The sequence below is a fragment of the Salvelinus alpinus genome, chromosome 24 (genome assembly GCF_045679555.1).
Source record: "Salvelinus alpinus chromosome 24, SLU_Salpinus.1, whole genome shotgun sequence".
NCBI classification, from domain to species: Eukaryota; Metazoa; Chordata; class Actinopteri; order Salmoniformes; family Salmonidae; genus Salvelinus; species Salvelinus alpinus.
This window is the reverse complement of record NC_092109.1, coordinates 18170669-18239566: the sequence shown is the minus strand read 5'-3', so window position 1 is coordinate 18239566 and position 68898 is coordinate 18170669. Positions and strand designations below refer to the sequence as shown.

At 42.3% G+C, this 68898-nt stretch overlaps 1 protein-coding gene and 1 pseudogene across 2 annotated transcripts; both read left to right on the top strand.

Moving 5' to 3' along the window:
• Positions 1–29677: 29677 nt before the first annotated feature.
• LOC139552256 (zinc finger protein 141-like) lies at positions 29678–32484 on the top strand (annotated as a pseudogene).
• A 6676-nt stretch (positions 32485–39160) lies between these two features.
• Positions 39161–46865, top strand: LOC139552255 (intracellular hyaluronan-binding protein 4-like). Of its 2 annotated transcripts, none has more exons than XM_071363799.1 (8): positions 39161–39662; positions 40728–40836; positions 42269–42415; positions 42500–42571; positions 44652–44723; positions 44964–45144; positions 45702–45896; positions 46090–46865. In XM_071363799.1, exons 1-8 carry the CDS (start codon positions 39395–39397, stop codon positions 46153–46155), a joined length of 1110 nt encoding a protein of 369 aa, XP_071219900.1. In that variant the 5' UTR covers positions 39161–39394; the 3' UTR covers positions 46156–46865. The 2 variants fall into 2 exon arrangements, with proteins under 2 accessions (XP_071219900.1, XP_071219899.1); XM_071363798.1 differs by having other exon boundaries at positions 45699–45896.
• Positions 46866–68898: the final 22033 nt, after the last annotated feature.

Genomic DNA, 68898 nt, shown 5'->3' with positions numbered 1-68898 from the left:
AACACACAAAACATCTGTATCCCATTGTCCATATCAAGTTCCCCATCTACAAAACGGAGACGTTTTCGCAATCAGCTTGCTGAAAATACATTATACTGTAGCAACTATGACATTTTAAGTCAAGAGAGCACGCAGGGGACCAACATCAACAATCTTCCATTCCCAGCCGTGTAGTAATGTCGTCTGCGTCTGTCCGATCATTTCTGCCAGAGCCCATACCTAGGGCATCTTGTAGTCTAGAATGAGAGAGAGAGACATACATACCTCTCTGGCGGGGAGAGGTATGTATGTCTCCTCGCCTCTGCTGATTGAAACCCCCGGCACAACTCTTGGTCCCAATAAAGGGAGGATTGAGAAACCTGTTCAGGCTAAATCTCCCCCAGGGGCATTCCAAGAGGAAGTCTGAAATTCAAACCTCTTTCAATTAGGCTACATCTCCCAAAGAAACAAAACAAATCAACAAGTAGCACTGAGGTAAAGCTGCTGGGTGAAGTGGACACGAGACCCATTGTTATAAGGGCTTATTCATGATTCATTCATTAATTCATGATTTAGAGTCTCTGCCAATATGATGACCACAATAACACACCTCTCAAAATCTTGGAAAGCAAAGCAATTATTCGACAAATTCTCACATCGAGTTTGGAAAAACAATGACAAAAAAAGTATTTACTTGTGCTACTTTATCAACAGACTCAATGTAAATTCAACTCATCTGCTAGCCTCATACCAACCACTCACATTCTCAAGCAACTTATATGAGCATCTAAGTCGTCACAGAGTTAAAGTGTCTGAAGGCACCATCAATGATGCATCAAATAGATGATGTATCCTGCTTCAAATTGCCAAATAATGTGCAAGTGTTCAATTTGATGTTTAGGTTTAGCTCACATTCCCTGACGTTTTTGGTACTGTACTAGACTCTTGTACTGTACATTTTGTGTGGTAGCCTTTCATTGTGGGGGTGTCAGTTCATACTGGTTAACGTGGGTGGGAAACGAATGTGTATTTCTATGGGCACAAGGTGGTCTTGCAATTATATACATTTTGCAATGTCTAATGTGTATTCATGTGATATTTCAGTGACTCATTATTACAAAATCTATGGGCTAAAAAAATGTTAGCTGATCTGGGAATTTCTGACAAGTTACATACTGAACAAAAATATAAACGCAACATGCAAAAATGTAAAAGACTTTACTGAGTTACAGTTCTTAAAAGGAAATCAGTCAATTAAAATATTCATTAGGCCCTAATCTATGGGTTTCACATGACTGGGCAGGGTTGCAGCCATGGGTAGGCCTGGGAGGGCATTGGCCCACCCACTTGGGAGCCAGGCCCAGCCAACCAGAATTAGTTTTCCCCACAAAAGGGCTTTATTACAGACTGACATACTCCTCAGCACCCCCCCCCCCCCCCTCAAATATTTGTGCAACAACTTTCAAAAGCAAGTTGAAAGCCAGTCTGAGTTCGTTCCTTAAATTAAAAAAAAAGTAGACATCAAAAACGTAGAGTAAAATCATTCCAATCCCGATTAAAATGCAACGGCTGTTTAGCATTTCGAATGGCTGGCTTTAGGACCATGCGGAGCATCGCTTGGAGAGAAGCTACCAGCCTGCGTGCCTTTCATTTTAAGCAGAGACAGTGCCAGACAATTGCTTTGAATTTGATGTCTGCATTTGAACTCGGCCTTGTAAGCCTCAGGGCCAGCTGTTTTATGCAGCGGTTTCTTTTACATTGATGTTGGCATAGGTGGCGCGTCCAATAGGCCAGGGAAAGATAAGCTTCCCATAAAGGTAATTGAATGAAATTACCCAAATTAGCTATAATTACTTGTGCCTATACAGAAATAAATACAATCATTCAAAATACTAAACCAAAGAGCATGATTTGGCCACAGAGGATCATTCCTTTCTTTTAAAGAATGAGCTGTGAATTGTTTTAAGTGCACAAATTAGGTAGTGCGCAGCAAATAGCCTACCAAATCAAATCAAAGTTTATTTGTCACGTGCGCCGAATACAACAGGTAGACCTGTTGGGGGGGGGGGGGGGGGGACGACACAATGCATATTCTGGGTAGCCATTTGATTAGCTGTTCAGGAGTCTTATGGCTTGGGGGTAAAAGCTGTTGAGAAGTCTTTTGGTCCTAGACTTGGCGCTCCGGTACCGCTTGCCATGCGGTAGCAGAGTGGCTGGAGTCTTTGACAATTTTTAGGGCCTTCCTCTGACACCACCTGGTATAGACGTCCTGGATGTCAGGCAACTTAGCCCCAGTGATGTATTGGGCCATACGCGCTACCCTCTGTAGTGCATCGGAGGCTGAGCAGTTGCTGTACCAGGCAGTGAAGCAACCAGTTAGGATGCTCTCGATGGTGCAACTGTAGAACCTTTTGAGGATCTGAGGACCCATGACAAATCTTATTAGTTTCCTGAGGGGGAATAGGCTTTGTCGTGCTCTCTTCACGACTGTCTTGGTGTGTTTGGACCATTCTAGTCTGTTGGTGATGTGGACACCAAGGAACTTGAAGCTCTCAACCTGCTCCACTACAGCCCCATCAATGAGAATGGGGGCGTGCTCGGTCCTCCTTTTCCTGTAGTCCACAATCATCTCCTTTGTCTTGATTACGTTGAGGGATAGGTTGTTATTCTGGCACCACCCGGCCAGATCTCTGACCTCCTCCCTATAGGCCGTCTCGTTGTTGTCAGTGATCAGGCCTACCACTGTTGTGTCGTCTGCAAACTTAAAGATGGTGTTGGAGTTGTGCCTGGCCATGCAGTTGTGGGTGAACAGGTAGTACAGGAGGGGACACACCTCTGAGGGGCTCCAGTGTTGAGGATCAGCAAGGCAGATGTGTTGTTACCTACCCTTACCACCTGGGAGCGGCCCGTCAGGAAGTCCAGGATCCAGTTGCAGAGGGAGGTGTTTAGTCCCAGGGTCCTTAGCTTAGTGATGAGCTTTGAGGGCACTATGGTGTTGAACGCTGAGCTGTAGTCAATGAATAGCATTCTCACAAAGGTGTTCCTTTTGTCCAGGTGGGAAAGGGCAGTGTGGAGTGCAATAGAGATTGCATCATCTGTGGATCTGTTGGTGCGGTATGCAAATTGGAATGGGTCTAGGGTTTCTGGGATAATGGTGTTAATGTGAGCCATGTCCAGCCTTTCAAAGCATTTCATGAATACAGACGTAGGTGCTACGGGTTGGTAGTCATTTAGGCAGGTTACCTTAGTGTTCTTGGGGACAGGGACTATGGGGGTCTGCTTGAAACATGTTGGTATTACAGACTCAATCAGGGACATGTTGTAAATGTCAGTGAAGACACCTGCCAGTTGGTCAGCACATGCCTGGAGCCCCCGTCCTGGTAATCCGTCTGTCCCAGCGGCCTTGTGAATGTTGACCTGTTTAAAGGTCTTACTGACATCGGCTACGGAGAGTGTAATCACACAATCGTCCAGAACAGCTGATGCTCTCATGCATGCCTCAGTGTTGCTTGCCTCGAAGCGAGCATAGAAGTGATCTAGCTTGTCTGGTAGGCTCGTGTCACTGGGCAGCTCGCGGCTGTGCTTTCCTTTGCAATCTGGCCCTGCCACATCCGATGAGCGTCGGCGCCGGTATAGTACGATTCAATCTTAGTCCTGTATTGGCGCTTTGCCTGTTTGATGGTTCGTCTGAGGGCGTAGCGGGATTTATTATAAGCGTCCGGGTTAGAGTCCCGCTCCTTGAAGCTGGCAGCTCTACCCTTTATCTCAGTGCAGATGTTGCATGTAATCCATGGTTTCTGGTCGGGGTATGTACGTACTGTCACTGTGGGGACGACGTCATCGATGCACTTATTGATGAAGCCAGTGACTGATGTGGTGTACTCCTCAATGCCATTGGAGGAATCCCGGGAACATATTCCAGTCTGTGCTAGCAAAACAGTCCTGTAGTTTAGCATCTGCATCATCTGACCACTTCTTTATTGACCAAGTCACTAGTGCTTCCTGCTTTAGTTTTTGCTTGTAAGCAGGAATCAGGAGGATGGAATTATGGTCAGATTTGCTAAATGGGGGGCGAGGGAGAGCTTTGTACGCGTCTCTGTGTGTGGAGTACAGGTGATCTAGAGTTTTTTCCCCCTCTAGTTGCACATTTAACATGCTGATAGAAATTAGGTAAGACTGATTTCAGTTTTTCTGCATTAAAGTCCCCGGCCACTAGAAGTGCCGCCTCTGGATGGGAGTTTTCCTGTTTGCTTATTTCCTTATACAGCTGACTGAGTGCGGTCTTAGTGCCAGTATCCTTCTGTGGTGGTAAATAAACAGCCACAAAAAATATAGATGAAAACTCTCTTGGCAAATAGTGTGGTCTACAGCTTATCATGAGATAGTCTACTTCAGGGGAGCAAAATCTAGAGACTTCCTTATATTTTGTGCACCAGCTGTTGTTTACAAATATACACAGAACCGCCCCCCCGAGTCTTACCGGAGTGTGCTGTACTATCTAGCCGGTGCAGCGTATCTCCCGTCTGCTGAATGTTATCCATGTCGTCATTCAGCCACGATTCGGTGAAACATAAGATATTACAGTTTTTGGTGTCCCGTTGGTAGGATATTCGTGATTGTACCTCGTCTAATTTATTGTCCAATGATTGTACGTTGGCAAGTAATATTGATGGTAAAGGCAGATTTCCCACTCGCTGTCGGCGGATCCTTACAAGGTATCCCCGCCCTGTATCCCCTATACCTGTGTCTCTTTCTCCTGCCAATGACGGGGATATTGGCCTTGTCGGGTGTCTGAAGAACATCCTGTGCATCCTGCTTATTGGAGAAAAAATCTTTGTCTAATCCGAGGTGAATGATCGCTGTCCTGATATCCAGAAGCAGAAACACATAATGGCACAATTGGTTAAGCGCCCGTAAAACGGCTGCCATTTCTTCCGGCGCCATCATTAGCTGATTGTTGAATTGCTGCAGTCAGTGAAAAGCAGTTAAATTGGCCTAGGCCTTTCGCAATATTTCAAAATTACAAATCGTAGGAAAAACATAGTTTAGAAAGCAAAAAATGACTATTGCTGAAAAGAGATGACAAGAATATACTCATCTGTCTCTAGTTATCAACATTCTCAACTCCTAATTGAGCGAACAGTAGCATATCTTATTGTGCATATTCACTGTCTTTATCACTGGATCAGTTCCACTGGAATTTTTTTTGGGGGATAACAATATCCTTTTCCAGGCTAGATGTGCATCATATTGTAGAATTTGTGTTTCCCCTTTTCGTAGGTCTAGATTAGATAGTTTCATTCAAGACAAGGTCATTTTTACTGATCTGTTTGTCAGTGTCAGCAGAATAGGCTACTAATGTGTCATATTAAAAAATATGTTGCTTATGTCTCCAGTCATATAAGGTGTAGTAGAATTGCATGTCATGTGTTTATAAAAGGCTAAATTTTTCCAGTGCAAAGAAAGGAGAAGAAATGTCTCTGATTAGGCCTACTGTCACTACACGTACAGGTTTGCATTGTTCATAACTGCTGGTTTTGCTAACAGTGATTGAGTTATATTATTAGCCTAAATTATCACGTTGCCCTGTATGCACAGTTCCACAAGTAAATGAGTACATTTATGATGAGGTTGAGTAGTGGTTGACATTGTATATGCCGTTCACCTGTAAACCTAACATTGCGATGATAATTAATGGCTAGAGTCATTTTTGTTTGTTTTTGCTGTTCTCCAAATAGCATTTTAGAGTTTTTAAATTGTGTAGAAATGCCCCACTTTGCCATACCCTAGGTTTAGCTGAACTGAACTGATGCCACTAAGGGAAACCTTTAATGTCAATCACTGATGACCCAATCAATGGATTACATAATATTACGTACAGCACAACGTGAGTAAAAACATGGAACTTCTGTGCAGTCACCGCTATTCTACTTAGAATAATTGAAGAGTGTTAAGAGATTACCAGTCGTGAAAGGCTCTCCCCATCAAAAACAATGATGCAAATAAAAGTTGTGCTTGGTCAGACTTTAGATTGAATACCATTCACTTAACCTTAACATCAAAAAGGGTTGATGTGTGATGCTATCATACTGGGGAACTGTGAAATCTGAGCTGAGGATTTGTTGACCAGCCATAGTCAAATATGGTCCACACACACACGCTACACATACTGTTTCATAAGATAGGGGATGTAATAAAAAGGAGAGGAGAGAGGTTGATGTTTACATTTGGTGTGGAGAGGGCGAAAGGAAAGAAAAAATTGCGCAAATAAGGCCAGAGATCACCTAAGCAAACAATGGACTGATTGAATTGTGGGATAGGTGGTAGAAGAGCAGATTAACCTAGAATAACCAAATGTGAACAAAGAAATCCCTGAATGCAATCCTATTACGGTCTGTCCATAGGGACTATTCTAGTAGAAGTTCGTATAAATATCTGGTTTATATCTGATGCCTGAATACAGTCACAGAGCCAAAATAGTGTAAGCATAATATCCCGTTCCTACATAATTTCATATGCAGGTCAACAACTCCAGTTACTAGTTTACTGAAGTGTGTATACTTTTATCACAGGCCAATCGTATTCATAGATTCCATAATTATGCATATAAACAATAATGGGTAGCCTACATTATTTTACAAAGTGAAGTTCATACTCTGTCAGGTTATGGGGAAGTGACAACCCACTGGGCACAATCTGGTTGAATCAACGTTTCAACATAATTTGTCTACGTATTGTGACGTGGAATCTGCATGGAAAATACAGTGGATTTGGTTAAAAGTAACCAACTGTTGTTTTGAGGGTGAAATTTCAATGCCAACATTATCTCATCATGGTAACCAAATTTCAACATAACCTAACCTTGTTTAAATATGTTGAATTTGTACCTTTTAAAACAACGTTACATCAACTATAATTTTTTTTACTATAGGCTTGGCAGCACCTCCTACTGGAGAAGTGATCTATTTACAGCTACACTTTGGTCTCCATTCCAGGGTTTTCCAGGGTTTTAACCAAGCCCTGCTTAGTTATTTGTCACTGACTATTACCAATGTGATATCCTGAGAATGATTGTTGAGAGATCTCCACTTAGAAACGAAATAGATTCACTGCTGCTCATTCCAAAGGGTTTAACAGAGCAAATGAAATGTGACCATACTGTATCACTCATATCTTTAATGGTGCTATTTAGGCCTATATACATTTGCAAAGTAATCAACAGCTATTGTTTCAATTCAACACAGAATTCAACTAAAAATAGACAATACAATAGGGCTACGGTTTCAAGATCTGGTTTATTTCAAATGTAATGATATTTAGAGATATTGAATTGTGTTTAGTTGTCAACGCAACCAAATATCATCATTTGCATAGTTCCATCTGTGCCACTGACTTAGTCCGGTTTTAATTTCAGTTTGTCTACAAATTAATAATTGATATGTTCGATTCACCTCTCCATCTCAACCAAAAATATGTTAATTAAAGAATATTACTAAATCTAATCAAACTTTATTTAAAATTGTGATTTAATTTGATGTAATCCTTATATTAGTTGGATGCCAGTATTTCCTTCTGTGGTTAAGCAAATCAACTTCGTATCATCATCAATAGCCTTCATTGTAATGGTCAAATGCAATCGTACCAAATTGCTTGAATTGAATATGTTAAGAACAGTAAAAAAGTGATTTGCAGTGAGAACTTAGACTATGTCAATAACAGAACAGTTAATTATGTTATGAAACAAAAAAGTGGTAACCAAAACCTCGACAGGTGGCATCAACAATGACCGACATATTCAGGCGGTGTCAAGTTTGCAAACAATTGGTGACAAGAAGACAACATATTCTTTTTCCTATGTCAAATATATGTGCGTCCTTACCTTAAATAGTATCGTCGTTGTAAAATGAAGAAAAAAAACAAAGAGTAACTTTTCCAATCAGGTTTCATCGCTTCTGACTCCTCTAAAGGCTTTTGGTAATGATGTCAGTGATGCGCAAGCATCCTCCGTACTTCGAGCCATCCTCCGCCATGTCACGCACCTTTGTGTAAAACCCTGAGGTATAGTGTCCGCATATTCGCACAAAGCTGTTGTGGGCTACTATGGGCTGGCTACTTAAATGATAAGATACATTGAAAAACCGTATCTATAGTTGAATGCATTCCAGTACTCCTATTGAATTGAAGTCAAATAGTCTGCAAACCCATAAACCTATTATAAGGTGTCACATTTGAGTAAATGCAGTGGTTTAGCGCAGTTTCGCGGGAGCCACTGCATTGTGTTTTTTTGCCATGGGGCAGAGAAAAAATAGCAATTTTATAGCTAATCCATGGCATTTTACACACGTTGTCATGAGGCTGAGAGAAAATGTTGTTGTTTTATAGCTAATTTCCTGCTATTCTACACATTTTGCCACGAGGCTGAGTATTTTTTTCAGTTTTATGGTTAATTTCCTGTAATAAAAAAAATCATAATTGTGGTTTATGACGTGTTCTTACGCTATCTTTGGGGGACGAACTCTGGTGGGGGTACCCCAGATTTGACAGAGTTACAGTTCATATAAGGATGTCACACGACTGGGAATACAGATATGCATCTGTTGGTCACAGATACATTTGAAAAAAAGTAGGGATGTAGATCAGAAAACCAGCAGCTGCTGGTTTCAGCAGCTGTCCTGGTGGCTGGTCTCAGACGATCCCGTAGGTGAAGAAGACGGATGTGGAGTGGTTACACATGGCCTGCGGTTGTGAGGCCAGTTGGACGTACTGCCAAATTCTCTATAACGATGTTGGAGGCAGCTTATGGTAGAGAAATGCACATAAAATGATCTGGCAACAGCTCTGGTGGACATTCCTGCAGTCAGCATGCCAATTGTACACTCACTCAAAACTTGAGACATCTGTGGCATTGTGTTGTGTGACAAGACTGCATATTTTAGAGTGGACTTTTGTCCCCAGCACAAGGTGTACCTGTGTAATGATCATGCTGTTTAATCATCTTCTTGATATGCCACACCTGTCAGGTTAATTGATTATCTTGGTAAAGGAAAAATGCTCACTAACAGGGATGTAAACAACTTTGTGCACAACATTTGAGAGAAATAAGCTATTTGTGCATACAGAAAAATTCAGGGATCTTTTATTTCAACATGTTGCATGTTGAAACATACACTTTACATGTTGCATTTATATTTTGTTGAGTGTAGTTCAGAATCATGATAGCCTAGAGCTACTAAACTCTGAAGCTCATCATCATACTCTACACAACACGACAAAGATCATACCTGAAACTGAACATATTGTGTGTGACAATGAAATTGCACACTCAATATGCTTTGATCTTCCATCTTCAATAGGCATGTCTGGTAACATAGGTTGGCTGAAATGAAATGTAAATTAATTAAAGAGTAAAGACCTGTTGGAGTATATCAGTGGGGAGTCTGGTAGCTAGCGGGTAAGAGTGTTGGGCAGAAAAGTCGATGGTTCGAATACCCGAACCAACTAGGTGAAACAAATCAGTCGATGTGGCATTGAGCAAAGTACCTAACCCTAATTGCTCCTATAGGTTGCTCTGGATAAGAGCGTCTGCGAAATGGCTAAAATGTCAATGTAAAATTAAGAACTGTAGGCACATATTAAATAGATTTACAGGAACATTACTGTATATTCTCTTTGTCATGTTGGGTCAGAGTTTGTTGCTCTGGCTGGGTTTGTTTGGGAACACCAGTCGGACAGCATTCCTGCATTTAGATCTCACAGACTTGAGGCCATCAGATAGGACCTCAGTCCTCAAAGCTTTCACACACAACCTTTGCCACATTTGGTTGTCGGACAGCTGAGAAGATGAGAATCTCCTGATTTGGGCGGTAGGAGGACTCCTGTACCTCTAGAATACAGCCACAGAGCCTTTTTTTTTTTTTTTACGTTCAAGGAGAATTAGCCAATCAGCCAAAGTTGACAAGAATAATTTTTTCCAGGCAGTCTGATCCAGTCCATTACCTTGAATCTGTTTATTTGATTGTGGTTGCATTTATTTAAAAAAGGTTTGTCTTTATTTAAAGATGCACTATGCAGAATGTACTGGTTGCTAAAATTCTAATAGTTTGCCTAATTTCAGTTTATGTAGCAAAACAAGCAATATAGTGTAGAGAATCATTGTTCCAGCTAAACCACTGTAAAATATATTGCCCATAACCCAAAATATTGTATTTTCAGCTGTTTGAAGCTGGTGTACAAAAGCAAAAGTAAAAGATGCAAAAACAAAACTTAAGCACGGGTAGCATAGAAATAGTGCACATAGAACAGATCTACCGCTTCTTAGACTTGCTTTGGTGGGGTTTCCCAAAAAGTTACATATTGCAGTTTTAAGCATCGAGTCATGCTGAGACCAAGGTCTCTTTTGTAGATGAGCCCTGCATGAACACATCAATAAACAACCCTTACACTATGGATATCTATACACATCAATTACACAATGCATGAAAAGAAAAGAAAACAACAAAAGCAAAACACAATTGTATGAAACAAACACATGCTTCAGTAAAAGGGCCCTCTAACATCTGCCTGAATTGCCCTAGAGGCACCAGCTGACAAGGGATTGCAATACAAAGCTTCCAAATATCAACCTCAAACATTAACAAAGAGCCACACCACTTTGGAGATTACCCAACAAGGATGTCTACCTTTTAAAATTCCAATCAGATCATCTCATAGTATCTGGATGAAGAAAATAAGCTTGAATATTGTATGAATAATGCTATGTGTCTTTCTTTCTCAGATTTCCACTATAACTATGTTGTATTCTTATAGTTTTGAATGGAGTGTTTATATTGATGCAGCTGTGGTTGTTGCCCAGACAAGGGCCAGAGCCCTCATCAGAATCTGCCCTCAGCGCTGGTGGGAGGCCTCTCCCCTCTGATACGAGACGCCTGGAACACACACAAACACAGAGAAGGAACAGCAATGTTCCATTCCTTTACACTCCTAAAACATATGGTGCTTCATAGAGAAAAACACACTACATCAGTAGCACACAGAGCAGGGAAAAACATGGATATTACCCCAAATAGTTGTTCTCTAAAGACGTAATCAAACGTGTAGCCTATACTTTCCATACCCATTGCTGTCTCTGACTGTAAGACAGGATGTTTTATGTACAGTTTGTGCTGGTCTTTATATGCTCTTTGGTATTTCTTTGGTCATGAACATTAGTTTTATGAGAACTAGGGTTTCTATCTAGTTATGTCTCAATTTGTATTTTGTCGGAGTACAACCTTGGCGCCATTGCACTATACCTGTTCCTCCAGGTTAACAATGTGCTACAGATGCTTATCAATCAATCTGTCCCGGGTCATAACTTCCAAGGTCAGACAGACGTCTGGACTGAGTGTCCACTATCACCTAAAACACACACGTATTGATAGACAGATGTAAGTTCGGACCAAATACAGAACAGCGGAAATACAGGCATGAAACACCTGGAGGTGATTATCAATTGAAAGGCATAATATTCTAATTTTCTTCTTTTAGACTCATTAGCTGAAAAAAACAGGTGACTAGGGAGGAGAGAAGGAGCAGGTTATATAGTTAGAAATGTGTAATAGCTCACCTTCATCAGGTTCATATTAAGCTGTTTTTCCATCCTTAGAACTGGCTTGGTTATGCTCTGCACCCTCTCCAGGACACGGCACATCCTGAGCTCCAAGGCACCTTGCTCGGCCAATAAAGTCTCCAGTCCCAGCTGCACATCCTGGGCTGCATTCTCCAGCCTGTCGCTCTGTGCTGTCATCATCTGGAGGTTCTTCGTCACCTGCCTGTGGGTCCTTCCTATCTGCACACCTTGCTCTCGTAGCCTCTCCACAGCCTGGGTGTCTCCCATCAGCTCCTCTGACACTTGGTCGCCCTGCCTCTCCATCCTCCAGGCACTTTCCTGCACCCCCTGGAGCAGTTGGAGAAGCCCCACAGAGAGCACCTGTATCTGGCCCACAGGAACCTGGCCACCCCCCTCTATGGAGGGTTTGCCTGGTGGTGGAGAGCGCCATGCCAGGCTGAGGCCCACCAGGCAGATGGACAGCTGTAACACCCGGCTCACCCTCATGGCCTGGTATGGAGAGATCCCCTTCAACTCAGTCTAGAATGAGAAAGTATCTTATTGTAGATAGATGTGGTTGTGGATCCAGTAAGCTGATGTGATGAGCCTTTATACCCAGAACCTGTTGGATCTCGATCAGATGGCAATGAGGAAAATCCAGGTCTGATGAGACCTCACAGAATTCTGGGTGTACTGCAGGTCTGTCCTGAGTAGGTGTGGAGCTCAGACTGATGTTGGATAGAGAGATGAGGAGAGGGAGGGGCTGGAGACAGTGGGTGTTCCCAGACTGACACCAGCCTTGCAGCCAAACAGCCCCATTGACTCAAAAAGTTTATAATTCACTGGAAAGATCAGTTCCATTAATAACCATTGCCACTACTAAAGATAAGTCATACAGTCCCTCCCTTCAGAGGAGTGACAAACTGTTAAATCAATCTGCTTTGAATTTACATAAAAAAACGTGGCTACTTATTCAATTTGAATCTGACATTTACAGACTCTAATAATCAAAACCTTAGGTGCAATTTGGGAAACATTTGAGAAATTACTAATTCTTTCTTGGCCTTAGTTTTATTGATGGAAGTGAAGCAAGGGTTATATCTGCTGGCCGTCTGTGGTGGTGCAGACATATACAGAATGCTGAAGGTGTTACCATTATTCGTGTGTGTGGTGTGGACTTCTGGCAAAGCCTGTGTAATCTAACAAGCGTGTCAATGGCTAGGTTTCCTTTCAAATCTGCATACAAACAATATGCACAATTTTCCCACCAGAGATGTTTGCATCACATTTGCGGATAATTTTTTTCCCGTGAAGACGTAATGCACAGGAAAAATAATTTTGCGGGTAAATTCCCATGTACCGAATAAAAAATACAATGAAATTGGTTTCCATCGCATTTTCAAATCTACTGATCGTTTTGTGACAAAACATGTTGGGTTATAGCGAATGTGCCCACTCGCGTCTTTGCACGTGCACTCTAGCCAACAGCTCGCAGATACAGTAGATGCAGGTAGGCTACATGCATAATGATATTCATATTATGGACAAAAGAGCGAAAGCATGAAGTTTATTAGGCTACAGATTAAATAAATAAATAAACTTCACAGGGTGGTGAAAGTGCACGTGATCTTGATGCTGCTTTCCAGTAAATATCGAAGGTCTGATTCTAGCGATATGATGATCGATGCTTGACTGCCGTTTGAAAAACACCAATATTCTCACTTTTATTCACAATAATCGCATCATGTAGTTTAGTCTACCCTCACAGCCTAGTTTCTGCGAGCTGTTGGCTAGAACGCACGTTCAAACACCTGAGTAGGCACATTCACTATTTAACGCCAAAAAAAATTTGTGACATAACTATAGAAACACATTGAAAAATACATTTTGTGTGCACTACGTCTCTACACACTGATTTTTATCCACAACAAGTCCGTTTGATGGAAACACCACTGGTGTGAAAAAGTTCATATTTTCTTTATGCGGAATTTTTAATATTCTAGCTACTAACACAAAAATATAATCAAAATGTCAACTCATAATTTCTTCCCGAGACCGGTGTAGTAAAAAAACTCACAATAATCAGCTCCCCATTCATTCAACGGATAAAACCGCTTTGCCAAGCCAGACTCCTTTTATGACACATTAATATTGTAACGACCCTGCGTTTATAAGCGAGGAAATCGACTCTGCCGTACGAGCAAACCTCTCTTTGAATTGTTGTGGAGTAACAACAAATGGCACAATATCAACTCATAAAGCCTGATTTATAGAGGAGTGAAAGGCGTCAGTCTCTGCCCACCCCTTCCTCCTGTCGCATTCAGCTCCAAAGAGGAAAATTGTGTACATGCAATCCAGAACTTTCATTTACAAGGGAATCATTCTATCACCAGAAGACAACGTGCTAATAGGCAAATCTACGTGAGTCTAGAATTCTTGTTGTTATACCTATACATTTTCCAGAATATAACAATGTATTTTGTCCGCTGCCGCATGTGGCGACATAGATCAAGAACGACACCAATGGTTTTGATAAGTTAATGTAATTATGTGTTTATTGGAGGACCTCTAGGGTCCCAGGAGTCAGAAGGCAGGGATCAGAGTGTGCGAATGGAGCTGCTGGGAGAAAGTTCTCCGATGTTTAACATGCTCGTATTACATGTGTGCTAACATGTGCCAGACTTAAGAGCTCCTTAATATGTCCTCACACCACTGCTCTCTTGAGATAGGTTTATACAGGGTAGACCCGTGTGAGAGAATAATATTAGGACCACCCTCCACATGGAGAGAGACCAAATCAGGTCACGCTACATGCTACACTAAAGAATAGGATCGGACTCTGAGCAACCATAGTGGACTATTAGACGAGACAAACTTATACTGGGAAAAAGATCAGATGGGACAAACCTACTATAATATATTGTATTTGGGGAGTGGGACAAGATCTGATCATTAGGCAATGATGCCTGCCTGGAGTTAAACCGTGAACTGGATTGACTTGGCTGCACCTCTGGAGACATTTGAGCATTTGATTACAATAAGGTTTACTCTCTCTCTCTATGTGCAAGTATTATGGATGTGATTCTGAACGTGACTAGTTTGATTATATTTCATTAAAAGACAGATCAGAAAAGGTATTAGGGAAAAAAAGCCCCCCCAAAACGTAAGAACTTGACCCTTATTATTAACTTTTAGAGTAAATCATCATCGACTTCAGTGACGTCTTTTGGTGCTGTTAAAAACTTCTCCATCCTGACTCTCTTTAGGTGGGGGTAGGGAATGTCAGATTCCATGCAGTCAGTGAAAAACACAGGAAATAGATTAATTCAGTGAGTCAGACACGCAGGAAGTGAATAGGGGGAACAAAACCATGTAGATTTGGAAGGAGAGAAGTGGTACTACTTGTTTATGTATAGTTGGATGGATGGATGAGGAACCTGTGAGAGAGAGAAAGAGGGGTGGTATTACTGTAATCTCTCTGATCACACTCACCCTCAAGTTGCCTTGGTCACTCAATCTCCCCCCATTCATTGGCAGTCACTGACTCCCGCCCCCGGGGCTGCCCTGACCGGACCCTCTAGTTGGGAAGGGAGACGTGAGGGGCAGGTCGGCATTTATTGTCATCAATCTTGCCCTGGAGGCAGCTCTACAGTGGTCACTAGCTGGCACAGCTACAAAGTATTAAAATCGGATTTGAAACCTAACCTTAACCACACAACCCTAATGCCTAACCTTAAATTAAGACCAAAAAGTTCATTTTTGTTTTCATACATTTTTACAATAAACCTATAGCCAATTTGACTTTGCAGCTGTCCCATCTAGCGAACGTCACTCAGTTCTGCCTCCAGTGCAAGATTCATGACAATAAACGTCAATCTACGGGAAAGGGGCTCTGAGCAGCTGGAGGAGGAAAAACGGGCATGAAACAAAGGATCACATGCCGAGATCACGACAGGCATGTCGAGCAGGGCGACGTCTCCCGGAGCTGAACATGTAAGGAAAGATCTCAGGCATGGGAGAATCTAGGCGTTATTGTAGTGTGATTCCCATTAAACAATTCCAACTCTCACGCACCGATAGCACAGCTAGCAGAGGATTGCAGTTCTGAACAGGAGTCCCAACAAGTTACCGTAAAGCTTGTACAATCCCCCTATAGTTCAGTGATTGCTCAATTAGATTGAGGGAGTGAGAGCTGTGAATTTATGAGCCATATTATTTACGTGCCATGAGCAGCTGGGATGAGTGACCGGTTTGCTAGGCAGCTGTGGAGTGTGCTGTCACAGAACATAAATCATCACAGATTGGCTGACGAGTTTATTTATTCACTGTTGGCACCAGTGATTGTTGTTGTTCATAGAGGAACAACAATAATTACGTTTATCCAACTCTAAATATTAATCATTTTCAGATGTATTATACAAGTGAGAGAGCTTTTTATTTATTTTATTTTACCTTTATTTTACCAGGTAAATTGACTGAGAACACATTCTCATTTACAGCAACGACCTGGGCAATAGTTACATGAAGGGGAAGGGGGATGAATGAGCCAATTGGAAGCTGGGGATGATGAGGTGGTCATGATGGTACGAGGGCTAGATTGGGAATTTAGGCAGGACACCAGGGTTAACACCACTACTCTTTCGATAAGTTCCGTGGGATTTTTAGTGACCACAGAGTCAGGACACCCGTTTAACGTCCCATCCGAAAGACGAGACAGTTCAATATCCAAATGTAACATGTAAGCATTATGCAGACAGTGAGCGACTTGCAACTGGTCTTGTGAGTAAAGTGTTGACATGACTATGACCTCCCTTACAGAGACACGACTGTGTTTCCAGCATATAATTACCCAGACACTAGCACAAAAGCAGTGTTTGAAATGTATCCCTAATCAGTTTGAGGCCCTGACAGAACAGACTCACTTATGTCATGGTCTATCAGACCTATCCCACAGGGTCAAGTCCCCACATGCCGTATGTACTGTTCTCACCAGAAGACCCATTCTATGAAAGTGTGTGTGTGTGTGTGCATGTGCACATGTGACCTTTTGACTTTACTGGTATTTGCGCTTGAGAGTGTACTATTCTATCACCCATGTCATCAGTGTCAGCATACAGTAGATAGTCTAAGGAAACATAAGTCTATTTATTCCCTTCTCACGGTCAACCCTGCTTTTATTACTCTTACCTTCCTCTTCCCGTCTCTCTCTAACAAGCAGCCCTATGACCTGCTGCTGGGAACGTGTTCCCACGAGGGGTTTGTGCTTCTCATTAAATTCTGGAGGTGGCGCTCACATGCACAGTCCTCCGCCAGGACCAATAAAAATACAAGGGGAGAGCCAAGGTCTCTGCCTGGGGCTGCTCTGACAGGTCACACAGCCTCTCTGCTCACATGGGAATGCCAGAGAGATCGAGACAGGCACAAGGTGTTTGGCTGGATACGACACTTGAGATATTGCTGGTACGTGGGGATGTTTTGAACAACAGTGTACCTGGACTGGTATGTATGGGACTGTGTTCTGAGCTTTTTCTTTGACTATTCAACACTTTTATAACTTGCAGCTGATTTCCCTCACACCTGCTGTGAGATTATGGGGATCTTTGACATCAAATCACAGGCTAATCATTAACAGCTATGTCATCTTTTTATTTCTTCCAAAACTTCCACAGAGCTCTTGAGAGTTCCTGATATAGGCGTAACAGTTAATGAGGGAATACCCAACGTTAAACAGAGCATGGGAGAGTGGAGGGAGGGGGAAAGGGACGTGAGAGAGGAAGGAGATGGAGAAGGAGAGGGAGGACAGAAGCAAAAGAGGGTCGCAGGGTTTTCTGATACTAAAGCAGTGTGGAGTTCTCCTTTGTTGTGGCTGTGTGTGTCTCTGGCATGCTGATTTGTGACTAATTTGTGAAAATCACATTGCCAGGGATCCCACACTGCCATGGCCTTGGCGTCTGTGACAGTAGTTGGAGGAGACTCATCTGACGCAAGAAACATCCGAGCTGTGTGTTTGTGTGCAGAGCTTATTTGACTAGTGAACAACAAGTGTTTTCAAATTGTTCAAGCTGGCCAAGTTCTTCACCTGAACAGAGACTGGGTAAAATAACGGAGCTGGCCTAACCTATCTGACTGACGAATTACATAGAAAGTCAGAATGCTGGAGAACAAAATAGCGTGTCTTCTTTGTAGGTGTGACGTAGAAGTCCGTCACTGGCCGCGGGCAGCATTTGGTACTTTAACGCACGCACACATTCATCACTCCTCCCTGCTCCGTTATAAGATAAGTTAACAATGTGGGTCGACACACAAATTAACTTCTGTCTTAGTACATACATTTCACACTTGTCAGTGTTCATATTTAAGATATGCAATATTTATTATACTTATCAATGTTGTGGATGAGCGCTTTGTTTGTTTGTTCTGTTCCTCTCTCTCTGTAGTTTTCGGGTATGCTGGAAAAGGACCTGAGCTGAGGGAATTGGGCTGACTTTATAGTGCCTGTCCCAAATGGCTCATCAGTAGTCAGTAGTGATGTAATGTTGTAAATGTTATGTTGTGGTATTGTTTAAAAAACGTGTTGCAATGTATATCTTTTAGTAGGTTTAGTTCATGGAAAATGTAGGTTTGTATAGTTAATTACTTAATTAATTAGTGTTAATTATTCTGAGGGGAGGGGCTAGTCCTACAAAAGGAGCCTCTCTTTCAGTGCTTTGAGAGGCATTTTGGATCGAGCTGTGGATGGGGCAGCATTGTTTTAAGCTGTCCCATAACGTAGACGTTTGATGGCAGTACTGTTGTTCTTGTTCCGGAATCACTTTGTAAATAAACACCTTTGCACAGAAGAACTTTTGCGGCTCCGCCATCTTTTTATTTTGATAGAGGTTAGGTTTTCCAGTTTCGCCTTCTGGCCTACTCTACGTGACAGTAGGATTGTGCTAAATATGATAACTGACGCGGAGTAAAAACAGGTTCATTATGAATGGGAGGAATATTACAAACTGTCATTGTAAAAATAAAAATAAACGCTCTTTCCATGACATAGACTGACCAGGTGAATCCAGGTGAAAGCAATGATCCCTTATTGATGTCACCTGTTAAATATATTTCAATAAATGTAGATGAAGGGGAGGAGACAGGTTAAATTATTTTTTAGCCTTGAGTCAATTGAGGCATGGATTGTGTATTCTACACCTGCATTGCTTGCTGTTTGGGGTTTTAGGCTGTGTTTCTGTACAGCACTTTGTCACATCAGCCGATGTAAGAAGGGTTTTATAAATAAATGTTATTGATTGATTGCATGTGTGCCATTCAGAGGATGATTGTGCAAAACAAAAGATTTAAGTGCCTTTGAACAGGGTATGGTAGTAGGTGCCAGGCGTACTGGTTTGAGTATGTCAATAACTACAACGCAGCTTGATTTTTAACACTCAACAGTTTCCTGTGTGTATCAAGAATGGTCCATCACTCAAAGGACATCCTGACAACTTGACACAACTGTGGGAAGCCTTGGAGTCAACATTGACCAGCATCTCTGTCAAACGCTTTCGACACCCAGTCAACTCCCCAACGAATTGAGGCTGTTCTGAGGGAACTCAATATTAGGAAGGTGTTCCTAATGTTTCTGAAACTCAGTGTATTTTTTTAAAATTTAACCTTTATTTAACTAGGCAAGTTAGTTAAGAAAAAATCTTATTTACAATGATGCAAGCCAAAAGTCCTCCTGCGGGGACAGGGGCTGAGATTAAAAATGAAAAAATATAAGGACAAAACACACATCACGACGAGAGACACCACAACACTACATAAAGAGAGACCGAAGACAACAACAGAGCAGCAACACATGATAACACATTATGGTAGAAACACAACATGACAATAACATGGTAGCAACACAACATGGTAGCATGCAGTTTAACAGAGTATTGCATTGATGCTTTGTCCTTCATTTACCCTGTGCATGGCTGGCTGTTTTTGACTTTGATGTCTCTTTAGTGTCACTACTTTGGACGGCTCTGACTTAGAATATGTGGACAACTACAAATACCTAGGTGTCTGGTTAGACTGTAAACTCCTTCCAGACTCACATCAAACATCTCCAATCCAAAGTCAAATCTAGAATTGGCTTCCTATTCCGCAACAAAGCATCCTTTACTCATGCTGCCAAACATACCCTTGTAAAACTGACCATCCTACCAATCCTCGACTTCGGTGATGTCATTTACAAAATAGCCTCCAAAACCCTACTCAATAAATTGGATGCAGTCTATCACAGTGCCATCCGTTTTGTCACCAAAGCCCCATATACTACCCACCACTGCGACCTGTACACTCTCGTTGGCTGGCCCTCGCTTCATACTCGTCGCCAAACCCACTGGTTCCAGGTCATCTACAAGACCCTGCTAGGTAAAGTCCCCCCTTATCTCAGCTCGCTGGTCACCATAGCAGCACCTACCTGTAGCACGCGCTCCAGCAGGTATATCTCTCTAGTCACCCCCAAAACCAATTCTTCCTTTGGACGCCTCTCCTTCCAGTTCTCTGCTGCCAATGACTGGAACGAACTACAAAAATCTCTGAAACTGGAAACACTTATCTCCCTCACTAGCTTTAAGCACCAGCTGTCAGAGCAGCTCATAGATTACTGCACCTGTACATAACCCATCTACAATTTAGCCCAAACAACTACCTCTTTACCTACTGTATTTATTTATTAATTTATTTTGCTCCTTTGCACCCCATCATCTCTGTCTCTACTTTGCACTTTCTTCCACTGCAAACCAACCATTCCAGTGTTTTTTATTTTTTATTTTACTTGCTGTGTTGTATTCACTTCGCCTCCATGGCCTTTTTATATTTTTATTTATTTATACATATATTTGTTTGCCTTCACCTCCCTTATCTCACCTCACTTGCTCTCATTGTATATAGACTTATTTTTTTCACTGTATTATTGACTATATGTTTGTCTTACTCCATGTGTAACTATGTGTTGTTGTATGTGTCGAACTGCTTTGCTTTATCTTGGCCAGGTCGCAATTGTAAATGAGAACGTGTTCTCAATTTGCCTACCTGGTTAAATAAAGGTTAAATAAAATAAATAAATAAAGTGTGATGTCCAGATGTCCAGGACCTCCCGTGCCTTCTGAATTGATGTAACAGTTCTACTTAAAAACTGTCTCAGTTCAGCAGGAACAGGAGTCTGTCCCACCGATCATAGGGTCCCTCCAAGGTCTATATTTTGCCTACCACACAGTACTTACTTGCCTTATTTAATGTGTCTGAGTGTTTTGTATGTCTTCTGCAGGATACTTACACTGCATTCAGAAAGTATTCAGGCCCCTTGACTTTTTCCACATTGTTACATTACAGCCTTATCCTAAAATGGATCAAATATTTTTTCCCCCCTCATCAATCTACACACAGTACCCCATAATGACAAAGTGAAAACAGGCTCCTAGAAATGTTCGAAAAAATATATAAAAAAATAAACAGAAATATCTTATTTACGTAAGTATTCAGAACCTTTACTCAGTACTTTGTTGAAGCACCTTTGGTAGCGATTACAGCCTCGAGTCTTACATCCTCGAGTCTCGGGGGCTCCCGAGTGGCGCAGCAGTATAAGTCTCTACATCTCAGTGCTAGAGGCATCACTACAGACCTTGGTTTGATTCCAGGCTGTATCACAACCGGCCATGAATTGGAGTCCCATAGGGCGGCGCATAATTGGCCTGGCGTCGTCTGGGATAGGGTGTTTTGCTGGGGTACGTGGTCATTGTAAATAAGAATTTGTTCTTAACTGACTTGCCTATTTAAATAAAGACAAAAATAAAATAAATATATTTAAAAAATTACGCTACAAGCTTAGCAAACCTGTATTTGGGGAGTTTCTCCCATTCTTTTCTGCAGATCCTCTCAAGCTCTGTCAGGTTGAACAAAAATATAAATGCAGCATACAACAATTTCATAGATTTTACTGAGTTACAGTTCATATTAGGAAATCAGTCAATTGAAGTATTTCCTTAGGCCCTAATCTATGAATTTCACATGACTGGGAATACAGATATGCATCTGTTGGTCACAGATACCTTAAAAAAAAATGGGCCTCACAATGGGCCTCAGGATCTCATCACCATATTTCCATGCATTCAAATTACCATCGATAAAATGCAATTGTGTTCGTTGTCCGTAGCTTATGCCTGCCCATACCATAACCCCACCGCCACAATGGGGCACCCTGTTCACAACTTTCGCCATCATCAAACCGCCCGTCCACACGACGCGATACACATGGTCTGCGGTCGTGAGGACGGTTGGACGTACTGGCAAATTCTCTAAAACGACGTTGGAGATGGCTTATGGTCGAGAAATGAACATTCAATTATCTGGCAAGAGCTCTGGTGGACGTTCCTGCAGTCGACATGCCAATTGCATACTCCCCCAAAACTTGAAACATCTGTGTCATTGTGTTGTGTGGCAAAACTGCACATTTTAGAGTGGTCTTTTATTGTCCCCAGCACAAGGTGCACCTGTGTAATGATCATGCTGTTTAAACAGCTTCTTCATATGCCACACATGTCAGGTGGATCGATTATCTTGGCAAAGGAGAAATGCTCACTAACAGGGACGTAAACAAATTGGTGCACAACATTTGAGAGAAATAAGCTTTTTGTGCGTATGGAACATTTATGGAATCTTTTATTTCAGCTCATGAAACATGGGACCAACACTCTACATGTTGCATTTATATTTTTGTTCAGTGCAAATCCATGTGGTGGATGTAAAAGGGATTTTACAGTTCCCTCTACAATGGAAATATTACACCAAGGCAGTGGCGATTTTAGCATGTAAATCGTGGTGGGGCAAAAAATAGAACTGTTGCAGATGCATGCCAGTAAAGCCACAACACTAAACAATACATTAATTGCACTATAACAGTGACAAACAGTGCCCAAAAACTGTTAGGACCTATATAAAGCTGTCCCAACAGCAGAGCTTTCTTTTCAGCAACATGGAGTGAATTCTTACCACTGCTACACCTGGCTATCAGCGGAGCCTTGTCTGGCAGCGAAACAGACTCATTTACTGCCTTTAAAAAAAACATAGCTGATAAGGCTGACTTGCTTTACCAAATGTGGCTGACTTGCTTAAACAAATGTGGATTCTACTGAGAATTGAGATGTACAAACTATGGCATAAGGGAACGATGAGTGGAGAAGAGGCAATCCGTAAATTCAATTTAAGACATTAATGAGCAAGCTAGAACGGACGTAGTCAATATAACTATTTGTTCAGCACTTTTGAAATGTACCACGACAGAATTCAGAACATGGGCCATTCTTACAGTATTCTCCCTGTACACCAAGTTAGAACTGTAGGATAAATAAAGGGGACATATAAAAAGACAGTGAAAGCTCTTACAATATACAGTTGAAGTCGGAAGTTTACATACACTTAGGTTGGAATCATTAAAACTCGTTTTTCAACCACTCCACACATTTCTTGTTAACAAACTATAGTTTTGGCAAGTCGGTTAGGACATCTACTTTGTACATGACACAAGTCATTTTTCCAACAATTGTTTACAGACAGATTATTTCACTTATAATTCACTGTATCACAATTCCAGTGGGTCAGAAGTTTACATACACTAAGTTGACTGTGCCTTTAAACAGCTTGGAAAATTCCAGAAAATTATGTAATGGCTTTAGAAGCTTCTGATAAGCTAATTGACATCATTTGAGTCAATTGAAGGTGTACCTGTGGATGTTTTTTCAAGGCCTACCTTTAAACTCATTGCCTCTTTGCTTGACATCATGGGGAAATCAAAATAAACCAGCCAAGACCTCAGAAAAAAAACTGTAGACCTTCACAAGTCTGGTTCATCCCTGGGAGAAATTTCCGAACACCTGAAGGTACCACATTCATCTGTACAAACAATAGTACGCAAGTATAAACACCATGGGACCACGCAGCCGCCATACCACTCAGGAAGGAGACACGTTCTGTCTCCTAGAGATGAACGTACTTTGGTGCGAAAAGTGCAAATCACTCCCAGAACAATAGCAAAGGACCTTGTGAAGAGGCTGGAGGAAACCGGTACAAAAGTATCTATATCCACAGTAAAACGAGTTCTATATCGACATAACTTGAAAGGCCGCTCAGCAAGGAAGAAGCCACTGCTCCAAAACCGCCATAAAAAAGCCACACTACAATTTGCAACTGCACATGGGGACAAAGATTGTACTTTTTGGAGAAATGTCCTCTGGTCTGATGAAACAAAAATAGAACTGTTTGGAGGAAAAAGGGGGAGGCTTGCAAGCCGAAGAACACATCCCAACTGTGAAGCACGGGGGTGGCAGCATCATGTTGTGCGGGTGCTTTGCTGCAGGAGGGACTGGTGTACTTCACAAAATAGATGGCATCATAAGGTAGGAAAATTATGTGGATATATTGAAGCAACATCTTAAGACATCAGTCAGGAAGTTAAAGCTTGGTCGCAAATGGGTCTTCCAAATGAACAATGACCCTAAGCATACTTGAACAATGACCCCAAACGTATTGTGTGAAGCTTGTGGAAGGCTACCCGAAACTTTTGACCCAAATTAAACAATTTAAAGGCAATGATACCAAATACTAATTGAGTGTATGTTAACTTCTGACCCACTGGGAATGTGATATATCATTCTCTCTACTATTATTCTGACATTTCACAGTCTTAAAATAGTGGTGATCCTAACTGACCTAAAACAGGGCATTTTTACTAGGATTAAATGTCTGGAATTGTGAAAAACTGAGTTTAAATGTATTTGGCTAAGGTGTATGTAAACTTCCGACTTCAACTGTACAATGATTACATTTATCTAAAACAGGCAATAGGCTAAATGTGCACCACTAAGTCAGAACATTATGTGAAATTATGAAGGGAAATGGGACCAAATTATTAGGGTGAGGCACATGGGCTACTAACAGGTTACTTCACAACATACTTAGTATTGCTTTCTTAACTACAGTATTCATATCTCCCTGTCATACTACATCATTTATGCAGCAGCCTACAATACATCTTTGGACTCACCTTGTTGTGCTGTGCTCACTTGAACAGGAAGGTGGCGCTGCGGTCCTTCATGGGCAAAGTTTGTCATCAAACTTTGTCATGAAAATCTGTCATTCTTTGGATTTATGGTGCTTTCAAGACAAGGTTGAATCCTGATGTCGTCAGTGATCTTCAGGTCAGAGCTCTAGAAAGAGACTCAAGTTCCCAACTTGCAATTCTGAGTTGGATCACCGTTCAAAACGTATTTTCCCAGTCGGCGCTCACTGAAGTCTGAGATTTCCCAGTTCCGAGTTTCCAGTTGTTTTGAACGTGGCAGAAGTGATGCTGGATTGACAGCATGGCCAATGTTGAATATTTATCCTTTGAAGCTTGGAAAAGAGACCCTTAAACTCAGACTTGGGACCACACACCCACTCCACTGAATAGCAGGCTAGTGATTGCTTTTCAATGCTTGCAGTTAGGCACTGATTCCTTCCAAACCACTCATTGTTGAATTTGCGATTTCCAACTTGTTGTGTAATGTTCAGTGGTGAAAACTACTTATGTAAACATACTTTAAAGTACTACTTAAGTCGTTTTCGGGGTATCTGTACTTTATTTCTTTCTTTGGACAACTTTTACTTCACTTAATTCCTAAAGAAAATAATGTACTTTTTACTCTACATTTTACCTGACACCCAAAAGTACTTGTTACATTTTGAATGCTTAGCAGGACAGGAACATGGTCAAATTCACTCACTTATCAAGACAACACATGGTCATCCCTTTTGCCTCTGATCTGGTGGACTCACTAAACACATGGTCATCCCTTCTGCCTCTGATCTGGTGGACCCACTAAACACATGGTCATCCCTTCTGCCTCTGATCTGGTACTCTCACTAAACACACATGCATTTTTTGTAAATTATGTCTGAGTGTTAAAAACAAGATAATGGTGGTGCCTGCTTTGCTTAATAGAAGGAATTTGAAATAATTTATACTTTTACTTTTGATACTTAAGTATATTTTAGCAATTATATTTACTTGTGATACTTAAGTATATTTAGAACAAAATACTTAGACTTTTACTCAAGTAGGATTTTACTGGCTGACTTTTGCTTTTACTTGAGTAACTTTCCATTAAGATATCTATACTTAAATATGACAATTGGGTACTTTTTCCCACCACTGGTAATGTTTATGGCCGATGAGCACCGTAACATTTTATCTATAATTTCACTTCATTATTTCCTTTCAAATTACAAGGATTGAAAATGAGTTGCCAGTAGATTGTCGACTTGTTTCATGATGATGACTGCTTGCTACCTAAGATTTTGAAAGTATGATGTTGTCAAAGCTACTGTAGATATAACGTGATTTAATATGATTTTATCTGTGGCCAATGACCTTGAGCCTTCTTGGATGGGCACTTCTAGTGTAACTCTATGGCAGCACCCAAGGGGCTTGATTTTTTTGTTGTTGTTGTTGATTTTGCAGTGATGTAGTGTCCCCATGAGTGAGAGAAAACTTCACGGCGCAACTAGATTACGTTACCAACCCCTACACTCCGTATTTTCCGCTGGCTGCCCCACCGCCACAGAAAGCACTGAGCTAGGCTGAAACACCTGCATTTTGGAGCTGCCTTACTCAAGAAAGCAAAAAAGACACCATGTTTGTTTGGGGCTTTATTAACTCAATTATTTTTAACTTTTACATTGTTTGCAAACTGATATGCGACATGTATTAATGCCAAAATAACATTCAAAACAGGCAAAAAATATATATATATATATATTTTTAGCTAAACAGGTGGGGTGGGCTCTTTCCCACCTGCCCTGGATGATGGGTCGCTACTGTACCAAGGTTATTATAGTAAACGGAAACTGAACTAAATCAAAAACAAATCGTGAAAAAACGATTTAGTAAACTGAAATAAAGTAATTAACAAACCAATTTGAAAAACTAAAACTATACTGAAACTATCTTTGACTCAAACGAACTAAAATAAAAACAATCAAGAATTATGTTACGTTTTTTTCTAATCTAAATTTTGGGCATAAAACGAATGTGGTTTTTCATGCTTTTTTTCTAATGGGGTTTTCAAGCTTCTGTATGTGAAGGGTCACATTGAGATTTACTTCAATTTAAAAGTAGTCTCAGCAGGATGACATTGCCATAAGCAGCACCACAGATATTGGTCACGTTACCCTGCTCAAACGTTGCATGTGTAACGGATGTGAAATGGCTAGCTAGTTAGCGGGTACGCGCTAGTAGCATTTCAATCAGTTACGTCACTTGCTCTGAGACTAAGTAGGGTTTCCCCTTGCTGTGCAAGGGCCGTGGCCTTTGTGGAGCGATGGGTAACGATGCTTCGTGGGCGACCGTTGTTGATGTGTGCAGAGGGTCCCTGGTTCGCGCCCGTGTCGGGGCGAGGGGACGGTTTAAAGTTATACTGTTACACATGCGTCAACCAATGGTTGCATGCCATGTGATTGACTGTGCAGTCGGGCACCAGATTGCTATAACATGTCGGTTTTGTTCCTCTACTCAGACGTTGCTGACGCATGCCAGATATTACAATGTCTGGATAGGTATTTTACGTATCAGCTAACCACATCATATGCTCACAGTGAGCTGAATTGATAAAAAGTCAGAATTACAAAGGTTGCCTTTGGAATGCAAACTATGTTGGTTCAGCTATCTACCCAAATGTTGAGCAAACTCCCAATCCTATTGCAGCAGGTTGCCATACAATTGTACATTAAATCAACAAACTGCTTGAAGTAAGCTGAATTTGAACACGCTTGTTGAGTAAAATTACAAATGGATGTCTGCTCAAAACCACATCCATCACTATCATATTTCCCAGCATGCTCTATTGCAGGTTGATTTTCAGAATTATTTGTTTCAATACCTGTGTTCTTGCATGTACATTGCTTGGTCGATTAATCTTATGCTACATACACAAAAGTAAATAACATCAGTTTTTGTGCTTCAGGTAGTCTCAATAATCAATATCACCTACCCTGGCAATTATTCTCAATGCAGGTTGTGGGTGATTAACTCACTCTGCCTGATTCCAATAGGAACAACACATCACTTTGCAAGTCAGCATAATGTGACTTGCAGGCTTGATGTGGCCTGTAAACCAGGAGTTTCAGACCACTGCGTTAAGATGTAACCTGGCAAAGAAGGCTTTATGATATATGTAATGTATTGTCATAAGGAGTTACATTCTACACTGGAAAATATGCAAATAAGGAATACATTTGAAAAATTATTATATGTAATTATATGTTCACTCAACCTAAAATTGTAAGTTGAGTAAGCATACAGTTCAACAAATAGTTATAAGGCCCCCGAGTGGCGCAGCGGTCTAAGGCACTGCATCTGTGCTAGAAGCGTCACTACAGACCCTGGTTCGATCCCGGGCTGTATCACAACCGGCCGTGATCGGGAGTCCGATAGGGTGGTGCACAGTTGGCCCAGCGTTGTCCGGGTTAGGGGAGGGTTTGGTCGGGGTAGGCCGTCATTGTAAAATAAGAATTGGTTCTTAACTAACTTGCCTAGTTAAATAAAGATTAAAGAAAAACTTGCACATATGTTGGTTTAGCGATATTAGCTATAGATATTTTCGACAAGGGTAATATTCTCACATATGAACAATTTATAACATTGAAAGAGTTTCCAATACATTTCAGAGAGTTTATTTCTGTGATCAAAGCTGTTCCCAGTGGTCTAACTACACTAATGAAAACTCATCTTAGTTTTGGGAATGATCACAAAGTATATCCAGAACTCAGATTGGAAGGCGTGGGCTTACTTGAGAGATCTTGTTGTAATAAATATATAAGACAAATTCTTCATTCACAAAACCAACTTACACCGAGAGGAACGTTTTTCTGGAACATGCTTATTCCTGACATTGTCTGGAAAAATGCATGGTTAAGACCTTACAAATACAAATACCAAACAAAGTTAAGGAAGTGCACTTTTACATAAGATATATCCATGTAATTCTATGATATCCAAATTTGTGGCTATTGATATCTGCGTTTCCTGTGAAAAAGAAGGAGAGAATCTGTCTCACTTGTTCTTTGAATGTAAATTTGTCAGAATTTTGGGAAAACCTTGCAAAATACTTATTTACCATTATGAACACTGCCTATGTTTCTGACATGAAAGATATAATATGTTACTATTGCAATGATAACAAGACCACTGAAATGATTGTTCATTTTTTTTTATTCTAGTTGCCAAATACTTCATACAAAAATGCCAAAATTCTATACCAAAATGACAAATGTTTCTGATTGAATTCAACTATCTTATTAAAACATTAACCCTAGTGAATAACAACAAGAATGACATCTTCCTGAATCGTTATAATAAGATTTTTTCAGAGTGAATACAATTGCACTAAAATTGTTTATTTTTTAAATTATTTTATTGATATTTTTTGTATGTTTTAGTATTTTCTTGTTAATACCTGTTGTTTTGTTAGACATGTTAGATGTAGTTGATGTAAGTTGATTTTTGTATAATGAATAAAAATGTAAAACATATATTAAAAAAGATTTCCTCGCATCGATACTTAACAGTAATCAAAATTATATTCAATACTTTTTGAGAAGCGTGATTTCATATATCATGAATATAATTGTTTTCACTTGCAGCAATGTTGAGTAACGAGACTTTTCAGACACAATTATCCACCATTGTCTAGGTATTAGTTGCAGATGAGAAGACTCCTCCGCTGCTGTTATGAGTCTGATGTTGGTTCAGCAGAATAAGGAAATTAGTTTGCTGAAGAATTAACTTTGTGTGACCAAAACCAAGACAGTGACTACACATTTGGTCCGAAAAACGAGTTTGCTGGTGAAAACGTGGCTGGCTAGCAAACTAGATAGCTACAAACTTTTACCAGCTAAGGTTACCTTGCTAACGCGTTAACTGTTACTGAACCAGATACTCCACCTCATCTGTGACTACTCTCGTTGGCCCACCTACCTAGTTAGCTACCTGAATATCAATTGAAACCTGCTAGGTCGCTCTAACTTCATATTTTAATCTTTCAGATACAATCTTCATGAAGATGTTGGAAAAAAGGGCGATGTTAATGAACGTGATGATGGTGAAAAGGGAGAAGACTTCCACAGGCATGAGTGTCAGTCGGGAAAAAGAGACTGAGGTGGAAGGCGCACCAAAAGGTACACACCCATAGGCTATATCAGAGAATAAAAGCGTCCGCCTAGATTGATCATTGGTCATTAAAGGTGTGTGTGTGTAAGATGAAGTATGCTAATTGTGTAGAAATGTATAACTTGTCGGCCAAAACCAGCAAGTGTTCTAGACTAGTTCAATTTGTACTCCCTCCCTACTTAATAACCCACTTAGCTAGCTACCTGAACAGATAATGATATCAACATGAACAGTGCACATGTGTATTGCATGATGTCAATACTAGGCTGATTTCTATTTCTATTGAAAGAGATTTGCGTCAGTTCAAATCTGGTATCAGGACAAAATGTGATTCAGAGTCACCGAATATATTTTAAGTATTTTAATTAAACTCAAGCGATAAATGGTAAATGCAATTTTCGTATATACGGGTTCACTGTATCACCGCGCAGGGTAAAACAGGGAACTGGCAGGAAGTACGTAAACAGCTGTTCTTATACCGTGATGACGTAGTTCCAACGCGTCTGTTGGCCTATCACAGTAGAGGCTGAGCGCGGTTTAGACTTTGCCCAGCCTATGCTGGCACCCGGACTTGTCCAAGTCCCTTAGTGCTCTCCTCTGTCCGCATCTGGTTGTTGGGTAGATTAGATCCGTCTTGTGTCTGTCGATTCTACACTGAAACAGTCCCTAATATGGTATTGTCCAGTGCCCTACCCTCCCTGGTTGGCTTAGAGATATGCACCCCTCCCCTCTCCAGATTGACCACAGCTTTTATGGCCTGTCACTCAATGTTGGTCAGTCTTTACACACCTACACACACACATCTGTATTGTTTGTGTGTGTGTGTGTGTAACAAAACAATATTCATCTTCAAACAATATGCTAGCAGGCTATAGTGCATAAACATAAATCCTAACACTATCAATGTCCAAAAAGAGAATACATTTTACAAGTATCAAACACTGAAGTTAAATTCTTAGCTAGCAGATTTATAATGTGGAATATTTTTGGTTGTTGCATGTCTTCTTTTTTACACATACTGATTTTTTATGATACAGTATTCATTTCTACAACTACTGCTCTGACCCTCTCTCTGAGGAGGCTCATCAAGAGGAAGAGGATTTTTACTCCCAGACCTCACCTGGGGCTGACTCAGACACAAGATGACCAGAGAAACACTGAGCCAAACTCAGGCAGGAATGGAGAAGATGCCCAGTGTGGAAGGTAAGCTACTGGAGACGTCGACAAGACTACACTGAATACGTGTGGACACGATCAAGTCCATTAGCCGTATTGTATGGTGCAATTTTATGAAACATATTACTTGAATCACTCAGCTAATGGCATTGTGGTACCACTACCATTTAGACAACTTTTGAGTGACTTTTTATGATTAGGAATACTCAGGACAATCAGTCAAAACACCATTTAAAATTAGTGTTCCTATGCATTTATTGGGGTAAATGCCACCATTAGACTATTAAGGAATACTTTTTTAGGGTGGGTACATTGCTGTTAAAGTTATTTAGGAGAAATGGTCATTCATATCCACAATCTCATTTATATATGTAATGCAGTAGTTTGTTTTACATTTATGCCTCAGCAACCACAATGTCCCTCTCTGTTGCAGATGTGGTATTGCTCTCTGAATTTGATCATCAAGAGGAAGTTCACCTTAATCCCCAGATCTCACCTGCATCAGACCCAGAGAAACAAGACGGCCATCCCTCAAATACAGAACCAAACCCAGGCAGGATTGGAGATAATGTGCAGAATGGTGATTCTTTAAATACAGCCCAAAGTTCGGATAGAAGCGCTGCCACTGGAGCAGTGAAGAAGCCCTTCATTTGCGACTTTTGTGGAAAGTGTTTCAATTGGAGATATGCTTAAGCCCACCTTAATTCTCACATCAAACCCTTTAGTTGCCTGCAGTGTGGGAAAGGTTTTCGTACAAAGACAGGGTGTAGTAATCACCTCTTGGTGGTGCTTTCTAAAGAGAAGACCTTCAAATGCGCAGATTGTGGGAAGTAGTTAGGTCAAACACAGGGAGCTTAACCCAACTCGGAACACCTGCACAACATGTGAAAAAATATTCTGTGTGGAACGTGCTCTAAAAAGGCACAGCTTCAGTGATCACCCGGAAAGGGCATACAGCTGCTGTCTAAGACCTTTCAGTCATGGTATCAATGGGATCTTCATAAAGCAGAGCACTCGAAGGAGAAGTATTGCTGTGAAACCTGTGGCAAGCTTTTCCTTTCATCCTTATCCAGTCAGAGTGCAACTCCTAAAGCAAGGGCTTATCGCTGTGATGTATGTGGCAAAGGTTTCCGTCTTTCAACCAGTCTCAAAGATCATATGACTTTACAAACTGGACAGAAACCTTTTGTCTGTGGTTTATGGGTAAGAGTTACTGTTGTGCAAGCCAGCTCAAAGCACGTTTGCCCATACCAGAGAGAAACCGTCTGTGACGTATGCGGAAAGTGTTTCCATCTCGTACACTTTTGAAAGGCCAAACCATGCACCCTGGACAAGAACCTGTCTGTAATTCATGTGGCATGCTTCTGGGGTGCAAGTGCTCTCAAATGACATATGGCCTCCATCCATACCAGAAAAAGAGACTACCAGTATGTCTGTGATGTTTGTGGCAAACATCTCTCTGATGCAACCTGGCTCAAATGGCACGATCGTACATATTGGTGAACAATCTTTTGCCTGTAATATGTGGTAAAAAGTTCTGTAACCCAGGCAATCTCAAGACACAAGCTTTCTCACACAGGGCAGAAATTGTACGTTTGTACTACTGGTGGTAAAGGTTTCACCCAATTAACAATCCTTAAGATACGTCAGCACAGTCACACTGGTGAAAAGCATTACGTGTGTAATATATGTGGGGAAGGCTTTACCTCGCATCATCGCGTGCCTACGTCCAGAAACAGAAGATGATTCACTTGCCCTCTTAACTTCAAAGTCACGTCTGCAGCCACTGTGGTAAAGGCTGTTATCACAAATCTGTGCTGTATCAGCACATACACATAGGAGAAAAAAAACATTCAACTGTCATATTTGTGGTAAAAGTTTCACGATGAAGGCTACATTTGATATGCACATGCCTCAGTCACACAGGTGAGAGACCATTCAACTGTTGCATATGTGGAAAAGGTTTCACGATAAAGTGTACTCTTATAAACCACATGAGCACTCACACGGAATAGACCATATGCTTGTGAAGTGGCAAGAGATTCTCCCAGACAAGTCATTTAGTTTGGTGTCAAAGTGTTTGTGTGCAACAAATATGGGAATGTGCCCGAAACCTTAAACTTCATAAGTGCAAGTTCAACTAGAAAACAGTTATTGGAAAGAATGTACAGGATCACTCTGAAGAAAACCACTCCCATGATCACTCTGTATAATGGGATGGGCTTACTTCATAGATGTTCAGTTTCATTTGATGGAGAGATGATACTTTTATAGGCACAATAGACAATTCTACTCTACTGTTTGGATGTATACTGAACAAAAATATAAATGCAACATGCAACAATTTCAAAGATTTTACTGAGTTAGAGTTCATATAAGGAAAGCAGTCAATTGAAATAAATTCATTAGGCACTAATCTATGGATTTCACATGACTGGGAATACAGATATGCATCTGTTGGTCACAAATACAAAAAAAAAAAAAAAAAAAAAAAAAAATAGTCCTCAGGATCTCGTCACGGCAATGTCCATTCAAAGTGCCATCGATAAAATGCAATTGTGTTCGTTGTAGATTATGCCTGCCCATACCATAACCCCACCGCCACCATGGGGCACTCTGTTCACAACGTTGACATCAGCAAACTGCTCGCATACACGACACCATACACATGGTCTGCGGTTGTGAGGCCAAAAACGACGTTGAAAGCAGCATATGGTAGAAAATGTCATGTTAAATTATCTGGCAACAGCTTCGGTTTACATTCCTGCAGTCAGCATGCCAATTGCACGCTCCCTCAACTTGAGACATCTGTGGCATTGTGTTGTGACAAAACTGCACATTTGAGTGGCCTTTTGTCCCAAGCACAAGGTGCACCTGCGTAATGATCATGCTGTTTAATCAGCTTCCTGATATGCCACAGCTGTCAGATGGATGGATTTTCTTGGCAAAGAAATGCTCACTAACAGATGTAAACAGATTTGTGCACAAAATGTGAGAGAAATAAGCTTTTGAAACATGGGACCAACCCAATTTTTGTTCAGTGAAGATGTAGTTGTTTTGTCTTCTATGTATAGATAAGATATTTGGTGAAATATTTATTGAATCAACGGGAAAAGTCAATACTTTCCTAACAAGTTTGAATTGGAATTTTGCCTTGAGTGAGCAATAGTTTTGTTGCGTGGTGTTCTGATTGCATTCAATTAATTAATATTACACCCAATAGATGAGGGAGACTTTTTGAGTTTTGCCTGGCTGATCTGTGGTGGTTATAATTCAACAATGCTGGCAATAAAGGTCTAGCCTCGTGAGGATAGGAAGTAAATACTAACACTTATCTACTTGCGTAGCCAACACAGTGCTGTGGTGATGGAATAAATAAAAAACATAAAAAATTAAATCCCCTTTACATTACTACTGAGATCATCTCTTCACACATCAACACTTGCTTTAGTGCCTAATGTTACAAAACACTTCTTATTCGTATCCCTTGAAGCACGTGTCAAACTCATTCCACTGAGGGCCGAGTGTCTGCGGGTTTTCGCTCCTCGTACTTGGTTGTTGAATAAAGTTCACTAATTAGTAAGGAAATCACCTGGTTTTATAAGTCTTAATTGAAAGGAAAAGTCAAAAACCAGCAGACACTAAGCCCTCCATGGAATGACTTTTACCGCCCTGCCTTGGTCAATCCGACTTCTGCAGTGGCCGTACAGCATTTACTTGTGATACGGCCTCTGAGAAGTCAAGGCTTTCATTCTTCTTCGCAGAGCTGTTGTGAAGGAAGATGTCATGGAAGTGAGTTTGTTTGTACAGGACCTCACGCCCCAACCTACCGTCAACAAATCATGTCAATGCAGAGCTATATGGAGCCCTCCGCATTGTTACAAAATTTGCGAGGCGCTTGGCGATGCAGTACGGAGCTCGATTTGTCCTCTGCAAACCTCCAGAGGCACCTCAATTGTGCCACACCCTCTGGACCATATTGCTAGATCAAGCATAAATTGTTTTAATAGGCAAGTAATTTCAGAACTGACCATGACCGGACTAAAGACTGGAATGGAATGAAATATGAAGGTCACAGAGTGATTTGCCCGGGGACCAGATGCGTGACTTTCTAAATCCACTAATGTCTGGAATATCTTTGTGTTTCATTCAGGAAATGGTCCTCTACAAACTGGAATGTTGACTAAAATTACATTTGAACCTACTCTACTGGTTACCTGCGTGGTTGGTCCTTATGTGGGCAGATTTGACAATATATCCACCGGAAAGTATTATTAAACCAACGTTTCAAAGTGCTGGTTGTGTGTTCAGATTTCTATTAACTGAAGCATGCTCAAAACCATGTAAATGTGAGCTTGGTGAGTATGCATGCTGCGTCTTGTGAATCTATTCACGTTGTGTGCGCATGCTTCATGTGATAGAAATCTGAACACACTACCATTGCTGTTCCAGTGAGACTTACCCCCACACTAGTGGGCTGCAAATGTTTTATGTTAATGTGGGCTCTGTGTGACACTAAAGACTGTGGCAAGCAGAATCAACAACCACCATCATTCAAGACCGTTGCTTTGTGAGGTGTTTTTAAAGTTCACAGATAGCCATATGTAAATGCAAGCTGAAAAGTAACCAGGGCCTTGCCTTAGCTCCAAGTTATGCCGCATTTCAAGGATTTACCCCAGTGTTTTACCCAAAAGGCTCAGACTTGTCTGTTTCCATCTACACGGGCCGGCATCCGTGTCTCAGTGGGCCATGGCTCCGGCGGATCTGCTCTAAGTTGGAGCCAAGGCAAGGCCCTGGGTACTTTTCAGCTGGCAATTACAAGACAATGGAAACACCAATTACACTAGAGCGGCCCACTAAAATAGTCTGATTATTTCACTGAGCAATTTTTTGAATTATTATTAAAGGTGCAATATGCAGAAGTCACTATGTACAGTTTAAGTCGGAAGTTTACATACACTTAGGTTGGAGTCATTAAAACTTGTTTTTCAATCACTCCACAAATGTCTTGTTTAACTATAGTTTTGGTAAGTTGGTTAGGACATCTACTTTGTGCATGACAAGTCATTTTTCCAACAATTGTTTAAAGACAGATTATTTCACTTAATCACAATTCCAGTGGGTCAGAAGTTTACATACACTAAGTTGACTGTGTCTTTAAACAGCTTGGAAAATTCCAGAAAATGATGTTCTGGCTTTAGAAGCTTCTAATAGGCTAATTGACATAATTTGAGACAATTGGAGGTGTACCTGTGGATGTTTTTTCAAGGCTTACCTTCAAACTCAGTGCCTCTGCTTGACATCATGGGTAAATTATCCAAGACCTCAGAATTTTTTTTTTAGACCTTCACAAGTCTGGTTCATCCTTGGGAGCAATTTCCAAACGCCTGAAGGTACCACGTTCATCTGTACAAATAATATTACGCACGTATAAACACCATGGGAACACGCATCTGACATACCGCTCATGAAGGAGATGCGCTCGGTCTAGAGATGAACGTACTTTGGTGCGAAAAGTGCAAATCACTCCCAGAACAACAGCAAAGGACCTTGTGAAGATGCTGGAGGAACCGGGTACAAAAGTATATGAACCCACAGTAAAACGAGTCCTATATCGACATAACCTGAAAGGCCGCTCAGCAAGGAAGAAGCCACTGCTCCAAAACCGTCATAAAAAAGCCAGACTATGTTTTACAACTGCACATGGGGACAAAGATCGTACTTTTTGGAGAAATGTCCTCTGGTCTGATGAAACAAAAATAGAACTGTTTGGCCATAATGATCATCGTTATGTTTGGAGGAAAAAGGGGGACGCTTGCAAGCCAAAGAACACCATCCCAAACGTGAAGCACGGGGGTGGCAGCATCATGTTGTGGGGGTGCTTTGCTGCAGGAGGGACTGGTGCACTTCACAAAATAGATGGCACCATGAGGTAGGAAAATTATGTGGATATATTGAAGCAACATCTCAAGACATCAGTCAGGAAGTTAAAGCTTGGTCGCAAATGGGTCTTCCAAATGGACAATGACCCCAAGCATACTTCCAAAGTTGTGGCAAAATGGCTTAAGGGCAACAAAGTCAAGGTATTGGAGTGGCCATCCCAACGCCCTGACCTCAATCCCATGTGTGGGCAGAACTGAAAAAGCATGTGTGAGCAAAGAGGCCTACAAACCTGACTAAGTTACACCAGCTCTGTCAGGAGGAGTGGGTCAAAACTCACTCAACTTATTGTGGGAAGCTTGTGGAAGGCTACCCGAAACATTTGACTCAAGTTAAACAATTTGAAGGCAATGCTACCAAATACTAATTGAGTGCATGTTAACTTCTAACCCATTGGGAATGTGATGAAAGAAATTAAAGCTGAAATATATCATTCTCTACTATTATTCTGACATTTCACTTTCTTAAAATAAAGTGGTGATCCTAACTTACCAAAACAGGGAATTTTTTACTAGGATTAAATGTCAGGAATTGTGAAAAACTGAGTTTAAATGTATTTGGCTAAGGTGTATGTAAACTTCCGACTTCAACTGTAATTTCTTGGTTGCAAAAATTCTAATAGTTCGCCTAATTTCTGTGTGTGACAAAACAAGCAATGTATAGTGTACAGAATCATTGGACCATCTAAACCGCTGTGAACTAGCTTTGCAATAACCAAAACTATTGTATTTTCAGCTACGCATAAGAACGGGAAGCATAGAAAATGACAGATCTGTAACTCACATTTCTATGTGAATTTGGTCAGGATGCCCATAAAGTTACATATTGAAGCTATCAATAGAGCATTTTCTAAATTCCAACGTTCCACCTGCAACTATCGATGGAAGTTTATAAGTCACCATTTTCTTCCAAGTTGAGAATGAAGAAAGTATCGCCAAGAAAATGTTGGTCAAAAATTATCCAGCTATGGGTGTACAGCTGCCTGAGATCAACGGTTATCACAACCAATGATTAGAACCATTTGATTTAATTAGCTATGAGCAGTGGTGTGTTATTTTCTGATGATTGGCATGATGAAAACAGGTATCTATTTTGCAGCCACACTGTGCAAAAGATCAGATCTCTTCACCTGGTTAAATCAAGGGATATATTTCATTATTTGAATTTACTTTTGAAATGACTAAATAAATAAACCAGAAATTGACATTTTCACACACTGGCACTGTATGCAAGGTGCTGGATATACAGAATATATGATGTCAAAAATGTGGTCAACAACTCATGAATAATACCTCAACACCTCATGAATAATGTACAATTATTGGGGGGGCTAATTTTCTTTGGACTATCTTTGGCTGCATTTACAAAGGCAGCCCAATTCTGATCTTTTTTTACTTATTGGTATTTTTTCCAATCAGATCAGCTCTGGAAAAGATCTGAGGTGAATAGATCTGATGTGATTGGTCAAAAGACCTATTAGTGGAAAAAATATCAGAATTGGGCTGCCTGTGTTAAAGCAGCCTTTTTGAGTACAGAAACCGATATGGTGTGGAGATAATTGGCTTGTTTAAGTAGGTAAAGCTGAAGCAACTGACTGCAGACGAAAATCAAGGTGCATCTGGATAAGAGCGTCTGCTAAATGACTTAAATGTAAATGTAAATCTGTGACAGCCAAAAAGTCAGATTGGTTTTCCAACTGCAAGGCACAGTGCAACATGGCAGTGTTGCCATTGTTTATATACGTTTTTCTTTGTAATGTCGAACTAAGCATGTCTCAAACTGTAAATATGTGTGTACATTGTACTATCAATTGGGGAGAGCCTCAAATATCACATTCATTTCTGTATCCACTATATACATATGAATCGTGGCAAAGTTGCTTCCTCTTTCAGTCACATCTTTGGTCCCATTCGCGTGGGTCAAACAAAACACTTAATGATTGGTTCACAATTAGTGCCTTCCACAATGCAGGTGATGGCTGTAAATTGCAGCTGGTGAGAAGCAACTGCGGAAAAAAATGCAGTCCACTGCAGTTGAAACTTTGATAACACGCTTGTTGTAAAGTTCATGCAGTCGTCATGTAGGCGCAAGTCGGACCATTTTTATCCACAGAATGCAACACAATTTGAAAGGTGGTGATCAGCGATTGTCACCAACTTGACAAAAGTGATCCGCTCGAACGCGCCCAATAAATATTGTATGATGATGATGATGTTAAAAAAGGGGTGTGTCCTTAACGTCATGAATAATATTGTAATATTATGGGTTGAATATAAATTATCCGCCATTTTGGAAGAACCGCATGCTCAAATATGCAAGTGAGTTTGTTCTAATTTTAGCCAGGTGGAATAGTCGTGATTTAATCACGGGTCAATATGTTTGTTCTTGAGGTCTTCGGCTCGTAAAAAAAGGTCAATAGATTTAGAGGTGTAATCCAGATTGTATTCCAGTAGATTTTTTTTGTTAAAAACTTCATTCTCAACATGAAGGGAATTGTTGAAGAGCCCATCGACACCGAAAGTGCTGGTTTTGGGTGCGCCGTGACAAACCGTTTTGGTCAGCTTTTAGACGACGAGGCCGACCCGTTCGACATCATTCGAGAGGCTCAGGTGGAGAAGCAGAAGAAAAAGAAGGATGAGCCTAAAAAAACTGCCACTACAGATAAACTTGTTAAGAAGGACTCTCAAAAGGACAGGAGAACTGCATTGAGTGCTGGGGAATGCGACAATGCACACGTTAAAAGTTTACAGGGTAAGTCGATGCGATATGTGAAGGCCTAGTTAGTTTACTTCAAGAAAGTGTCCAATTTATAGTGAAGATTGACAGCACGTGTCGGGTGTATTGCATGTGTAGTTAGCTAGTTAAACTTACACAATTGCGGCGTGACGAACTTTGCTCACTATTGAACTTACACTCTAATAGAGGTTCTTGCTGTTTGTCCTTCGCGTGTTCCATGTAACGATTTTATGGAACTCTGTGGGATTGTGGACTTTGGGTTTTAGACTCTTTGGGTAGTTAACTACTGTAGCTAGCCAAACATGTAACGTTAACTACTGTAGATGGCAGCGAAGTTCGTTGCAACATGAGTTTACTCCAGCTAGTTATTTTTACTTGAATCAGTGCTACTTTCGTGAAATTGCTAGCAATTTAGTTAGCAAAGCTGCCGCTAAATCGATCACATGCAAGCTAACGTTAGTTGTCGTTACAGAACAGGCCTTTGACGGTATCTAGCTAGGTAGTAGACTTGCCACGGTAGTCGGCTAGCTAACGATGGCTTAAACCTGGATTTGGGTCATAACACAGCTGTACACGTTAGCAATGTCTGAACATTTACACTGAACAAAAATGTACGCAACATTTAAAGTGTTGAAATAACATGACCTGAAATAAAAAATGTACTTACATTTGCCATACGCACAAAAAGCTTCTCATTGTGCGTACATTTTTGTTTATGCCTATTAGTGAGAATTTCTCTTTTGCCAAAATAATACATCCACCTGACAGGTGTGACATGTCAAGAAACTGATTAAACAGCATGATCTTTACACATGTGCATCTTGTGCTGGGGACAAGACAGCTTTCATAATGTGAAGTTGTCACAACACAGTGCCACATGTCTCCAAGTTGAGGGAGAGTACAATTGGCATGCTGACTGCAGGAATGTCCACCAGAGCTGTTTCCAGATAATTTAAAGTTAATTTCTCTATCATAAGCTGCCCCCACATCATTTTAGAGAATCTGCGGACTGTAACCACACTAGTCCAAGAACTCCACATCCAGCTTTGTCATCTACATTAAGCTTTAATTTATGTGCAGGTCCGAAATATCCTCAAGTTGCACCTGGCCATGTAGAGGAGCGACGAGTTGGCTTCCGGGATCGAAGGCAGAACGACAGTGAAGCACCCCTAGGATACTCTATTGAAAGGTAGTTATACACGAGGTGCACTGGCTATTCAAGGATTCCCATGTGTAATTTCCTTCTGTTTATTTTCTATGCTGACACTGCTTTGCAGATCTGAGAACTGGGTACTTGTATGCAAGTTCAAACTCCACCTGGCCCAACAGCACCCTTGGTGGAGCAGTCATGCTCCTTACCCCATTCTAGTCTTCTCAGATCAGCTAGGAGAGAACAAAGGCTTATCGTTGGTCTAGAGCAGGGGTGTCAAACATACGGCCCGCGGGCCGGAACCGGCCCCCAAGGAGGTTCGATCAGGCCCGCAGGATAATTTGAAAGTGGAAAAAATGCATAAAAGACATGGAATTAATATTTTTAATTCGCTGCAATTCATGGATTATCCGCTAAGGGGCGCACTCTTTCCATCAGAGTAGAAGACAAGCCGCATCACTGAGACAGACTGAAAACAGCAGACGGTATCAATGCGCCATCTGCTGCTTGTTACGACGTTGTTAATACCTTGGTCTCTACCTCTCCGCTACACCCTCATTAGCCAAAATGTCGTTATCCAAACGGAGAAAAGTAGATAAGGAGTGTAGAATTTTCAAAGAAAAATGGACCACGTCCTATTTATTTACAGAGATGCACGGAAAACCTTCGTGCTTGGTGTGTTTGCAACAAGTTTCGGTATTTCGGTACCTTTAAAATGCTGCCTTAGATACTGTTTGCATTGAAAGAATACAGCTCTGTGAAGATGAATCCTTACTGTGGTGATTTAAAAAATGTGCACTTTAATGTTAGTCAGCAGCTTCAAAACAAAAGTTGTGTGATGGAATTCTACTGTTCATACAACTCCATAAATTTTCAGTATGTATTGTATGTGTATGTATGTTTCATGTATGAAGTTTACAGATTTACAGGACAGGCGAACACTTTCTTCATTACACATTTAAAATCACTCTCCTTAGTTTGTAAGGTGTACGCAGGGATTACATTTAGATTTTATATGCGTATGTGTAAGTGGTTTAAAAATTCCTTTCTTTAAAAGTCTCATTTAATCTTAAAGTGCATTACTATATTTTTCAGTACCAATTAAAGTTTTGTGCCTTTGTACAATCAGTGGGATCAGTTGCAATGCATATTTGTGAATGATAAAAGTAAATTGCACATTTGTCTAAGGAAATATGAGGTGTTTCATGAAATGTTTTGTAAAAGGATAGTTCATTAAATTTCAATATTTTCCTAATGTTCTTGTGCTTCTTTACACCAAAACAAAGGAAAGACATGATATTTTGGTTATTTATAGCAGAGTATGGTATAATTTTAATGGTCCGGCCCACTTGACATCTCCCTAGGCCGTATGTGGCCCACGATGCGAAATGAGTTTGACACCCCTGGTCTAGAGTATATGTTTTGACTCTGGCCGCAAGGACTGTAATAACTACTCACTCTACCCCAACAGGCCTGTGGATCAGGGTGAGCGTCCTGGAAGGGGCCGAGGTGGAGGCCGTGGAAGAGGAATGCGTGGCGGGGGCAACATAAGATCCACAGATGGCTTTGACCAGAGAGGCAAGAGGGAGTTCGAGCGCCACAGTGGCAGTGATAGAACGTAAGAACAATACTCCTCACGTAACCCTTATCAATTTTTCCGTGAAGTAGAGCTTGGTGACGTTTGAGCATTTGCCTGTTTCAGTGGTGTGCGGTCAGAGGAGAAGCGAGGGGGCAGTGGTCCACGTAACTGGGGATCTATGAGGGACCACATAAGGTGAGTATGCACACAAGAACCGTTGGTGCTTCGTAAACTACAGGTGTAGACGAACAGCAGGGATAAAGTGACTAGGTAACAGGAAAGATAATAAGCAAGAGTCGAGAGTTAGTGCAAAAAGGGTCAATGCAGGTAACAAAGCTAGTTGGACTAACTATTTAGCAGTCTTATGGCTTGGGGGTAGAAGCTGTTCAGGGTCCTGTTGGTTCCAGACATCGGTACTGCATGTCGTGCGGTAACAACAGTCTGACTTGGGAGGCTGGAGTCTGACAATTTTTAGGGCCTTCCTCTGACATAGCCGGGTGTAGGCCGTACGCATTACCCTCTGTAGCGCCTTGCTTTTGCTCAGTGCAGTGTTTAACTAGCTATAGGAGAGCTCTGCTATAATTTGGGGGAGTAGCCCCTGAAGCCCAGGCATTTCACATTCTGTTCGAAAGCCTGGGGAAGTTCTCATCAGGAAGACTATAAAAAGGGGTGGATTACAGTAGGGTAGGGATGCATGATATATCGGTGAACATATCAGAATCGGCTGATTATTAGCTAAAAATGCCAACATTGGTATCGGTCGGTCTAGTGTAACGCCAATGTTAAAAACCGATGTCAACGCTACCGTGCATACTTATATAATGTGGGTACATGATGTAATAATGCTACATGTGCAACAGCATTCCTAACCTAGCCCACACAATGTTTGCTGTGTGGATCGAGCAGTCAACAAGTCGAGCAGTCATTTGAAAGAGTAAGGTAATTTCAGCGATACAACTCCAAGGCGAAATCTGTCTTGTAAATTAGGGTTATTTTAAATAACACCTAGCTATATAGTTAGCTAGCTACTTAAACAGATTATGTGGTGTTATTTGACATATCTTTTTTGACACGCAAAGACCCAAACGGCGTTCCATAGAAATCCTGGTTGAGAATGAAACGGTGGAACAAATGAACAACGAAATAGCACAACAAGTAAGTGAAAGAAATGGCTTGTGATTGTTTTACTGGTAATGGGGACCTGTGTAAATGCCAACAAAATAACTTTTTGGTCAGTGTGGTGTGTAACCTTTATTTAACTAGGCAAGTCAGTTTAGAACAAATTCTTATTTACAATGACAGCCCGGATGATGCTGGGCCAATTGTGCGCTGCCCTATGGAACTCCCAATCACGGCCTGATGTGATACAAACTGTATTCGAACCACGGACTGTAGTGACGCCTCTTGCACTGAAATGCAGTGCCTTAGACCACTGCGTCCGTGTGTTTTAACTGTACTAGAATGCTTAAGGCCGCAAAAAAAATTAGTATTGGAGATCGTGTTTCTTTTTTTTCTTTTTTGTAAAGGAAAATATCGCTATTGCCCAAAAAAAATATATCGGTGCATCACTAATCTAGGGCAGTGGTTCCCAGACTGGGGCACTCCCCCTGTAGGGGTCAGCGGGGGGTTGTGGGGTCCCCCCCAAAAGTCAGTCTGGCTTTCAACTTACTTTTGAAAGTTGTAATAGTAGAATGTACAAGGTTGGAATGGGGGCCTGAGTGAGAAAGTTTGGGAACTCCTGGTCTAGGAGGATGCTAGTGACTTGTTGCCACTTATAAAACCAATCAAATATTTCCCCCTGGATGGCAGTCCAGAGGTTTTCAGAAAAATATTTCTGACTTGCAACAAGCTAGCTAGTGTAAGTTGCCAAATTAACGCCACAGGCTACTTAAATGTTGTCCAATTTGGTCGAAAAAGAGACGTGGACATATCAAGGAAGAAGGATAAAATAAGAAAATGCCCCTCCTGAGAGGGAACATGATTTCGACTCGGACCCAATCAAATGCAAGCGTTAACTGCCAGTGCTCCCATTCGAACACATAATCAGATACTGAAGTTTCCCACACTTCCAATAGTAGTCAACAAGATGAGATTTGGAAGGATGGAGGAATGTTGTGACTTGTATCTAGAACAAAAAAGCCAATGTATTCCTTTTTGATCAGAATTTTTTAAAAGCCCTCATTGAGGGGTTCAACAACCAACGTGTCTCAAGTGTTTGTCATCTGAGAATTGTCTTGCATGATTGTTACCGTAGTTATACTGATGTTTTTTTTAGTGCGGCGGCTGATGGTGCTGCGGCGACTGAGGGAGGTGACGGATATGAGGTGGCAGAGACTGGTGCAAATCTGTGAGTGACAAATGGTTCACCAGCACAGCACCACTATTTAATCAGACATTGAGACCATGCAAACAGTATACATGTATAGCCTAATTCTTTCTGCAATACTCACTAGATGTCATTTTTGTAGACTAGGCTATACATGCGCTGACATTACCATTTTAAATACTCACAATTCACTCTAGTTATAGAATGAGTTTTGGGGTGTTCGATTTTCCTATGCCATAGTAACCTGTTGATTCTCTGCAGCGCCCCTGAGAATGAAGGCGAGGGGGAAGCAGTGGTGGAGGTTGCTGTGGAGATGTCTCTGGATGAGTGGAAAGCCCTGCAAGAACAGAACCGGCCCAAGAAGGAGTTCAACCTGCGCAAGGCTGATACCATTGTGCCCTCTAACTCAGTGGTCATCCACAAGTCCAAGAAACAGGTTGAGGTGAGAAATCCTGGTAAAATGCTGCAAATACAGGCTGCTTAATCACTCGTTTTCCTGTTTGGTACATCTCATTGAGTCACTGCTAAGGTTGCAAAAGGGAGCTTGTATTACTGGTAAATACTACCAGTATTTTGGGAACTTGAATATATATTTTTTAAATAGATTGACAATGCTGTATAATATTATCCTGAATATAACTGATTTAAGTGAATACTGTTTGTATAATATGAGGGTTTTGACATGCAATATTGAAGGATATTTTTACTTATTTATCTTTCAATGTCTTTGTTGTAAATGTTTTGGTGCCAAACTGGTGGCAGTTGTAATGGCAGTAAATACTTGAAGACTTAATTGAAAATTAATCCACTAGAAACTTATGGACACGGGTATATATTTTTTGAATAAAAAAATGTTAAGTATAAATGACAAGTTACCATAGATTACCTATTTACCAAAATTCCAGTAACTTTGTTAAATTACTGGTAGTTTTACAACCCTAATCACAGCGTACTGATTTCTCTAAGTGTCTGCGTTGCCTGGGTTCTGTGAATCAGCAGGAGGAGTTTGAGGAGGTTGAGGAGGATGATGCTGCATCTCTCCGTCGCCCCGCCAATGACATCACAGCCAAGCTGAAGATTGACTTTGGCAGCCTGGGACGACCATCACGGGGGACCAGAGGAAGAGGGGGGCGTGAACGAGGTGGCCCAGCCACACGGCCAGAGACCGTTTCTCCTCAGAAGCCTCCTGAAAAGGTATGTCTGGTTGACTGGGTCCTGTTGGCTCTACATGAAGGGCTTCAAACCACAGTAGAGGGCAGCAAAGTGTTTTCTTTAGTCCCTGGTGCCTCATGCATTTGTGAATAGCACTACAATTGCCTGCTGGGCTTTGTTCTTTACCCACGTCTTGATGCAGGCATTCCACTAAGTTGACTCTGATTCTCCCCAGGCTCGGGTCCAGCAGGGACAGGCACCAAACCCTGATGACCCAGAGGACTTCCCTGCCCTGGCCTAAAGGAAGGGACCGGCATTAGACCAGAGCCCAGTCCATTGGTGGCCCTTCACCTGTACTGTGCTTTAGTGGAATGAGCTGCACTTCCCAAGAGAAGCAAAAAAGGAAACTGGTTTGCTCCTATACATCCCAAAGAACTGTATATAAATCAGAGTTCATCTGAATGGCCTTTCATTGTAATGGGAAATATGAATACTTGACCTGTTTATAATAATAAATGCACTGTTGACATTGACACGTCTGGTATAGGATACAGTTTGTACAACCTTGTGTATATTGACATGGTGATGGACCCCTTATTGTTTGCTCCAGTGAAAATGTATCAATTTAATTTGAGCACAATAATTACTGTAGTTGATGGCCATTTGTCCCCATGCCTAGACCTGCAGCGTGCCTTTGTCAGCCACAAGGGGGAGTCGAGACCATTTCAGTCCTCACAAGCCATCTCAAATTTGCCTCAAGCCATCGAACAACCGCTCATCCAAATGTTAAACTGCATGTGATACTTGGCCTATTAGAGTAAATTGCTTGGTGTATTCATCTTTATTGTAGAATGTGTTATAGGCTATAGAAATGCTTTGTAGGACATGTAAACATCTGTGTACTTTTCCATTCTGTAGTAGTGTCAGTAACTGAGCTCTCCCCCTGCTGTTCACTAGTAATGAACTTCAATCCATGAAGCTTCCTGTCATTAAATACCTTTCATAGCGCCAGTGCCCCAGCCAGCTCCACTTTTTTCTCCTGTGAAACTAAGCTGGTCGCTCACTTTTAATGCCACTTTAATGAATTTTGTTCAACCGTTTGTGTTGATGCTCAAGAATTTGGTGTGTTTAAACTTTGTCCCCTAGTGAGGATGGTCAGTTTTAAGTTCCTACTTTACTTTGGGCATCTTAACAATTAGAATCAGTTGGTCGGGGAGCAACACTCATTGGTCTGCTCATCAGTTAACCTATTGACAGAAAATAGTCTTTGACCTGTCTGATTTCTTATAAGGAAATATTTTTTTAATTAAAGAGACAGCTAGGCTACATGAGGTATGCTTCTTGGTGGTGATACTCAGGCCCAATGAGACTAAAGTCTCGATGGGAGTGGGAGAAACAATCCCCATGCAAGATATTGGATAATGGTAGATGGATGGCCAGAGCCTCTGGTAGAGGAGCTGAGCTCTAAATCAATGTGTCATCTGATCAGCATGTTGATCAATCAGCCATCCACACTGACCTTGGCTATACACACCATTAATTACACTCTGTAGAGCACTGTATAGTCATACATCAACTCGCAGAGGTGTGTGAGAAATTTAAACTGCAAGTTGACTTAAGTAATAAAAAATCTAGCAGCCCAGCTGAAGGTGATTTGTACATAGGCCTACCGGAACAGTGACTCAATTGAGAAAATAAACTGAAGTTGACAATCAATGGTTTTTGAACAAATGTGCAGACATGTCTTTCTTCATTGGGTTCTCTGAAAGGAGTGCTCATTATAATGATTGGCAGGTAAAGGTCAGTGGGGGGTTGATATAGGTAATAATGGAAATACTTATGTTAATGAGATATACAAAGTATATTGATAGCATGCACTTCCACTCAGGTGTGGTTCCTGAGTTAAGCAATTATGCTTAGGGTCATATATAACAATGCTGGGCAGACCATTATTTTTTGGCTACCATGGCAATGCCCCCATCTACAGGGCACGAGTGGTCCCTGACTGGTTTGATAAGCAAGGAAGAAATGTAAACCATATGCCATGGCCATCTCAGTCACCAAATCTCAACCCAATTGAACACTTATGGGAGATTCCGGAGCGATGACAGTGTTTTCCACCAACAAAACACCAATTATGGAATTTATTGTGGAAGAATGGTGTTGCATCCCTCCAATAGAGTTCCAGACACTTATAGAATCTATGTCAAGGTGCACTGAAGTTGTTCTGGCTCGTGGTGCCCAACACCCTATTAAGACACTTTATGTTGGTGTTTCCTTTATTTTGGCAATTACCTATATTTCATCTGAGGAAATCAAAACAAGGCTCTTATTGGAGCCCCATAAGGCCCTGTTGTTGAAAAGGATGTGAGGGAAGTGATTGGTTTTTCTCACAAGAGGAGAGCGAGTGGTTGAGTGCTGTTCATCTGTCAATGCCTCAGTCTGGTTATTTACAAGGAATTTGTAATTGCCCAAGTAAATATCACATAATCCAAAATCACAATACATATCGCTGAGACAAACATGAACATGTATTTTTTTTTAAAAGTAGGGGTGGGGAATGAACATTAAGAAACAATACTTAATCATGTCTAGCATCTCCTTATGCTTTTATGACCCCATCTAGGCTGGTTAAAGTGCACAAAGACCAGACAGTATTGTGGTTTTTCTTGGCTCTGTCCTAGTACATTGATATCACATTTTTTTACATTTGCGTAGGCTTACCACCGTGTGCACATTGCTGCACCTATGATGTGAAGAAATAATAGTTTAACATTTGAATCTAAACATTCTGATCTGTTCCATCAGCTTTATTAATTGATACGGCATGTACCTCCCATACACTACTTTGATACACATCGTGGGGATTAAGAAGTGAGTATATGCAATGCCCACTGAAAAAGAAGTGGGTATACGGCGTACACGCTGCTTCTACTCTAATGGTGCCACTAAGACAGTCAATCTGGATAAAAGTGTCTGCTAAATGGCATATATTATAATTGTTATTGGGCCCAAATAGGCTGAACCGCCCATTATTAGCCTGAAAACGTCATCCTGGCATGTTTGTTTTTGCTAAAAACTAAAATGTAATTGCAGCTGATTTTCTGAATACATTGCAGTCAATGGGAAACGATGAGTGCCACAGGGTTGACATTTATGCCAATACATTGCAGTCAATGGGAAAAGATGTGTCACAGGGTTTTGTCAATACATAGCATTCAATGGGAAAAGATGTGTCACAGGGTTTTGTCAATACATAGCAGTCAATGGGAAAAGACAAGCTTCAACCAATTTAATCTTATGTCAATAAATGCAGTTAATAGGAAAAGATGTGTCACAGGGTTGAAGCGTATGTCAATAAATTGCAGTCAATGGGGGAAGAATAGCATCACAATATGGACACAGAGAAAGGCATCATATACATGACACCCTACTCTTCTATTTCCCCCCTCGCTCGCTCTCTCCCCCCTCCCCTCCATTCTGTCTCCTCTATACTATTTCTCTCCCTCTATCTCCCACCTCCACCTCTCTCCACTTCCCCCCTCCACAGAGAGGATATTGACGCATAGATATGCATCAAGGATATTGGCATATAAGTCAATACATTGCATTCAAGGAAAAAAAGTTGGTGACAGCTGCAATGGGTAAATTGGTTAAAGACACAGACAGGAAGACAGACATAAACACCAGGCAGGCAGGCAAGCAGACAAACTCTAAACTCAACCCTAAACCTATACCCTAGCTTCATATCCAGATCCCGGCTCAACCCTAACCATAGCCCTCCACATCTCGTCTCTTGGAGTTAGGGTTGAGCCAGGATGTGGACATGAAGCTAGTTCGGGTTGGGGTTACAGTTAGGGTTGGGCGGGGAGTGGACATGAAGCTTGGGTTAGGCCGTCCAATGAACAATGAATTAATTTGCCCCTCCCCCCACTACATGGCAGAAAGGTAGGCCTCACTTGAAACTTGACCTAGACTTAATGGGCTCTTGAGTGACATTGGCAGAACGTTTGAGGCTAGAAACAAAATTCAAATATGGCAGCCAAACTTAACTGGCGGACTGCATTCCGGGTCCGGACCCAGAGAACGGTCAATCCGGACCGGACAACGTTGCATTTTGTTATATAAAAGTCAATACATTATTTTTTAGACAGCTTTAAGAAATCAACTGGGCGCAGCAGCCTCTTTAACTCAGCAAACTCTCTTTCTCACTCTCTGCTCTTGAAGCAATGGCCACCTCTACTAGTGCCCCGTCTTATCCAATCATGTGATTATATGCAAATACAAGAAGCCGTGTTTTACCCAATCACATGAATCCAAATATCCCTTATCCAATCGCGTGATTATATGCAAATACAAGAAGCCGCGTTTTACCCAATCACATGAATCCAAATATCCTCTGTGGAACCTTGGGATAAGTAGGCAGAAAGAAACATAAATATTTGACCGCTGTTTAACTGTAAATATCACAGATAGAAGAGCTTAGTTACCAGTATCTTTGTTAATATGGCTTGTAAAAACATTATTAAAAAAGGACTCTGAAAACCGTATATTCAAAGACGAGTGGACGGAACAGTATTTATTAATTCTCCCCGCAACTAGCACAATGTACCTGATATGCAATGAGTCCGTAGCTCTCGTGAAAAATGCCAATGTTAAGTGCCATTATGACACCAGGCATAGTAAATTAGATCAGACATATCTCCTGAACACCGAGGTGAGAACCAACAAGATTAACCAACCCAAATCCCAATATGAGAGATCCACCAAAGTCCTTGTCAATTCCCTGACAGCCCAGCAACATGCTGAGTGGTCACTGAGGCTAGCTTAGGTTTTGGGAAAACACAAAAAAACATTTTCAGACGCTGAGATGGCACAAGAATGCATGTGTGAAGTTGCTGACATCTTACTCGAAGGTAAACAAAAAGATGAGCTCAGGGAAAAGATCAAACAGATCCCACTGTCAGATTCACAGCAATGAGGAGAACTGAAATATTAGCTGAAGATTTAACTTCATAACTTGATGAGGCCATTCAGAATGCACCATGCATTTCATTAGCTTTGGATGAATCAACAGATAACACTGACAATGCCCATCTTCTGGTGTTAGATTTTATAATGAAACAAAGGAATTCTTAAGCTGTCGGGTTTAACAAATCTAGAAGCGTGGAGAGGATATCCATGATGCCATCAAAGGGATGCTGACAAAAAGGGGTAGATCGGAAGTCCGTGGTCTCCATCACGACAGATGGAGCTCCAGCCATGATAGAAAGACGGAGGGGACTAGTTGCACATTTGAAAGAGGACCACCCTGACATGACATCATAACACTGCATTATCCATCAATCTGTCTTGTGTGCCAGTCTGGGAAAAGAGTATTCTGAGGTCATGAAAACGATGATGAAAGTTAGCTACTTTTTGAGAGCAACATCATCCCTACAACACCGCCTGCTACGAGGCATTCTGACAGAGGCCGATGCCAGTTTTGATGACTTACCACTGCACAACAATGTCAGATGGCTCTGCGAAGGCAGGGTTTTGGAACACTTTTGGGCCATTCAGGAGGAAATTAAAGCTTTCTGATCAGAGCAAAAGAGTGACAAGGCAACTCAGTTCTCTTGAGTTTTTGGAAGATGATGAGAAGATGGAAACGGTTGCATTTTTGCTAGACAATACATCTTAATCAACTGAATGTTAAGCTGCAAGGATGGGACAACACAGTGTGGGATATGATAACAGCAGTCCGGGCTTTCCAGTAGAAATTTGAGCTTTTCGAGAATGATCTCCAGGGAGAACTTGTCCACTTCCCCAATCTTCTAGTGCAAACTCATGGAGACAAAGATGTTCTCAACCATGTTGATTTCATCCAGAAGCTGATGGATAACTTCAAGGCTCTCTGATGACTTCACTGTTGGAAGAGAACTGCTGCTGCTCATCCAGAACCCCTTCATGGTCACAAATGTGACAAAGTTGTCAGACGAAGCAAAACAGATCTTCAGATGGGTAGATGTTGCATCACTGGAGATGGAGTTGATTGAGCTGCAAGAAAAGGTGTCTTTGAAGGAGCAGGCTGGTGACTGTGACCCTGTTACTGTGACCCTGTGACTGTGACCCTGTTACTTTCTGGGGAAAAGATGGTGCCTGCAGCTGACGTCCCGGTTCTCAAGAAACTGGCACTATCCATCGTGACCTTGTTTGGCTTCACACACAGCTGTGAATCAGCCTTCTCCACAATTGACTTTATTAAAAACAAATACCGCACCAGGATCACCAGTGAACACCTGCACCAGTGTCTCAGAGTTGCTCTCACACCATTTTGTGCCAAAGTTCAAAGCATCGGTAGGAGACAGAAAGTGTAATTTCTCTCATTAAGGCCCAGAGTGACTTATACATGAATATTGCACGGCCCACAGTGACGTTCTGTGCATTCAGATTGTTATTTTTGTTCAACTCTCCTTTGTTCTCCAGAAAACATGCATCTGATTTTTGTATTATTGTTATTTTTTATTCAAGGCCCATTTACAATGGTTTACAGTGCACTTTTTTTCTTCAGCGATGTTGATGCAATGTTGCACGTTTACATTTGAAAGAAGTTGTAATTAATTCAAATTCGTAGTCTCATTTAATGTATTTAATGTACATTTTATATAACAACATGTTTCCTAAGTCGTAGACGACTATGTTTGTTACTACGCTGTACCACAGTGCCGATAAAGGACGATATCCATCCGGACCTTTGCCAACTAGGAAATTTGTGTCACTGGACCTTCTCAAATAGTAGTTGAGTACCCCTGACATATGGGATCATTCAACAGACGCTCAAGATGAAGGCAAGCCTATATCTAACCATGTAAAATGAACTCTTCACAGTGAAAACTTGGTCCCATAGAAAAGCATTACCTACAGCCCTCACATGGCCCGTTGACTGCGATTAAGCTAGCTAACCGTCCTTGCACACAAACAATTGTGACCTTATAGGAATGCCCTGTGTTGAGGGTCAGCTACGTGTGGCAACAGGAAGTGTCTTAATTCATTCTAAACCTGGTCCTTCATTCTCTCCCTGCAGTTACACAAAATACTGTCGTCCATCCTCTGTAGAACAGTCAATTCTTAACGTAAAGAATGAAAGGGCATTGTTAAAGAACGGACCATCATGACGCGGCATATGACATTTGAAGTCAATTGACCCAGAAACTTGAAACTGTCTGTGTCTGCCTGCCGGGCCTCTGTCTCTCTGTCTGCCTGCCGGGCCTCTGTCTGTCTGTCCGTCCGTCCGTCCGTCCGTCCGTCCGTCCGTCCGTCTGTCTGTCTGCCACTGGAATTAAACAAAGCCTGAGTGTTCAGGTATGCTGATGACTCAACCATATACGCGTCAGCAACCACAGCTAGTGAAATCACTGCAACCCTAAACAATGACTTGCAGTCAGTTTTACAACGGGTGGCCAGTACCAAACTCTAAAACTAAGAGCATTGTATTTGGTACAAATCATTCCCTAAGTTCTAGACCTGAATCAGGCAATGAATGGTGGCTATTGAGCAAGTTGAGGAGACTAAATTACTTGGTGTTACCTTAGATTGTAAACTGTCATGGTCAGAACATATTGATTCGATGGTTGTAATAATGTGGAGAGGTCGGTCTGTGATAAAGAGATGCTCTGCTTTTTTGACAGCAAACCTGGTTTCAAAAAACAAATAAAGCAACACCTCACGGTACAAAGCCTCTCCCCCATGTGACCTTCTTTTTGTATGTACTGACATGAATGTGTAACTGATAAATACAGACAGACAGACAGACAGACAGACAGACAGACAGACAGACAGACAGACAGACAGACAGACAGACAGACAGACAGACAGACAGACAGACAGACAGACAGACAGACAGACAGACAGACAGACAGACAGACAGACAGACAGACAGACAGACAGACAGACAGACAGACAGACAGACAGACAGACAGACAGACGGAGAGGGAGAGATGAGAGGAAGGGGAGGCAGGAAATAAGGAGCGAAAGAGAATGGAGGGGGAGGAGGGAGAAAGAGAAGGGGGAGAGTGAGGGAGAAGGAGAGAAAGAGGGTGAAAGAGGGACAGGGAGAGAGAGATGAGAGGAGGGGGAGGGAGGCAAAGTAGGAGGGAGAGAGAGATAAGGTGGGGAGGAGGGAGAGAGTGAGAAGGGGAGAGTGAGGGAGGGAGAGAGAGATGGAGAGGGCGGAGAGCGTCAAAGAATGGGGAGGGGGAGAAGAGAATGAGGGGGGATAAGGAGGAGGTAGAGAGTGAGAGAGAGACATACATGAGATAAATGAGATAAACGTCAACCCTGTGACACTCATCTTATCGCATTGACTGCAATGTATTGAGAAAAACATCAGCTACTGTGACATTTGCCCTTTTTGCAAAAATGTGCCAGGCTGATACCTACTCATAATGGAGAGCATGTTACTGCCCTACCAAGCTAGGACTTTGGGACAGAAGATGACGAGCAACATTTTGCTCTGTGAATAATACGATCTCTAATGATAAAATCAATAGGCCCACTAAATTGAAATGTTGCCATGGCCACGTAGCTGGTATACAGAGCACAGGAGGTTAGTGGCACCTTAATTAAGGAGGACGGGCTCGTGGTAATGGCTGGAGCGGAATAGGTGGAACAGTATAAAGTCAATCAATACATTTTTTTTAAAAGCCCTTTTTTACATCAACAGATGTCACAAAGTGCTATACAAAAACCCACCCGAAAACCCCAAACGGCAAGCAATGCAGATGTAGAAGCACAGTGGCTAGGAAAAACTCCCTAGAAAGGCAGGAACCTAGGAAGAAACCTAGATAGGAACCAGGCTCTGAGGGGTGGCCAGTCCTCTTCTGGCTGTGCCGGGTGGAGATTATAAGAGTACAGGGCCATTTAAGGCCAAATTGTTCTTCAACTTGTTCAAATGTTCATAGATGACCAGCAGGATCAAATAATAATCAGTGGTTGTAGAGGGTGCAACAGGTCAGTACCTCAGGAGTAAATGTCAGTTGGCTTTTCATAGCCGAGTATTCAGAGATCGAGACAGCAGGTGCGTTAGAGAGAAAGAGAGAGAGAGAGAGAGAGAGTCGAAAACAGCAGGTCCTGGACAAGGTAGCACGTCCAGTGAACAGGTCAGGGTTCCCTAGCCGCAGGCAGAATAGTTGAAACTGGAGCAGCAGCACGACCAGGGGGAGAGCCAGGAGTCATCAGGCCAGGTAGTCCTGAGGCATGAACCTAGGGCTGAGGTCCTCCGGGAGGGGAGGGAGAGAGAATTAGAGGGAGCATACTTAAATTATTGAAACTGTCTGTGTCTGCCGGCCTCTGTCTGTCTGTCTGTCTGTCTGTCTGCCTGCCTGCCTGCCTGCCACTAGAATTGGTACAAATCATTCCCTAAGTTCTAGACCTGAATCAGGCAATGAATGGTGGCTTTTGAGCAAGTTGTGGGAACTAAATTACTTGGTGTTACCTTAGATTGTAAACTGTCATGGTCAGAACATATTGATTCAATGGTTGTATTAATGTGGAGAGGTCGGTCTGTGATAAAGAGATGTTTTGCTTTTTTGACAGCACACTCCACAAAGCAAGCCCTGCAAGCTCTAGTTTTATCTTATCTTGATTATTATCCAGTCATATGGTCAAGTGCTGAAAAGAAGGACCTAGTTAAGTTGTAGCTGGCCCAGAACAGACAGGCACATTTTGAGGGCTAACATCAATACCATGCATGCCAGTCTCTCTTGTCGAATATTTTATTTTATTTTACTAGGCTAAGAACAAATTCTTATTGTCAATGACGGCCTAGTGGGTTAACTGCCTTGTTCAGGGGCAGAACGACAGATTTGTACCTTGTCAGCTCAGGGATTCAAACTTGTAACCTTTTGTTTACTAGCCCAACACTCTAACCACTAGGCTACCCTGCCACCCCAGTTGAGGAAAGACTGACTGCATCGCTTCTTGTTTTTATAAGTGTCACGATCGTGTGGAGGAGAGACGGACCAAAACGCAGCATTTGGAAAATAAGCCATCTTCTTTATTTATAACGACGAAGATGAAAACGAAACGAAACACTTACACAAATTATACAAAACAACAAACGATCGTGAAGCTAAATAACGTAGTGCACACACACAGGCTACAAACGTTCAACATAGACAATTACCCACAAATACATGATGCCTATGGCCACCTTAAATATGGCTCCCAATCAGAGACAATGAAAAACATCTGTCTCTGATTGAGAACCACTCAGGCAACCATAGACATAACTAGACACATTCACTCAACACAAACCCATACACTCTAACAAAATCCCCCTAGACACTACAACCACCCAAGACAAGACAAAAACACAAACATAACCCATGTCACACCCTGACCTAACTAAAACAATAAAGAAAACAAAGAATACTAAGGCCAGGGCGTGACATAACCCCCCCCTTAAGGTGCGAACTCCGGGCGCACCAGCACATAGTCTAGGGGAGGGTCTGGGTGGGCCTCCGTCTACGGCGGCGGCTCCGGCACTGGTCGTGGTCCCCACCCCACCATAGTCACTACCCGCTTTCCTAAACCTACTGGAATAAGAGGCAGCACCGGACTAAGGGGCAGTACCGGACTAAGGGGCAGTACCGGACTAAGGGGCAGCACCAGGATAAGGGACAGCACCAGGATAAGGGACAGTACCAGGATAAGGGACAGCACCAGGATAAGAGGCAGTACCAGGATAAGGGGCAGTACCAGGATAAGGGGCAGTACCAGGATAAGGGGCAGCACCAGACTAAATGGCGGATCCTGGCTGGACGGCTCTGGCGGATCCTGGCTGGACGGCTCTGGCGGATCCTGGCTGGCTGACGGATCTGGCTGCTCATGTCTGGCTGACGAATCTGGCTGCTCATGGCTGGCTGACGGATCTGGCTGCTCATGGCTGGCTGACGGATCTGGCTGCTCATGGCTGGCTGACGGATCTGGCTGCTCATGGCTGGCTGACGGATCTGGCTGCTCATGGCTGGCTGACGGATCTGGCTGCTCATGGCTGGCTGACGGATCTGGCTGCTCATGGCTGGCTGACGGATCTGGCTGCTCATGGCAGGCTGACGGCTCTGGACGCTCATGGCAGGCTGACGGCTCTGGACGCTCATGGCAGGCTGACGGCTCTGGACGCTCATGGCAGGCTGACGGCTCTGGACGCTCATGGCAGGCTGACGGCTCTGGACGCTCATGGCAGGCTGACGGCTCTCGACGCTCATGGCTCACTGGCGGTTCTGGACGCTCATGGCTCACTGGCGGCTCTGGCAGATCCTGTCTGGTTGGCGGCTCTGGCAGATCCTGTCTGGTTGGCGGCTCTGGCAGATCCTGTCTGGTTGGCGGCTCTGGCAGATCCTGTCTGGTTGGCGGCTCTGGCAGATCCTGTCTGGTTGGCGGCTCTGGCAGATCCTGTCTGGTTGGCGTCTCTGGCAGATCCTGTCTGGTTGGCGGCTCTAGCGGCTCCTGACTGACTATCGGCTCTGACGGCTCGGGACAGACGGGCGGCTCTAATGGCTCGGGACAGACGGATGGCTCAGACGGCGCTGGGCAGACGGATGGCTCAGATGGCGCTGGGGAGACGGATGGCTCAGATGACGCTGGGGAGACGGATGGCTCAGATGGCGCTGGGGAGACGGATGGCTCAGATGGCGCTGGGGAGACGGATGGCTCAGATGGCGCTGGGAAGACGGATGGCTCTGGCCGGATAAGGCGCACTGTAGACCTGGTGCGTGGTGCCGGAACTGGAGGCACCGGGCTAAGGACACGCACCTTCAGGCTAGTGCGGGGAACAACAACAGGGCATACTGGACCCTGGAAACGCACATTAGGCCTAGTGCGTGGTGCCGGAACTGGTGGTACCGGGCTGGGGACACGCATCTCAGGGCTAGTGCGGGGAGCAGGAACAGGGCATACTGGACCCTGGAAACGCACATTAGGCCTAGTGCGTGGTGCCGGAACTGGTGGTACCGGGCTGGGGACACGCATCTCAGGGCTAGTGCGGGGAGCAGCAACAGGACGCACAGGACTCTGGGGACACACAGGAGGCTTGGTGCGTGGTGTAGGCACTGGTGGTAATGGGCTGGAGACACGCACCATTGGACGAGTGCGTGGAGGAGGAACAGGGCTCTGGAGACACACTGGAAGCCTGGTGCGTGGTGTTGGCACTGGTGGAACAGGACTGGGGCGGGAAGGTGGCGCCGGAAATACCGGACCGTGCAGGCGTAATGGCTCCCTTGAGCATTGAGCCTGCCCAACCTTACCTGGTTGAATGCTCCCCGTCGCCCGACCAGTGCGGGGAGGTGGAATAACCCGCACCGGGCTATGTAGGCGAACCGGGGACACCATGCGTAAGGCTGGTGCCATGTAAGCCGGCCCGAGGAGATGTACTGGTGGCCAGATAGGTAGAGCCGGCTTCATGGCACTTGGCTCAATGCTCAATCTAGCCCTACCAGTGCGGGGAGGTGGAATAACCCGCACTGGGCTATGCACACGTACAGGAGACACCGTGCGCTCTACTGCGTAACACGGTGTCTGCCCGTACTCCCGCTCTCCACGGTAAGCCTGGGAAGTGGGCGCAGGTCTCCTACCTGCCCTCGGCCCACTACCTCCTAGCCCCCCCCCCAAGAAATTTTTGGGTAGTACTCACGGGCTTCCAGCCTGGCCTCCGTGCTGCCTCCTCATATCGCCGCCTCTCTGCTTTCGCTGCCTCCAGCTCAGCTTTGGGACGGCGATATTCTCCAGGTTGAGCCCAAGGTCCCTTTCCATCCAATTCGTCCTCCCATCTCCAGAAATCCTGTGTAGGTGGGTCCTGTTGCCGTTTCACACGCTGCTTGGTCCTTTGGTGGGTAATTCTGTCACGATCGTGTGGAGGAGAGACGGACCAAAACGCAGCATTTGGAAAATAAGCCATCTTCTTTATTTATAACGACGAAGATGAAAACGAAACGAAACACTTACACAAACTATACAAAACAACAAACGATCGTGAAGCTAAATAACGTAGTGCACACACACAGGCTACAAACGTTCAACATAGACAATTACCCACAAATACATGATGCCTATGGCCACCTTAAATATGGCTCCCAATCAGAGACAATGAAAAACATCTGTCTCTGATTGAGAACCACTCAGGCAACCATAGACATAACTAGACACATTCACTCAACACAAACCCATACACTCTAACAAAATCCCCCTAGACACTACAACCACCCAAGACAAGACAAAAACACAAACATAACCCATGTCACACCCTGACCTAACTAAAACAATAAAGAAAACAAAGAATACTAAGGCCAGGGCGTGACAATAAGAAACATTAATGTGTTGGAAATTCCTAATTGTTTGCATAGTCAACTTACACACAGCACTGATACACACACTTACCCCACCTTTTCACAGTCCCCAGGCCCAGAACAAATTCAAGGAAAGGTACAGTATTATACAGAGCCATGATTGCATGGAACTCCCTTCCATCTCATATAGCGCAAGTGAACAGCAAACCTGGTTTCAAAAAACAAATAAAGCAACACCTCACGGCACAACGCCTCTCCCCCATGTGACCTTCTTTTTGTATGTACTGACATGAATGTGTAACTGATAAATACAGACAGACAGACAGAGGTGGGAGAGAGGAAGGAGAGAGGAGAGGGAGAGAGAGATGAGAGGAAGGGGAGGCAGGAAATAAGGAGGGAAAGAGAATGGAGGGGGATGAGGGAGAAAGAGAATGGGGAGAGTGAGGGAGAAGGAGAGAAAGAGGGTGAAAGAAGGAGAGAGAGGATGGAGAGAGAGATGAGAGGAGGGGGAGGGAGGCAAAGTAGGAGGGAGAGAGAGATGAGGTGGAGAGGAGGGAGAGAGTGAGAAGGGGAGAGTGAGGGAGAGAGATGGAGAGGGGGGGGAGAGTGTCAAAGAATGGGAGGGAGAGAAGAGAATGAGGGTGGATAAAGAGGAGGTAGAGAGTGAGAGAGAGACATACATGAGATAAATGAGAAAAACGTCAACCCTGTGACATTCATTTTTTCCCATTGATTGCAATGTATTGAGATAAACGTCAACCCTGTGACACTCATCTTATCGCATTGACTGCAATGTATTGAGAAAAACATCAGCTACTGTGACATTTGCCCTTTTTGCAAAAATGTGCCAGGCTGATACCTACTCATAATGGAGAGCATGTTACTGCCCTACCAAGCTAGGACTTTGGGACAGAAGATGACGAGCAACATTTTGCTCTGTGAATAATACGATCTCTAATGATAAAATCAATAGGCCCACTAAATTGAAATGTTGCCATGGCCACGTAGCTGGTATACAGAGCACAGGAGGTTAGTGGCACCTTAATTAAGGAGGACGGGCTCGTGGTAATGGCTGGAGCGGAATAGGTGGAACAGTATCAAATCAATCAATACATTTTTTTAAAGCCCTTTTTTACATCAACAGATGTCACAAAGTGCTATACAAAAACCCAGCCTAAAACCCCAAACGGCAAGCAATGCAGATGTAGAAGCACAGTGGCTAGGAAAAACTCCCTAGAAAGGCAGGAACCTAGGAAGAAACCTAGAGAGGAACCAGGCTCTGAGGGGTGGCCAGTCCTCTTCTGGCTGTGCCGGGTGGAGATTATAAGAGTACAGGGCCATTTAAGGCCAAATTGTTCTTCAAGATGCTCAAACGTTCATAGATGACCAGCAGGGTCAAATAATAATCAGTGGTTTTAGAGGGTGCAACAGGTCAGTACCTCAGGAGTAAATGTCAGTTGGCTTTTCATAGCCGAGCATTCAGAGATCGAGACAGCAGGTGCGTTAGAGAGAAAGAGAGATTCGAAAACAGCAGGTCTGGGACAAGGTAGCACGTCCAGTGAACAGGTCAGGGTTCCCTAGCCGCAGGCAGAATAGTTGAAACTGGAGCAGCAGCACGACCAGGGGGACAGCCAGGAGTCATCAGGCCAGGAGTCATCAGGCCAGGTAGTCCTGAGGCATGATGCTAGGGCTGAGGACCTCCGGGAGGGGAGGGAGAATTAGAGGGAGCACACTTAAATTCACACAGGACAACCGATAAGACAGGAGAATTACTCCAGATATAACAGACTGACCCTAGCCCCCCTGCACATAGACTATTGCATCATAGATGCTGGAGACTGAGTCAGGGGTGGGTCGGGGGACACTGTGGCCCCGTCCGACGATACCCCCAAACAAGGCCAACCAGGCAGGATATAACCCCACCCACTTTGCCAAAGCACAGCCCCCATACCACTAGAGGGATATCAACAGACCACCAACTTACTACCCTGAGACAAGGCTGAGTATAGCCCACGAAGATCTCCTCCACCGGAATAAAAACATGTTTTCCATGTGGTTGATGCCATTCTATTTGCAGATATTATTATGAGCCGTCCTCCCCTCAGCATCCTCCTGTGATACAGAGTATAGGAAGAGCAGACCCAGGCTTCTCAGGAATATCAAGATTGAGCTCACGTGGGATGTTTATTTTCATTAACAAAGATGGAACAATGAACAAGTCCACAAACCGTAACGTTGCTAATGGTTCTACCCAATAAAAGATAACCAGTACTGCTGATTTTGAAGTCAGTTTGACTTCGCAAGCGGCAGGTCCTCAGTTAAAATTGAAGCTCACTGCTGCTTGTTTTATTGTTCCCTGCTAAATCTAAAAGCCTTCTGCTTGATAGTGACTTGATACCCCCTGTGAGAGTCTTTGAAGGGGGAATATTACTTTGCTCTTGCTTTAATAGCGTCAGCTAAATAATCCCCATGACTGTTTAGCACAGTGCACGTTTCATTTAAGAGCCCTCTCTCTCATTTCACTGGCTAGTTTTATATTTACAGGCAGAACTACACCTAAAAACTACCCACAGAATTAAACCAGACTTGTGGAGGTGTAGGTTAACAGTTTTGAGTAGTTGTACGTAAAGAGACAGTAAAGAGCTGTAGACCCAATTCAACACAGTTTGGCTTGATCAGATAATCCAGTACCAACAGAGTATCCCAGCCTAGAGGGTTATTTCCTGGCAGTCAGGTGTTTTATTAGTGAGTTAAACGTGGAGTATGGAGCTGTGAACTGTGAGCACTCTGCCTGTCTCAAAGAAAACAATTAGGACTCTCTCTTCATGGAGTGGCACCACCACCCTTACATTCAGCAGAGAACAAATGTTCTCACGTGCTCTCACAATGTCAGGGAAAATTTAGCCTGCTTAGCCTTGTGTATGTGCACTTCTGAGCGTTTGTTTTGGTTTCTGTTTTTCACACGTAGAGGCTACCAGTTGTGTGTGTTTTCCTGCACCCCTGGGTTAGAAGATACTTTCCTCTGGTTCATCAGTTTCTGTAGGCTTCTCCACGTCCAGAAATCTACAAGCTGTTTAAAAAAAGGCTTTTGTTGTCTGGAGAGAAGTCACACTGGTTAACTCTCTGGCATTGTCTCTCTCTCTCTCATTTTCTCAATTTCTCTCTCTCACTCCTCAGAGCATTTTGTATTACTCTGTACTTTAATCCGAGACACTCCATTCAGTATAATATGTTACGTTTCGTATGGTATGTATTCATTTATAATGTCCCATCACCCATTTCATATGATATGTTACGAATTACAATTCGTATTATGTGTTACGAATTTGCAAAACTTACAATATGTTACGAATTTGTAAAATTCACAAAAAATGTTGTGAATTTGCAACATGTATTATATGTTATAAATTCTAGCTAGGTGGCTAACGTTAGCTATCTGGCTAATGTTATCTAGGCTAGAGGTTAGGGTTAAGTTTAGGAGTTAGGTTAAAGGGTTAAGGTTACGTCTAGTCTATGAGACCAGGCTGTTCTTCCTCTCTCCATTGTGGGATGTGTCTTGAGTTTATCCTTCACTGCAGGTGTATGTGAACCTCAAATAACTTGTTGTATTGATTTAGACTAGAGGGTTGATGATGTCAGCAGCCTTGAATCCTGAGGAACAGACAATGGAGACGAGAGACCCACAGGCAAAGAACATGGATTCTTGAATTTATACCATATAGCTAATGTGGGTTATTTAACTGGCATTATATAGTTTGGTTTGAGGGAATTTTAGAGGTCTTGATTCGTAGATTCATGGATACAGTTGACGTCGGAAGTTTACATACACCTTAGCCAAATACATTTAAACTCAGTTTTTCACAATTCCTGACATTTAATCCTAGTAAAAATTCCCTGTCTTTGGTCAGTTAGGATCACCACTTTACTTTAAGAATGTGAAATGTCAGAATAATAGTAGAGAGAATGATTTATTTCAGTTTTTATTTCTTTCACCACATTCCCAGTGGGTCAGAAGTTTACATACACTCAATTAGTATTTGGTAGCATTGGCTTTAAATTGTTTAACTTGGGTCAAATGTTTCAGGTAGCCTTCCACAAGCTTCCCACAATAAGTTGGGTGAATTTTGGCCCATTCCTCCTGACAGTGCTGGTGTAACTGAGTCAAGTTTGTAGGCCTCCTTGCTCGTGCACGCTTTTTCAGTTCTGCCCACCAATTTTCTATGGGACTGCGGTCAGGGCTTTGTGATGGCCACTCCCATACCTTGACTTTGTTGTCCTTAAGCCATTTTGCCACAACTTTGGAAGTATGCTTGGGGTCATTGTCCATTTGGAAGACCCAAATACTCTGATCTTGTAACTTCCTGACTGATGTCTTGAGATGTTGCTTCAATATATTCACATAATTTTCCTTCCTCATGACGCCATCTATTTTGTGAAGTGCACCAGTCCCTCTTGCAGCAAAGCACCCCCACAACATGATGCTGCCACCCCCATGCTTCACGGTTGGGATGGTGTTCTTCGGCTTGCAAACATCCCCCTTTTTCCTCTAAACGTAACGATGGTCATTATGGCTAAACAGTTCTATTTTTGTTTCATCAGATCAGTGGACATTTCTCCAAAAAGTACGATCTTTGTCCCCATGTGCAGTTGCAAACCGTAGTCTGTTTTTTTTATGGCGGTTTTGTAGCAGCGGCTTCTTCCTTGCTGAGCGGCTTTTCAGGTTATGTCGATATAGGACTCGTTTTACGTTGGATATAGATACTTTTGTACCGGTTTCCTCCAGCATCTTCACAAGGTCCTTTGCTGTTGTTCTGGAATTGATTTGCACTTTTCGCACCAAAGCACGTTCATCTCTAGGAGACAGAACGAGTCTCCTTCCTGAGCGATGTGACGTCTGCGTGGTCCCATGGTGTTTATACGTGCGTACTATTGTTTGTACAGATGAACGTGGTACCTTCAGGCGTTTGTAAATTGCTCCCAAGGATGAATCAGACTTGTGGAGGTCTACACATTTTATTCTGAGGTCTTGGCTGATTTCTTTTGATTTTACCATGATGTCAAGCAAAGAGGCACTGAGTTTGAAGGTAGGCCTTCAAACAGGTGCACCTCCAATTGACTCAAATGATGTCAATTAGCCTATCAGAAGCTTCTAAAGCCATGACATCCTTTTCTGGAATTTTCCAAGCTGTTTAAAGGCACAGTCAACTTAGTGTATGTAAACTTCTGACCTTCTTGAATTGTGATACAGTGAATTATAAGTGAAATAATCTGTCTGTAAACAATTGTTGGAAAAATTACTTGTGTCATGCACAAAGTAGATGTCCTTACCGACTTGCCAAAACTATAGTTCGTTAACAAGAAATTTGTGGAGTGGTTGAAAAAACTAGTTTTAATGACTCCAACCTAAGTGTATGTAAACTTCCGACTTCAACTGTATCTATGCTTAAACCATACCTCATATACAGTAACTGTTGTTTGTATACACCTGTGCATTAGAGTGTGTAATTGCAGTCTTCCATAATGAGGAGATGCCTTCAAGATATTAACACCACTAACAAATATCAGAGATGTAGAGATCTTCATTCGGGCTGAGTGGAACCTGCCATAACACCACACACACTGTAAACATAAGCTAATTTATTTGCTTCAATGGCACAGTGACACATTTGACATTACTTAATTACCCGAGGAACAGATACAGCACTACTGAAAACCCCCCAAACTTCCCAGCCTTGGTCATTGTACACCTTTACCGAACACATACAGTCAAGTCTTTCATTAGCAAAACTCAACCGGACAGTGGGGCATTGGCAAGTATTTATTATTTGATCGGAGAGGCTGCTCTGTGCAGAGAGAGACCCAGATAGTACTGTAGATTTAGCCAGGTTTTACCATTGGTTATGCAGTCCATCAGGGCGGTTTGTGCTGATCTATAGATCACAGTGGGACACGATGGCTCTCAGCACCAGGAGGAGTGGGAAAAGCTGCCTCCTGGTGTTTCTGAAATGAGAGATGCAAAGTGCCCTTGTTGCGAAATGAAAGCCAAATCTGAGGCCCCTTAGCAGGAGCTAGATAAGCCTATTGGCCCAGTGAGAATGGGATGAAATCCCAAATAGGACAGCAATGTCAAAACAATAGCAGCTCTATGTATTCCAGATGGAAATAATCTGTGTAATAAAAGAGGGAAGGCCTAATGTTGATTTACATGTCCTAACTGAAAGAGGTTTCAGGGCATGGTTAAGACACGTGTGATAGGACAATGTGTGTATGTGTTCAGAGAAAAGGCCGGCCTGCCCTTAATAATCCGTAATTCATTTTAATTATGAAGCAGACAGCAGACTGCATATAGCAGATGGAAAAGTCTGGCTGCAGGGGCACGATTCAGTCCAGTGACTCGTCTGACTCCTTCAGCTCTCCTTCTCCTCCCACTGGTTAACCTGGGAGGTCACGAGGTCAGGTGAGGTGCCATTCATCAGCCTGAGCCTCGACACAGTGACAGGATGAAACACAAGACGCTGCAGCTCAACTCATCTCAACTCAGCTCTCATACTGATTTTAATATGTAATCAACCCCTGACAACCCTCTGCTAAAAGACAAACAGGAGGTTCTTAAATCTTCATTAGTCAGTGGCAAATGAGGTTTGTTTGCACTTGCACGAGAACGCACACGCACACACACACCAGGCATATCCATGACATCTTAACTGAAAACCATGGTAATGGTGTCTATTGATTTTTTCTTCCCTGGACCAGTCAAGCATGCAGAGTTTGGGTGCGGGTAATGAAATTACCTTCACTTTTCGAGGTTGTCAGGAAAATGGCCTTTATTGTGTATGTGGCAAATACATTCATTTACATATCATAACAACGTTCTTGACTAGCTTTCATCGGGTCAGCACTTTATTGCTGACATTTTTCTTTCATTAACACCACTTGATAATAGGCCTATACGACCTCCTCAAAACTGTAACAGACACCATGTGGACACTTTTGGACATTACCAGTCAGTCTCAGCCCTATAGCTACAGTGGGTCAGCTGGGCTCTCCTTTCCTCTCAGACAATGATGCGGCTGTACTGTAGTGGTGAATAGAATCCGACACATGGCAGGTTGTGTTGGGCCCTGCCGGCTGCCTGCGTGCGGCTACATTCCCCCCTCTGCTCTTCTCCTAGCCGGTGGCTCTGAATCAGTAAACACACTGCTGCCTTTAATTAGCCCTCCATTTCTAATTGATTAAAAATCCTTGCGCCTCAATTATGCTGCCATCGCATAGATATGCTGCTCTCTCTCTCTCTCTCTCTCTCTCTCTCTCTCTCTCTCTCTCTCTCTCTCTCTCTCTCTCTCTCTCTCTCTCTCTCTCTCTCTCTTTTAATGGAACAGGGTGGTGTGTCAGAGTAGAGAGGGGGCATAGGATCATGAATTATTGGTCCATTCAAAAGAAACCAATTGATTTCACTGTATTTATTGGTTTCAAATCATATAATTAACCTTGAGAATACCCTTTGGATTTAATCCTCTAAATTAGCATAAATGTCACTGTTGATTTCACCAGAACTACAGCTAAAACAAGCACACAGGCACAAGATACTTTACCACATGAGTTAGCGGGGTGGAAGGAAACAGGCATAGTTTAGCCAATCTTCCCACCTTCTGCGGTGCTGCGCTTGCCTGAGCACTGTGAAATGATGGGTGTTAAATGGCCAACTCATCATAATTCTGTGTGGGATGTGTCTCACCGCAGTGGTGCAGCATCATATTGGGAGAGAACAGGCTATTCCATCCCATTGAAATAACACTCAGGCAAATTACTCCAGGAACACGACTACAGGCTACACACCCTCATCACAGAGTCATTTCACCCCGAGTGGCAATAAAGCATTCTCATGCACACAGGCACCTCATGCATTTCAATGAGGACACAATCACATCCGACTTTTAAACAATGGATGAGAAGGACTTTGGATGAATGACAGTCTCTTTTCCCGTGTGCAGCTTTAACTGTTTGGTTTATGATGACATTTCCGACGACGGTTGAACCATGGAGGTCAGAACACAGAGATGCTCTTGAACTAAATCAGCATCACGTACAGGTGTAGGATATTAATTTGGTCACCCTGTTGCAGAAGAACTTTCTTGCAATTCAGCAAATGTAAAAGTTGTAGTGTATTTGAGGTTAAAAAGGCTTCTGAAGTTTGTAATTTCCACTTTGAAAAATGTATCACCCCCTACAACAATGTATTCTAATCCACATAATAATTCACATTTCCTTTTTCTGCAGGATTATTTTCCTGCTGTAGCAGACTGGCTCAAATTAAGATCCTACATCTGTATACAATCTAACAGCTAAAAACAGCCAGTTCACTTTCTTATTCATTGACTTGTTAGGTTGAAACGTGCTTGTCAGCTCATCTGGCTCATCTAGCTGCTTTCCATCTCCTGTGTACTGACGTACCAAGGCCATATGTAGATGCATGCATTGTGAGACAATATGCCCACTGTATAGCATGCTGCAGAAATGACGACCTCACTTTGATTACTGGTAATACACTGTATTATCATGCTGCAGAAATGAAGACCTCACTTTGATTACTGGTAATACACTGTATTATCATGCTGCAGAAATGAAGACCTCACTTTGATTACTGGTAATACACTGTATTATCATGCTGCAGAAATGAAGACCTCACTTTGAATACTGGTAATACACTGTATTATCATGCTGCAGAAATGAAGACCTCACTTTGAATACTGGTAATACACTGTATAGCATGCTGCAGAAATGAAGACCTCACTTTGATTACTGGTAATACACTGTATTATCATATTGCAGAAATGAAGACCTCACTTTGATTACTGGTAATACACTGTATTATCATGCTGCAGAAATGAAGACCTCACTTTGATTACTGGTAATACACTGTATTATCATATTGCAGAAATGAAGACCTCACTTTGATTACTGGTAATACACTGTATTATCATATTGCAGAAATGAAGACCTCACTTTCATTACTGGTAATACACTGTATTATCATATTGCAGAAATGAAGACCTCACTTTGATTACTGGTAATACACTGTATTATCATGCTGCAGAAATGAAGACCTCACTTTGATTACTGGTAATACACTGTATTATCATATTGCAGAAATGAAGACCTCACTTTCATTACTGGTAATACACTGTATTATCATATTGCAGAAATGAAGACCTCACTTTGAATACTGGTAATACACTGTATTATCATGCTGCAGAAATGAAGACCTCACTTTGAATACTGGTAATACACTGTATTATCATATTGCAGAAATGAAGACCTCACTTTGATTACTGGTAATACACTGTATTATCATGCTGCAGAAATGAAGACCTCACTTTGATTACTGGTAATACACTGTATTATCATATTGCAGAAATGAAGACCTCACTTTCATTACTGGTAATACACTGTATTATCATATTGCAGAAATGAAGACCTCACTTTGAATACTGGTAATACACTGTATTATCATGCTGCAGAAATGAAGACCTCACTTTGAATACTGGTAATACACTGTATTATCATGCTGCAGAAATGAAGACCTCACTTTGAATACTGGTAATACACTGCTCGAAGAGTAGTGGAACATAATGGACCAGAAGTCAGAGTAAATCAAACATGCTTCAGGGGGCCGATTCTGATGTAGGACCGCCTTTCTTACGCATGTCTCAGTATTTGGT

Coding starts and splice junctions, on each gene's coding strand:
- LOC139552255 (XM_071363798.1), top strand. CDS start 39,395: ATGAAGGGAATTGTTGAAGAGCCCATCGACACCGAAAGTGCTGGTTTT. Junction 40,837..42,268: donor CTAGGATACTCTATTGAAAG/GTAGTTATACAC, acceptor CTACCCCAACAG/GCCTGTGGATCAGGGTGAGC. Junction 45,145..45,698: donor AGTCCAAGAAACAGGTTGAG/GTGAGAAATCCT, acceptor TCTGTGAATCAG/CAGGAGGAGTTTGAGGAGGT.